The 64,119-nt window shown below is 37.0% G+C and overlaps 1 protein-coding gene across 1 annotated transcript; it reads left to right on the forward strand.

Annotated features, from left to right (window-relative positions):
* The first annotated feature begins 46,111 nt into the window (after positions 1-46,111).
* Positions 46,112-56,306, forward strand: LSM8 (LSM8 homolog, U6 small nuclear RNA associated). Its single transcript, XM_045388511.3, has 4 exons — positions 46,112-46,253; positions 47,653-47,693; positions 50,204-50,331; positions 53,860-56,306. The coding sequence occupies exons 1-4, from the start codon at positions 46,223-46,225 to the stop codon at positions 53,948-53,950; spliced, it is 291 nt and encodes a 96-aa protein (XP_045244446.1). The 5' UTR covers positions 46,112-46,222; the 3' UTR covers positions 53,951-56,306.
* Positions 56,307-64,119: the final 7,813 nt, after the last annotated feature.

Consider the following 64,119-nt stretch of genomic DNA (forward strand, 5'->3'; position numbering starts at 1 on the left):
TTGCTAGCACAGCAGTCTGCAATCTAACCACAAGGCAGCAGCGAGGCTGGGGGAGGGGCGCCCGCCATTGCTGAGGCTTAAGTAGGTAAACAAAGCCGCTGGGAAGCTCGAACTGGGTGGAGCTCACAGCAGCTCAAGGAAACCTGCCTGTCTCTGTAGACTCCACCTCTGGGGACAGGGCACAGTGAAACAACAACTAAAGCAGCAGAAACCTCTGCAGACGCAAACGACTCTGTCTGACAGCTTTGAAGAGAGCAGTGGATCTCCCAACACAGAAGCTGAGATCTGAGAAGGGACAGACTGCCTGCTCAAGTGGGTCAGGGACCCCTGAGTAGCCTAACTGGAAGACATCCCCCACTAGGGGCAGTCTGACACCCCACACCTCACAGGGTGGAGTACACCCCTGAGAGGAAGCCTCCAAAGCAAGAATCAGACAGGTACACTCACTGTTCAGCAATATTCTATCTTCTGCAGCCTCTGCTGCTGATACCCAGGCAAACAGGGTCTGGAGTGGACCTCAAGCAATCTCCAACAGACCTACAGCTGAGGGTCCTGACTGTTAGAAGGAAAACTATCAAACAGGAACGACACCTACGCCAAAACCCCATCAGTACGTCACCATCATCATCAAAGACCAGAGGCAGATAAAACCACAAAGATGGGGAAAAAGCAGTGCAGAAAAGCTGGAAATTCAAAAAATAAGAGCGCATCTCCCCTGGCAAAGGAGCGCAGCTCATCGCCAGCAATGGATCAAAGCTTGACGGAGAATGACTTTGATGAGATGAGAGAATAAGGCTTCAGTCCATCAAACTTCTCAGAGCTAAAGGAGGAATTACGTACCCAGCGCAAAGAAACTAAAAATCTTGAAAAAAAAAGTGGAAGAATTGATGGCTAGAGTAATTAATGCAGAGAAGATCATAAACGAAATGAAAGAGATGAAAACCATGACACGAGAAATACATGACAAATGCACAAGCTTCAGTAACCGACTCGATCAACTGGAAGAAAGAGTATCAGCGATTGAGGATCAAATGAACGAAATGAAGCGAGAAGAGAAACCAAAAGAAAAAAGAAGAAAAAGAAATGAACAAAGCCTGCAAGAAGTATGGGATTATGTAAAAAGACCAAATCTATGTCTGATTGGGGTGCCTGAAAGTGAGGGGGAAAATGGAACCAAGTTGGAAAACACTCTTCAGGATATCATCCAGGAGAACTTCCCCAACCTAGTAGGGCAGGCCAACATTCAAATCCAGGAAATACAGAGAACGCCACAAAGATACTCCCCAAGAAGAGCAACTCCAAGACACATAATTGCCAGATTCACCAAAGTTGAAATGAAGGAAAAAATCTTAAGGGCAGCCAGAGAGAAAGGTCGGGTTACCCACAAAGGGAAGCCCATCAGACTAACAGCAGATCTCTCGGCAGAAACTCTACAAGCCAGAAAAGAGTGGGGGCCAATATTTAACATTCTTAAGGAAAAGAATTTTAAACCCAGAATTTCATATCCAGCCAAACTAAGTTTCATAAGTGAAGGAGAAATAAAATCCTTTACAGATAAGCAAATGCTTAGAGATTTTGTCACCACTAGGCCTGCCTTACAAGAGACCCTGAAGGAAGCACTCAACATGGAAAGGAACAACTGGTACCAGCCATTGCAAAAACATGCCAAAATGTAAAGACCATCGAGGCTAGGAAGAAACTGTATCAAATAACGAGCAAAATAACCAGTTAATATCATAATGGCAGGATCAAGTTCACACATAACAATATTAACCTTAAATGTAAATGGACTAAATGCTCCAATTAAAAGACACAGACTGGCAAACTGGATAAAGAGTCAAGACCCATCAGTCTGCTGTATTCAGGAGACCCATCTCACACGCAGAGACATACATAGGCTCAAAATAAAGGGATGGAGGAAGATTTACCAAGCAAATGGAGAACAAAAAAAAGCAGGGGTTGCAATACTAGTCTCTGATAAAACAGACTTTAAACCATCAAAGATCAAAAGAGACAAAGAAGGCCATTACATAATGGTAAAGGGATCAATTCATCAGGAAGAGCTAACTATCCTAAATATATATGCACCCAATACAGGAGCACCCAGATTCATAAAGCAAGTCCTTAGAGACTTACAAAGAGACTTAGACTCCCATACAATAATAATGGGAGACTTCAACACCCCACTGTCAACATTAGACAGATCAACAAGACAGAAAGTTAACAAGGATATCCAGGAATTGAACTCATCTCTGCAGCAAGCAGACCTAATAGACATCTATAGAACTCTCCACCCCAAATCAACAGAATATACATTCTTCTCAGCACCACATCGCACTTATTCCAAAATTGACCACATAATTGGAAGTAAAGCATTCCTCAGCAAATGTACAAGAACAGAAATTATAACAAACTGTCTCTCAGACCACAGTGCAATCAAACTAGAACTCAGGACTAAGAAACTCAATCAAAACCACTCAACTACATGGAAACTGAACAACCTGCTCCTGAATGACTACTGGGTATATCACGAAATGAAGGCAGAAATAAAGATGTTCTTTGAAACCAATGAGAACAAAGATACAACATACCAGAATATCTGGGACACATTTAAAGCAGTGTAGAGGGAAATTTATAGCACTAAATGCCCACAAGACAAAGCAGGAAAGATCTAAAATTGACACTCTAACATCACAATTAAAAGAACTAGAGAAGCAAGAGCAAACACATTTGAAAGCTAGCAGAAGGCAAGAAATAACTAAGATCAGAGCAGAACTGAAGGAGATAGAGACACAAAAAACCCTCCAAAAAATCAATGAATCCAGGAGTTGGTTTTTTGAAAAGATCAACAAAATTGACAGACCGCTAGCAAGACTAATTAAGAAGAAAAGAGAGAAGAATCAAATAGACGCAATAAAAAATGATAAAGGGGATATCACCACCAACCCCACAGAAATACAAACTACCATCAGAGAATACTATAAACACCTCTACACAAATAAACTGGAAAATCTAGAAGAAATGGATAATTTCCTGGACACTTACACTCTTCCAAGACTAAACCAGGAAGAAGTTGAATCCCTGAATAGACCAATAGCAGGCTCTGAAATTGAGGCAATTAATTAATAGCCTACCAACCAAAAAAAGTCCAGGACCAGATGGATTCACAGCTGAATTCTACCAGAGGTACAAGGAGGAGCTGGTACCATTCCTTCTGAAACTATTCCAATCAATAGAAAAGGAGGGAATCCTCCCTAACTCATTTTATGAGGCCAACATCATCCTGATACCAAAGCCTGGCAGAGACACAACAAAAAAAGAGAATTTTAGACCAATATCCCTGATGAACATCGATGCAAAAATCCTCAATAAAATACGGGCAAATTGGATTCAGCAGCACATCAAAAAGCTTATCCACCATGATCAAGTGGGCTTCATCCCTGGGATGCAAGGCTGGTTCAACATTCGCAAATCAATAAACATAATCCAGCATATAAACAGAACTAAAGACAAGAACCACATGATTACCTCAATAGATGCAGAAAAGGCTTTTGACAAAATTCAACAGCCCTTCATGCTAAAAACGCTCAATAAATTCGGTATTGACGGAACGTACCTCAAAATAATAAGAGCTATTTATGACAAACCCACAGCCAATATCATCCTAAATGGGCAAAAACTGGAAAAATTCCCTTTGAAAACTGGCACAAGACAGGGATGCCCTCTCTCACCACTCCTATTCAACATAGTGTTGGAAGTTCTGGCTAGGGCAATCAGGCAAGAGAAAGAAATCAAGCGTATTCAGTTAGGAAAAGAAGTCAAATTGTCCCTCTTTGCAGATGACATGATTGTATATTTAGAAAATCCCATTGTCTCAGCCCAAAAGCTCCTTAAGCTGATAAGCAACTTCAGCAAAGTCTCAGGATACAAAATTAATGTGGAAAAATCACAAGCATTCTTATACACCAGTAACAGACAAACAGAGAGCCAAATCATGAATGAACTTCCATTCACAATTGCTTCAAAGAGAATAAAATACCTAGGAATCCAACTTTAAATGGATGTAACGGACCTCTTCAAGGAGAACTACAAACCACTGCTCAGTGAAATAAAAGAGGACACAAACAAATGGAAGAACATACCATGCTCATGGATAGGAAGAATAAATATCGTGAAAATGGCCATACTGCCCAAGGTTATTTATAGATTCAATGCCATCCCCATCAAGCTACCAATGAGTTTCTTCACAGAATTGGAAAAAATTGCTTTAAAGTTCATATGGAACCAAAAAAGAGCCCACATCTCCAAGACAATCCTAAGTCAAAAGAACAAAGCTGGAGGCATCACGCTACCTGACTTCAAACTATACTACAAGGCTACAGTAACAAAAACAGCATGGTACTGGTACCAAAACAGAGATATAGACCAATGGAACAGAACAAAGCCCTCAGAAATAATACCACACATCTACAGCCATCTGATCTTTGACAAACCTGACAGAAACAAGAAATGGGGAAAGGATTCCCTATTTAATAAATGGTGCTGGGAAAATTGGCTAGCCATAAGTAGAAAGCTGAAACTGGATCCTTTCCTTACTCCTTATACGAAAATTAATTCAAGATGGATTAGAGACTTAAATGTTAGACCTAATACCATAAAAACCCTAGAGGAAAACCTAGGTAGTACCATTCAGGACATAGGCATGGGCAAAGACTTCATGTCTAAAACACCAAAAGCAACGGCAGCAAAAGCCAAAATTGACAAATGGGATCTCATTAAACTAAAGAGCTTCTGCACAGCAAAAGAAACTACCATCAGAGTGAACAGGCAAGCTACAGAATGGGAGAACACTTTTGCAATTTACTCATCTGATAAAGGGCTGATATCCAGAACCTACAAAGAACTCAAACAAATTTACAAGAAAAAAACAAACAACCCCATCAAAAAGTGGGCAAAGGATATGAACAGACACTTCTCAAAAGAAGACACTCATACAGCCAACAGACACATGAAAAAATGCTCATCATCACTGGCCATCAGAGAAATGCAAATCAAAACCACAATGAGATACCATCTCACACCAGTTAGAATGGCGATCATTAAAAAGTCAGGAAACAACATGTGCTGGAGAGGATGTGGAGAAATAGGAACACTTTTACACTGTTGGTGGGATTGTAAACTAGTTCAACCATTATGGAAAACAGTATGGCGATTCCTCAAGGATCTAGAACTAGATGTACCATATGACCCAGCCATCCCATTACTGGGTATATACCCAAAGGATTATAAATAATGCTGCTATAAAGACACATGCACATGTATGTTTATTGCGGCACTATTCACAATAGCAAAGACTTGGAATCAACCCAAATGTCCATCAGTGACAGACTGGATTAAGAAAATGTGGCACATATACACCATGGAATACTATGCAGCCATAAAAAAGGATGAGTTTGTGTCCTTTGTTAGGACATGGATGCAGCTGGAAACCATCATTCTTAGCAAGCTATCACAAGAACAGAAAACCAAACACCGCATGTTCTCACTCATAGGTGGGAACTGAACAATGAGATCACTTGGACTCGGGAAGGGGAACATCACACACCGGGGCCTATCATGGGGAGTGGGGAGGGGAGAGGGATTGCATTGGGAGTTATACCTGATGTAAATGACGAGTTGATGGGTGCTGACGAGTTGATGGGTGCAGCACAGCAACATGGCACAAGTATACATATGTAACAAACCTGCACGTTATGCACATGTACCCTAGAACTTAAAGTATAATAATAATAAAAAATAAATTTAAAAAAAAAGAAAAGAAAAACACTCTGCTTCTACAGAAACACATTTAGCTTTAATTTTTTAAATGTAAAGCTAATATCTGGACTCTTAGAGAGGAGTCCTGGACTTTGCATAGCTTTTGGCTAGTCGTGCTGCCTCAAGTACCCACCTTGAAGGCAGACCCAGAGACTCTGAGCTCCAATTCTATCCATATTGTCTTAGTGTCATCCAGTACTGCTTCCTTCTTTTGTCTATTCTCAATTGGTGCAAAAAGGAGAAAACACAGGCTCTAGCACAGGCAAAGCTGAATCCCATCATGGTAATCATCACAATAACAGCAACAGGCACTCATAGAGTCCTTACTATTGTTATATGCTCTTGTGTATGAGAGTATTAAATCAACTCATTTAATCCTCAACACAACACTTAAAAATAGGTGCTTTCAGCTGAAGAATAAGACCTGGGAAGGGTACATGATTTAGCTAAGGCCATTGTTATTAAACTGGCACAGCTTGGAAAAGAAGTAAAAAGTTTTAGAGTTGAAATGATAGTTTAGGATATTGGGGTTAGAGGTTAAAGGTAGAAAAAAAAAAAAAAAAGAGCCAATACCAAGCTTATTGAGTTGGTGTCATGGGGACACTGTAGTACCAACTTAGATAAACTAGAATTTGGAAAAGTGCTATGGGATTATTATAAATGTTATCCTGACGCTGCTCAGATAATTGATAGAATTATGATGATTAAACATACTATTTTCAAAAATCACATAACAAAATGAATTCAAGTTCTTCAACTAGAATAGCAGCCTAGAACAATTCTTACATGTATAAAAAATGGTCTGTCTGATAGAAGAGTTAAACTTTTCCATAAGGGTGAAACAAAATTACCCCCATTATTCTTTATAACTCGATTCAAAATGACTGAATGCTACTTTCAGATGAGCTGGACACAGACTTACATAGAACAGAGAAATATTATTTTATATTCCAATGATGTGGTTATATTATCTTAATTCGTGAGTGGCCTGAACAAACAACTGACTCTGCAAGCTCATTATTGCCATAAAACTGAGTTGTAGCTCAACTTTTCAAATATGAAAATAATCACTTTTAGAAGGATGTCCCAGAACTTTTAACCAGTTTATAAAGCACAAGCCCATACAACAAGTTATCCTGGTGAACATTTCACAAATAGGGAATCTCCTTCGAGAGTATGTGAGGAAGTAGAGCTGCTTAAAGTTGGATGATGTATGGATGGTGAAAGGACAGTTTAAAAAATTTTTGCTTTTGTGGTTGTTTTCTGAATACAGCATCCGGTTATACTGCTTTAAATTGTTTTCAAGCTAAATCAATTGTTTCCATGCTACACAGAGCAGAACTTCTGGATTTGATTTGATATTAATCTGCATGCTGGAACTAATCTAAAATTATATTTTGGGGAATACTTTAGCCCTCTGCAGGTATTTTCCTAACTTGCCTCAAGGGGAAGAGATAGAAAGACCAGCAGAGTAGCACATATAAGTGGGTACATATCTGCTTTGCACCATACCCTTTTTACTTTTTTTAAATTCCAATCCTAATATATCCCATCTGGTCACATTTCATGTCTTATTATAAATAACTATAAATCACTTTTTGAAGAAACTGAGGTATAAATAAATTGTAAAAGAAATTAAATATATTTTAATACATTAGTTCAAGTATATTTATATTTCTTCAAATACAAGTTCAATTGCTGGCATAAACATACACACATACACACTGAAATGTCACCAAAATTTGCATAAGAAGTTGTTCTCTCAGTTGAACAACTAAATTGTTTGCTGAATCTAAGGCTCCAGATCTTGGATTACAAACCATATTTAAAACCTCTAAATACTAAACATTTTATTTTCTCAAAAAAGGAAATTTGCAATAGCCACCTTTCCTAAGAAGACAGTATTCTCTTTCCAATAAAGTGTAATTTTATATTGAGAAAAGAAAGCTGCATGCACTTCAATGCACTATTTTAAAGTATATTTGGAGATATCATACTTCTTTGCAGGAATGGCCAATACAGAGTAAGTCATCTTCCCCAGCTGGTCTTCTACCTGACAAATGGCTAAACTTTTCCCCTCACTTCCATTAGATTGATACACTGAAGCTAATGTCTAGTCCTCAGACTGTGAGCCCTTTTACTAAAAGGGTAAGACTAAAACTTACAGTCACAAGTTCAACTATTTCCACCAGTCCTAACTTTGGGCCTGGTTCTTGAAATAGAACATGAAAGGATTTTTTTGTTTCATTATCCGACAAAATACCTCTCTAAGTTTATTTTCCCCCAGAATGAAGAGTCACAGAGGAGATTTTTAGTACAGGTAGTTTATTTGGGTGGTGATCCTAGGACATACGAGTGAGAGACCAGAAAAATTAGTTCAGAAAATAGGAAAAGCCAGCATAATGGTTAATTGCCACAGATCTCACTGTGGGCAAAATTAGCTCAATTCACCAGGACCTATTGAGAAGCACACATCATGCTTCCCAGAATCATATTCCTAAAGGACAAGCGGCTGGAACATCGATCCACCAGCTTCCATCTCCTATTGCTCTAAAGCAATCCTGACAATTAACTCACCTGTACTTTCAGGTTCTCCAGCATCAGGGAAGGACTTGAGGCAGAAAGCAGAAAAATACTGGCTTCCTTGAGGTGGGAAACGCAAAGTCAATCTAAGCTTGCATAGACATGTATACCACAACTACAGCTAAAATCAGAGGTAGGCCTAGGTAATGAAATTCAGTGTTCCAGGGGTGTCTAAAAGCACCCAAATGTGGTAGTAGATGGTTAATGTGGCGACCTCCAGTGAACCACACCTCTTAGATGGCTCTTATCAGAGCAGTCACAAGTTTAGCCCTTCTGCTATCTCTGGGCTGAGCTTGTGACTGCTCTAATAGGATACAAGAGAACTGATGCTGTGCCCATTAGAGGCTGAGCCCTTAACTGATCTGGTAGCTTCTACTTCCTGCTTCTTAAAATACTTACTCTTGGAACCCAGCCTCTATGACTTGAGGCCCCCTAGCTTAGAGCTCTAGCGGGGCTCCTGGTCAATCCTCCAGATGACTAATGTTGTCCCAACAGGCAATACCATGTGCAGCAGAAGAACTGCTCACAAGCTATAATAAAACATTCTTTTAGGCCATTACATTTTATGGTGTTTATTTTATCCAGCAATCAATAGCCAAAATATTGGTCAAGAAACCTTGCATAAAATAGTGTTCCCAAAGTCGCTAGAAGGGACAGCTATGTCTTCTATAACATGACCATTGGAGAACTGCATTTTCTAGTTTTGCCTATTTCTTACCTAGTCATATGGTAACCCTTATCTTATCCTTGCTTATCAGTTATAGCTGTGGAGGATTCAGAATAATTTTAATGCTTCTGACAGAAAATACTTTTGATGTATCTTGCCAAACTACTTAGTTAAGCATTATTGTGTAATAGATTTTTATGTATGCTCTAATTTTCTTCCTCAGTGTGGATGGTTACAGAGTTACCAGATTCATTAAATGGTCATTCAACAAAAAGTCATTTAAAATTCATTGAACAAATATTTATTGAGTACACACTATGTGGCAGGCATTATTCTAAGTACTGGCGTTATGAAAATTAACAAAATAGAGAAAAAACCCTGTTTTCTTGAAAACAGGAGATTGACAAAAAGCAGAATAAATATAGGGAATATTCAGTATTTAGAGAGTGGTAAGTGTTAAGAAGAAAACTAAAGCAGGGAAGGGATGATGAAAATATTAAAGCGTGGATGTTAAAATTTTAGTGTAGTGGCCCAAGATGGCATTGAGAAGATGGCATTTGAATAAAGGTCTTGAGGAAAAGAGGACGGAACAACAAGGAAATCTAAAAGCGGGGAGAACAGCAAGAACAAAGAACTTCAGACAAAACTGTGCCTGATGTATTCGAGAAACAGTGATGAGGCTATTGTGGCTGGAGCTGAGTGAGGGAATTGCAGTAAAAGATGAGGTCTAAGAGTTGATGGGGAACTAGATCATACCGGATTTTTTAGTCATAGTTAGGATTTTGGCTTTAATTTTGGTTGAGAATGGAAGTCACTGGAGAGTCTGGGCAGAAGGGTAATATGATCTAAGTGTTTTAAAAGATCATTCTGGCTTCTGTGTTAAAAACAGATATGGGTAAAGGGACAAAAGAAGATGCAGGAAAATCAATCAAGAGATCATTGCAATCATCCAGGCAAGAGGACAATGACTTGCACCAGAACGGTAATAGCAAGGGTGGTGAGAGGTAGAGAGATTAGACAGATTCGGGATGTAACTGAAAATACAGCCAGGCAATGGGATTTGCTAACAGATCAGAGGTGAGGTGTGATTAAAAAGAGAGAGGCATTAAATGTTACTCCAAAGTTTGAGCCTGAGCAACAGGATGAATGAAGTTTCCATTAACTAACATGAGGATGTTTGAGGGTTTACTGTTACACACATTAATTTTGAGATGGCTATTAAATATACAACCGAAGACGTTGAGGAGGACGTTTTATCAACAAGAATGGAATTCAGGATAGAGGTTCAAGCTAGGGCCATACATCTGGGAATCATCAGCATATGGTATTTAAAACCATAAGACTGGCTGAAATCACTAAGAGATTGAGTATAGCTAGAAAAGACAAGGGGTCTACAGACTAAGTATTGGGTACTCTAAACTGTAGAGGTTGGTAGAGAAAGGGCATTTATATAAAATGGTGTATTATTTGCATACAACCTAGGCACAGCCTTTCATATACTTTAAATAATCTGTGTATTACTTATAATACCTAATATAATGTAAATGCTACATAGTTGTTATACTAAATTGGTTTTATTTGTATTATTTTTATTATTGTATTATTTTTTATTTTTATTTTTAAAATATTTATTTATTTATTTATTTATTTATTTATTTATTTATTTTAAGATGAAGACTTGCTCTGTTGCCCAGGCTGGAGTGCAATGGCATGATCTCAGCTCACTGCAACCTCCACCTCCTGGGTTCTAGCAATTCTCCTGCCTCAGCCTCCTGAATAGCTGGGACTACAGGTGTGTGCTACAACAACTGGCTAATTTTTGTATTTTTAGTAGAGATGGGGTTTCACCATGTTGGTCAAGCTAGTCTTGAACTCTTGACCTCAAGTGATTCATACACTGTGTGTCTCCCAAAGTGCTGGAATTACAGGTGTGGGCCACCACACCTGGCCTATTTTTAAAATATTTCTGATCTGGGCTTCATTGAATCCCAGACGTATTAGATGTAGAACTCGTGGATATGGAAGGTCAACTGTAAATAAAGTATTTTAAGGAGGAGAATGTAATTAATTGTCAAATTCCACACAGTTCAAGGAAGATGAGGTTTGAGAGCTATTAGATTTACTAACATAAATTGCATTGATGATCTTGGTAAGAGCAGTTTTGCAAAACAGAGGTGGTGAAAGCCTAATGGATTAAGATAGAGAATGAACTCTCTCTTGAGTAGAGAAAGTAGAGCCAGTCACTATAGAGAATTCTTTTAAGGCTTTTGTATTAAAGGGAAGAAGCAAAATAAAACTGGCACAGCAAAATTTTTTTTTTAAAGGTGGGAGAAATGACAGTAGGCTGATGGGAATTACCCAAAAGAGAATGATTATGGTCGAAGAAAACATTGAGAATTACTAGAGTCATGCTTTAGTGGGTGTAAAGGGATGCCTTTATAGTGCATCAATGAGGGGTTGGTCTTAGCTAACAGTATGAACAGTTCAAGCTAACTCTTCATGACAGCAAAGAAGTGAATGGATACAGATGTAGGAGTTAAGTAGATGAGATGGAGAGTTCACGGAAGTTCTTCTCTAAAGACTTCCATTTTGACAGTCAAATAGGAATCAAGGTCATTAGCTAAGAGTGATTATGGTAAAAGAGGTGTTGGAGCTTTGCAAAGAGGTTCAAAAAGTATGAAGTATTAACTAGGAGAGCATGGATTGGGAATATATACCATCATTGCAGCACAGTACTGAGGACGTTGAAGGACAGTGGTCATGAGTTCAAGTGGAAGCAGTGAGTATCATTGTGTCCTGCATAACATGTAGCTGTGTGGGTGCAGGAGCCACAGAGAGTTGGATTTAACCAGGTTGTGTTTGGCTAATTAATCACAGCAGCATACTCCACTCTCCTCATCCCCCTCACATTCTCATGGAAATATCTGCTTTCTCTTCCTAACAGAGGAATGTTGTTCAGAGATCTTGGTGATTCTGACTCAGCTTTCAATATTTTGCCCAAGGATGTCTTGCAAATGTTTTGTATGTTGTCGTTCACTTTTCCTTTCCCATCCCACAATTCATATGTTTTTCTATTTTCCATGTTATGCAATATAGTTGTACACTGACTAATTTTGCAAAAGGGGGCAAAGACAATCATGGAAGGAGAGGTATAATTAGAGCTTCAACAGTATCTCAATAATGTTCAGTATCATTTACTGAGCACTTTTTATGTCCTAGACATTTAACATACATTTCCAATCCTTTTAACAAGTTTCCCCACTTTAAAGGAAGGAAAATTTAGAAGGGAAAATGAGTTGCTCAGCTAGTATAGGCTCAGATCCAAGCCCTTTTCTACATGTCCCTACAGAATTGACTCTGGCCACAGCTCCACACTCTCTAGCCCTTATTTGCCAAAACCAAAATCAAGCTTTCATTGTCCCAGCTCTAACTGTTGCATATTCAAATGCTGTTATGTGGGCTTGCCCAAATATCCTTAGTCCAAGGTGTCATTTCCAGACTTTCTTTCCAACCACTAGACCTCATCTGCTCCTGATCTTGGGACAAAAACTTTCATTTTCATGGTTTAATCTTAACCCATTCTGCAACACTGAATTTTACTGATGTCCTCTTGTACAGTTTTAAACCTCTGAATACCTTTGCCTATATTTATAATATCCTGGCACTATGACATTTTGGGCCAGATAATTTTTTCAATAGTAGAAGCATGTCTTGTGCATTATAGGCTGTTTAGCAGCATCACAGACCTCCACCTACTAGATGCCAGTGGCACCCTTACCCTAATTGTGACAAACAGAAATAGCTCCAGACATTGCCAAATGTCCTCTGGGAGGCAAAGTCTTTCCTGATTGGGAAACACTGGATTTGAAGTAAAAATTAAAGTTAATTTTAGTTTTTTGAAAATGTTTCCGTAATTTTATATTGCCACTTTATCCACAATTAAAGTCTCAGTCTAAATTCATTATAATAGTCCCTATCTTCCCATTATACTTTGAAACAAATAAATCTATAATAACATTTATCACATTTAATTATAGTGCTTTAAGAAACCCAAATATCCCATACATATTTTTGGCTATAAGACTAGCATCTCTTTGGTGACAGAGGTCATGTAATTTGCATCTCCAATACTTGCAAATATCCTAATACATACTATGTGCTCAACTTGTACTTTTAAACTGTGTTGGGAGGAATTCCATGCGTTGGCTTTTTAAATGATCTATGAGTACAGAATACCCATGTATTGTTTTGTAACCTTTATTCACATCACGGCCCTGCCATCTAGTGGCTAATTACCCAAACTACAGGTACAACATCTGGGATGAAATAAGCTAACAAGCCATATTTCTCAAATACAAAAATGCAAAACTACATTCACTGTCATAAGATAAAGAAGCTTCAGAACTTCTTTCACATAAACTACTGAAATATTCTAATTTTTAACTCTTTTCCTAGTTGAGTGAAATTAATTCACCTGTATCAGGCTTTTACCTCCCATATAAAACATTTTTTTTTTTTTTTTTTTTGCAAATGAGTAAATATATACTGATGTAATGTCTACATTATCCCCCTTTGATTTTATACAATATCCTTTCCTAATCAAGCTCCCTTTCCTGCTTTTTCCCTCAGTTACCTCTCTCCCTGAAGAAACTAAACCATTCAACAAAACACCTGCCAAGATCCAGAACTCAGAGAAGTAAGACCTAAAGAAAAGCTCCCCAGAGAGTAGGATTCATTGTTGGATTCAGCCCAAAGTGGTTCCACTATTTGGACTGAAATAGGCAGTTTTGTGAAGCAGGCTATTAGTGTGGTTACTGCATTGACTGAACTGATACATCAGTTCAGCCAACAAGGTTAATCCGAAATGAGTCTAAGTTTAAAAAATTAATTGTGAAGAAGCATCTCCATTATTGATTGAATGAACCTCTCACTAACTCAATGCCTTCACCACTTATGATTGTGTGCTTTCAAGTGTCTCATTCATGCATTCTCCTACTGTTAGAAAAACAATAATAGAGTTAATTAATAATACATACAGATTGGATGGGGGTCTAACAGAATGGAAGGAAGATGTGACATAAGGTTGTCAATTCAATTTCAACTTTACTATTTAGCGTTTGAGAGAACATAAATTATTAATTCATATTTATGAGTTACAAAATGTATTTGTTTCAGCAGGAAGGCATAACCAAATGTCTCTAAAATAAGCTGAATTGTTCTTTCACTTATCTGTTTTGTTGAGATAACATTAACACACTTTGAAGTCAAATGCAGCAGATGCATAAACACTCAGTTCTCTTTCTTCCTATTAGCTCCTCATACATTGATTTGAAAGATGAATATTTATTTTTAATACTGCAAACTTACCAGTGACATGACCTCACTTTTTCACTGTCAGATCCTTAACATGTCTAATGAAGTTTAGGAAATTACTTAGATCAGTTCCTCATTGCATAGATGAAGCAACTGGGGTTTTGAAGGGTTTAGCACCATCTCCAAGGTAATGTATCTAATTATGGCAAATGACTGTAGAACTCTCCACTGTTGAGAGAATAACTATTAGCCCAGAGGCTGCACCGTAATATAATTCCTTAGGCTGCACACACCACTAAGAGGATGACAAGATGAGACTACCAGGTTCAAGCCCATCATACTTCACATCCCTGCGTATCTCACTAATCTGTAGAAGTTCCAACCTAAGTCCTTCTTTTTCTCATAAACTCATAATCCACAAATCTGTTATTCTCTCCACTTCTCCCCCTCCCCAAATAAACCCTTCTAGTGTCTCATGTGACTCTCATCTGTGTTCACCAGTACCCTTTCCCTCACTTTCCCCATCACCTCCTTGCTTTACCTTAGTTGAAACCTATCTGGTTCCTGTGAGAATGTCAGGGCCAGGATTGGAGGTAGGTGCATTCCTTGCTCCCTCCCATTGCTACTTTCAAATTAGCTCACCCCTTCCCTCCTGCAAAAATCATTGTTCTTTTGATGTTTATGTCATCTGGATATACCACCATTTCTTAGTCCTTCTCACTATCTTCTGCCAACATCCTAGTCAAATCTCCTCAATTACTGAAGTCTTCTGTTCCTGGCAAAAGACCTTCCATTCTAACCCAGTTCCTTCCTTTATCCTTGGTGATTTCCATACCTGACTAGATTATGCAAAAACTCTCAGCCTCTTAGTTTTTTTACTTCCATATTCCGATGACATTTTCATTTTTTCCACTTCAGTCATCCATTCTATGTCACACCTTGGATCTTTTCCTCTCTTAAGAAGCAGCAACCCTTTCAAAAAATTCAAATAATAACATCTAACTTTCCTTCTACAGCTTCCTATGCATTCAGGTCATTGATGCAAGTACTCCATACAACCACATAGTTTCTCAATGATGTGGGGACATTCAATTCTTTCATCTCACCACTTTCTTATCCATCAGTCCCCTCCTGCCATTACTTCCCATCTGTTCAACACAGATCCCATAATCAATATAGTTCTCCTTTTGAAATACTTTCAACTCCCAGTCCTTTCTTTGCTTCACTTGAGCTGATCTTACAAAAAACCCAATCCATGGATGAACTCATTCTGCTTTAGACCTCTCATTTTGCTATGTATGGAGATATTTAACTTTTTTTCTATAGCTATGTATGTAGAAACAAAAGGAAGGATACTTTCTTACATGACTCAGCATTCAGCTTAATTTTTTTCTTTTGGCATGGTGAGTTGGGGTCCCAAGTATTTATTTTCCTTTCACATTTCTCCCCCTCCTTTTAAAAAAAGTCTTTTGGAGAAAGTATTTTGGAAGAAAATTAGTCTCTTGTCTCAAGTTTTGTCTGATCTCTTGTGGTTACGGCAATTTATTCCTAGATAAATAGGTCTCATGTTAGGAAAGCTCACTTTTACCATGTTGTAGTCTCACTCCCACAAAGAAAAACTAGGAGGAGGAAGAGAGAAAGAAAACAAAGGAAAAAAAGGAGAAAAATAATGAAAAAATCCCAAAAACAACAAAGGGAGAACAATTCTGGAAAATTAATAAATATTACTCTGAAGCCTATACATCAGATTGCAGGTATGAAAATGGCTTATAAATAGGTTGCTGTTATTTTTTTTTTTTTACAAAATTTAAGTTGTCTAGCTTCCGTATTTCTAATCAGAAAAAATGGGGGTGGGGGGAAGGAAAAGAAGGAAGAAAAAATTGAAAACATGATTTTGGAGACTTTTGATCAGGAAAGATTTTAGAATTCAGTCCAAATTGTAGAAAAATAATAAAAATTAAATAACACTCGACCAGGCTAAAATCTAATAACAAGTGTATTATAGTTTATTCTGAAACATGATTTTTTTCTCTCTAATTCCCTAATTTTATAAAAGACAAAAATCATAATAGGACAAACTTATCTGTAAAATAAGTTTTAGTCATATTATACTTGACTTGATTATTTGCATAAGGTGCAGCAAGAATAATCATTTACCATACTGGCTCCCTCTTTTTTGAAACTGGCTTTGCTGGAAGCTTTTCCATAAGGAATCTAAGATTAGACCTTTTATAAACCTCATGCCCAGCCAACAATTTATCTGTGCCTGCAGATACCTGTTTGAATTGCGTGAATTCCTCTCTTTTTGAGGTCCCAATAAAACTTGGGGTTCCTGGGCCTATCAGAAAGGGATATTCTTTATTTAAGACAAGTCAGGACCCTGTAAAGGACAAGGTATGAGGTCAGTTTTTCCAAGGGGCTTTTATCAACTCTGTAGGTCAGCCTGCTCCAGATTGGATCAACAATCCTCATTAATACACCAGCTCTCCATGACAGTCCTGGAAGTTTTCTCTCTACTCCAATGGCACAATTTCTAGTTACCAGAAACCTATATTTAAGAGTACTTCTCAGTATTATTTCTGATTATAAATCACCCCATAGAAGGATGAAAATAAAACAACAATTGTGGATGACAAAGGTCTTAGAACAGTCATACTTAAAGACAGAGTTGACAAGGAAATTTGGTTACTTCTGTGGCATACAACAATTTTACATAATAATCATAATCACTACTGACAACATATATTAAGACATAACAGAATCACAGAAATCTCATACAATTTTGGAACACATACTAATAACCCATTTATATAAATATAATCCAAATAAGGTTAAACACCATTTTATATTTGACAACGCTTTCTGTATGATTTTTATTATACCAAATAAGCTGAACATGTCTCTTTTGGGCTTCAGAAGACCTAATACCAAAAATTAATGAAGTCAACAGAACTGAATTTAAAATTTCATACTGGAAAGTTTATCAAATATAAAAAGCTTAAAACACTTCATATCACATAATAGAATCACAGCTCATTGTAAAATAAGTCATTCATTTAGCCAAAATGATAAGTCAAAGATTTCCAAGAAAAGGCAAAAATCTTTATTCTTTGAGAGAGGAGGCCTTAATTTCCCAAACAACAAGCCCTTGAAAAGACAGCATGAGGCCAATTAAATCTATCTCTCACATCTTATAAACAAATCTATTAAATTTTAACTATCTTGACCATAAGACATAATTTTCATATACTTTTTTATAATCTAATTTTTTTTTTTTTTTTTTTGAGACAGAGTCTTGCTCTGTCGCCCGGGCTGGAGTGCAGTGGCCGGATCTCAGCTCACTGCAAGCTCTGCCTCCCGGGTTCATGCCATTCTCCTGCCTCAGCCTCCCGAGTAGCTGGGGCTATAGGCGCCCGCCACCTTGCCCGGCTAGTTTTTTGTATTTTTTAGTAGAGACGGGGTTTCACCGTGTTAGCCAGGATGGTCTCGATCTCCTGACCTCGTGATCTGCCCATCTCAGCCTCCCAAAGTGCTGGGATTACAGGCTTGAGCCACCGCGCCCAGCATATAATCTAATTTTTTATTAAATAGTTGGTTAGTGCTCCAAGAAAACCTTGTTAAGCTGACACAGGGGCCCAGATGCTGATCTTGCATTAGTGTGCTTTTGATATTAATGTTTAATTTATAGAGAAGCTCTGAACTAATTCTGTCTCTCAAAATTGGCCCTTACAACCTCACATGTCCACCTATTCTGCAACAGTCCCTGGGCCCAGAGCTATAATTTCTGGTTCTGTGTCTCATGAACATGGAGTATTTTGATTGTCATATTCTCTCAGGTCTGAAGATGAGGTTTTAATTGTTGTCAGTGTTAGGATTTAGCATGACTTGGTGTGCTTTTTAGACCCACGCATCAAAACCCTGTAACTTAACAGCACAAGGACTTTAAAAGCAATACAGAAAGTTACATGGATGAGATAACCTTCATTTTTAAAATGTTTAAATCTCCGTTTTCCTAAGCAAATCAAAATTTAGTAACAATTACCCAGGACTTATTTTGATAAAATGTAAAATCTGTTAGGCCAGTTACCAAAAGGCAAAAAACAAAACAAAACAATGAAAATCAATCTTCTGCAGTGTGATTGCTTTTCCCTAGAAGAAGTCCACTTAGTGTGCAAGTCAAAACTAATGAAAATGGTACTTGAATTAGTTAGATATAGTAAGAATACGTCCTGGGTCATAAGTTAAAGTTTTAAGTTTCATAGAACACGTTTAAAGCCAAGAGCACAGAATGTTATATTGGAAGAAAACATTTCCTTTAGACCTTTAAGGTAAAACATTTTTAGTTTTGGGCCACAAGAGTAGTTAGAAGCTGAGGGAAAAAATTACAGGAGCTGACAAAAATGTTGAAGGAGAGAGGTATTATCTCAGGCCATCTTGAAGGAGAGAGAGCTGAAAACAGTGAGACAGGATAAAAGTTGAACTTTTAGGTTAAAAAAATTAAAATCTCTTGTAATTTTATTAAGCATAAATAAATACCTTAAGAAAATCTTGTTGTTCTGACCAAATATTTAGCATATTAGTGTATTTTTAATATCAAAGCCCAATCTCTAAAAGACTATTATAAATAATTTCCTTTTAATTATAGCCAACTTAAACACAAAGATTTTTTTCCATAAATTCTCCTTTTACAAACCTTATTACAACTTATACATACCATTTACAACATGCTTGGACGTGCTGTTTTGTCCTAAACATCCCTCATTCCTAAATAACCAGTGAGTTTACTTTAGGACAAAAATTTACCATACAAGATTCTTTCTCATATAAAATTATTTTCCTTTTAACCTTTCTTATAAAAAATACCTCTTTATATTTATTACTTTCTTTACATCTCTCTTATTTACTAGTTCCTTTTACTTTGTTTCAAAAATAACCTTTAAATAACCTTTGAATTAGACAAAAATTATTTTCCTTTATTTTTAGAAAAATCTTTTCTTATAATTAAAAAAAAATTGGAAATGACCTAGCCATTTAATAAGTATCTAGTATTTAATTTAATGTAAGTTCACATTCCAAATTATATGACAAGTCTATTCCATTTACCTAACTTTTTTATAGTTTATCAAGATTACTTATGAAAACATTTAAAGTTATTTCCCTGTTAACCATTTTATAGCCTGTGAATTTCCTGTGTTTACCTAAGAAAGAACTTTAAGGTTAAAAAGATGGTTTGTTTGTTTGTTTTTTGTTTTTGCCAACAATGCAGGATTTAGCTATTTTCATTAAACCAACAATATTTAATGACTTCTTGATTAAAAAATTATACAAACAAAGATAATTCTCTTTTGGGATGTATTTACAGCTTTATAATCCTCATAACAAATGTTGACACCTTGTAATATCTAGCAGAAATAAATATAACACTATTTGACCAATAAATCTAAACAATAATATATGTTGACAAATCTGAAGACATGTCTAATTTTATTTTACCAATAATTTAAAAACCAGCTTATTTATTAGAAGTTTACTTAAGTCATGTGAATTTGAAAAAGTATTTGGGCTAAAGGTTTCTATTTTTCTGATAAAGTATTTGACATAAACTTTTTTTCTTTAAGTCAATTAATTAGAGCTCTTTTATATACTTTGGTAGTGAAGCATATACAAGATGTAAATATGCAGACGTTTTAGATACTCAGGTAGTATTAGATCTTAAAGATTCTTATAGATTCATAAGACCCTTTTTCCGCCTATTTGAGACTTTCAATTTCTTGATAACCTGTTTCACTACCCTAAGCAACTGTCAGACAGATGGCCCTAAATTTGCATACTAAAGGAGAAACTCAGGTAAAAATCAGAAAGTGAAATTTACATCTCAAAGTACATATATACACGTGCAAACACACACACACACACAGAGATTGAGAGAGAGAGAGAGAGAGAGAGACTGGTTTGTTAGAGGGAGTTAAAAATGAATTCCAAGTCAAACATCGAATTCTAGATATGTACCCTAGGATTTTATAAGGAGGCCAATATTATTTAGGTAGTTTTATATTTAGTCTCTGTCTTTTAACTGGACCTCTGAGTTCTGGGCAGAGCCCACAATGAAGCCTGGGTCTCCAAAAACAGAGACATATCATGAAACTAGACCACATAATGTTTTTACAGTGCACTTTGTGACAAGGACATCTCTCTAAGTGTCTAAACCATGTCACTTCTGTCTTAAACAGCCAAGAATAGCCCCTGTTGTATGTAGTCACTATTTTAGACAAAAAAAAAAAAAAAAAAGAAAGAAATCAGGTAACATAATACAAACGCAAGCAGCTTAAGGTCTTAGAGGAACTTGTCTGTTTGCAGTCTTGGAGTTCCATAATGAAAAACAGAGATTTCTCACCAGAATGGAGTCTGGGGTCTTCACTGTTTTCTTTAAGAAATTCCAGACTGTTAGAAATTATTTTAGGTCCCTTATGTAGCAGAGCGTAGCAAGAGGAAGGAGAGATAGACAGAAGTAAATGGAGAAAACAGAATTCAGTCAACTGAGAAGAAAAAAAAAACTTTTACCCTCCCCCAGAAAGAAACAGGATAATGGGAGAGAACAAAAGTATAAAGGCCTTTTAAATACATATATTTAAACCCTGCATATGTATGTAATACATATATATGCAGTATTATGCATATGTATACACATATACATCTTGGATATTAGCTTTTAATTAAGCTGACTTTTAATCATTGAGCTCTTTAAAATATCCTTTTAAATCTCTTATTACCATATTTTATCTGGGACAAACTGATTTTTCAAAAGTAACACAAATACCAATCCAGAAAAGATTTGATTTACAAACCAAACTCAGGCAGCCATGGTGAGAGAGGGGCAGAACCTTAGCTACTGAACTGTAGCATGGAGTGACCACCGTTGTTGATCTTTGAGTTTGGCTTTGCTAGCAAAAGGTGTCCTTGTTACATAAATAAAGCCCTTCAGGTAGTCAAAATCTTTCTTTTTTCTTTTTCTTGGCCATTTTTTTTTCCTTTTTCCTGTTTATGTAAACAGCTGTGGGAATTTAGGCAATTCAAAGATTGTGTTCCCCATAATTTGGAACTTTCCTTCAGATTTAACCAAGTCAAGTAGAGTTGGTCAAACTCAGTGGGAGAAAGACTGAAATAAAACAACAAAAACAGAAACAAATAAAAAAAAATCAAGCAAAACAAATAAATGATCACACAATTTATATGATTATGGAGTGCTCTAATAGTAAAGAGAAATTAAGACCACCCGCTTGTTAATGTTAATTTTTAGTCATTAAGGAGAATTTCCAAGACAAAAACCACAATTCAGCTACTTAGCCAGAAATGGGGCCCAGGCTGAAGACTGCTCTCTACCACCTTAGAAGCAGGGGAAAAAACTTTCAAACTTGCCTTCCCTGTAGGAAGTGAGCTAAAGCTCCAGAAAGGAGTTGCCTGCCTCTAACATCATGGAAGCAGGAAAACTCTCATTCTTTGTTGTGAGTAAAACTCCAGAAAAGGAGTTGTACAGCAAAATAAACCTCAGATCTCAACCAAATTTGGGAGATGAGAGATTCTCTGGAGTGGGGAGCTTCTATACCTCAGCAAATTTTCCTACTGGTTTGAGCAATAAAGATAGTTCAAGGGCCGGGCGCGGTGGCTCATGCCTGTAATCCCAGCACTTTGGGAGGCTGAGACGGGCGAATCATGAGGTCAGGAGATCGAGACCATCCTGGCTAACACGGTGAAACCCCATCTCTACGAAAAATACAAAAATTAGCTGGGTGTGGTGGCGGGTGCCTCTAGTCCCAGCTACATGGGAGGCTGAGGCAGGAGAATGGCGTGAACCCGGGAGGCGGAGTTTGCAGTGAGTGGAGATAGCACCATTGCACTCCAGCCTGGGCGACAGAGCGAGACTCCAACTCAAAAAAAAAAAAAAAAAAAAAAGATAGTTCAAGTTGGTCCCAAGCACTGATGGGAGAGTTACCAAAGGTCAGGGCCACCTCCACCCAGAGTCCCTTCTGATGGTCACCAATTTGCAGAACAAAAAGTACCTGAGACAGTTCCCAATCAATTTAGAAGCTTATTTTTCCAAGTTTAAGGACATGTCCAGGAGAGAAGTCTGTGTCTTTCTCCAAAGATGACTTGCGGGGCTTCAATATTTAAAGGGAAAAAGCAATCTTAGAGGAAAGAGGGAGGGTATGGTCGTACTACTGAATCCACATGTTGCAAGAGGAAAGGAGCAGGTAGGAGATAGTCAATTATATATTCATCTCGCACTCACTAAATTGGCACTTTACATAACATAAGGGGAACATAGAGTAGCTACCTGTGGAGACATTTAACTTTTTGTCTGTAGTTATTTCCTTAGGAACAAAAAGGCACTTTCTTGCACGACTCAATCCATGAAAATAGGACATCATCCCATTTATTTATGTCTTTTTCAATGTATCAATGTTTTATAATTTTTGGTGAACAAATCTTTCATCTTTTGGTTAAGCTTAATCCCTAAGTATTTTACTTTTTGTTGGTGATGTAAATGGAATTGTTTTCTTTCAACCTTTCAGATCATTGTTGATTTATAGAAAAATCATTGATTTTTGTATGTTAATTTTGTATTCTGCAAACTTGCTGAATTATTTTTTAGTTTTTTTTTTTTTTTTTTTTTTGAGGCAGAGTCTCGCTCTGTTGCCCAGGCTGGAGTGCAGTGGCTGGATCTCAGCTCACTGCAAGCTCCGCCTCCCGGGTTCACGCCATTCTCCTGCCTCAGCCTCCCGAGTAGCTGGGACTACATATTTTTTAGTTTTAACAGATTTCCTTGTGGAGTCCTTAGGGTTTTCTATGATTATGTCATCTGCAAACATAAATTTCTCTTCTGATTTGTATGCCTTTTCGTATTCTTGCTTGACTGCTCTAGCTAGGACTTGAAGTATTACGTTGAATCCAAATGACAAGAGTGAACTTCCTTGCCCTATTCTGGATCTTAGAAGAAAAGCTTTCAGTGTGTCTCCATTGATTATGATGTTGAGGGTTTTTTGTTTTTGTTTTCTTTTTGAAACGGAGTTTTATTCTGTAGCCCAGGCTGGACTGCAATGGTGCAGTCTTGGCTCAGGCTCACCGCAACCTCTGCCTCCCTGGCTCAAGTGATTCTCCTGCCCCAGCCTCCCAAGTAGCTGAGATTACAGGTGTGCACCACCATGCCTGGCTAATTTTTGTATTTTTAGTAGAGGCAGGGTTTCTCTATATTGGTCAGGTTGGTCTCGAACTCTTGACCAAAAGTGATCCCCACGCCTTTGCTCCCCAAAGTGCTGGGATTACGGGCGTGACCCACCACACCCAGCCAATTGTGGGTTTTTATACATACCCTTATTGTATTGAGGTTCATTTCTTTTATACTCATTTTGTAGAGAGCTTTTAAAATCATGATAGGATGTTGAATTTTGTCAAATGCTGATTCTGCATGTATTGAGATGACCGTGTGTTTTTTTCTTTCATCCTATTAATGTGTATCATGTTGATGGATTTTTGTATGTTAAACAATTCTTGTATGCCAGGGATAAATCCCACTTGATTATGGTTTATGATCCTTTTAATGTGCTGCTGAATTCTGCTTGCTAGTATTTTATTGAGGATTTTGGCATCTATGTTCATCAAGGATATTGGCCTGTAGTTTCCTCTTCTTGTGATGTGTTAGGCTTTAAAATCAGGGAGATACTGGCTTGATAAAATGAGTTTGGGATTGTTCTCTCTTCTAGTTTTTAGAAGAGTTTAAGAAGAATTGGCATTAGTAAAATGAGCAAATCACAGAAGGACAAATACTATATGATTCCACTTATATAAGGTATCTAAAACAGTCAAACTCACAGAGAATAGTCAAACTCATAGAAAATGGTGGTTGCCAGGGCTAGGCAAAGGGAAAAATAGAGAGTTGTTTGATGAGCACAAAATTTCAGTTATGCAAGATGAGTAAGTTCTAGAAATTTGCTGTATAATATAATGCCTATAATTAAGAATACCGTATTGTGCACTTCAAAATTTGTTTGGAGTAGATTTCATGTTCAGTATTCTTACTACACAGACACAAAAAACTAACAAAGATGAAAGCACCACCCAGAAACTTTTGAAGTGACAGATATGTCTATTACCTTGACTGTAGTGATGATGTCACAGGTGTATGCATATTTCCAAATTCATCAAACTGTACACATTAATGACGTACAGTTTGTTGTATAACAATTATACCTCAAGAAAAATAAAGGAAGGTAGAATAAATTTTCCAATCTGTTTTTTGTTTTAGATTGTCATCTATCTAACATCTTTTGCACTACTATATAATTCCATTTTAGAATTCGTATGTCAATTCCTATAAAAAATCTGCTGTGACTTTCAAATGAATTGCACTGAATCTACAGATTTGGGATTTACTGATATCTTAACAATATGGAATCTTCCAAATACATTACTACACTATTCCATTTGTTTTAGTCTTCTTTGGTTTCTCTCTGCAATGTTTTGTAGTTTTAAATTTAGAGGTCTTGCATATATTTTGTTATTTTTTTCCTAGGTATTTGAGGGGTTTGTGGCTACTGTCATTGGTATTGCTTTTTTCCTTGCTTGTTTGTTGGTTCTGGGTTTCCATTTTAAATAAACGTTGTAGTTTGGAAACATTTTAGATTTACAGAAATGTTAGAATGATAGTAGAGTTCTGGTATACTCCTGACCCAGTTACTCTCATCGTTAGTATATTACATTTCTGATCTATTTTTGTCAAACTAAGAAAATTTTATTGGTGTATTACTAAAAATGGTAACTGAATTGCTTTTAAATTTTATTTTGAAATTTTTGTTGATAGTATATAAAAACAAAATTGATTTTTGTATATTAAAATTTGTGTTCAGTGCTAAATGCATTTATTAGTTCTGGTAGTTGGTTTATGGATTTCTCTGAATTTTCTACATACACAGTCATGAAACTGTTGAAGAATATCTTTACTTCTTTATTTACAATGATTATGTTTTTTACTTCTTTATTCTGCCTTATAACACTAACTAGGAACTCCAGGCCAGGTGTGTTGATCACGTCTGTGATCCCAGCACTTTGGGAGGCCAAGGTGGGCAGATCAATTGAGGTCAGGAGTTCGAGACCAGCCTGTCTAACATGGAGAAATCCCGTCTCTACTAAAAATACAAAAATTAGCCAGGTGTGGTGGTGTGCACCTATAATCCCACCCATTCAGGAAGATGGGGCAAGAGAATCACTTAAACCCAGGAGGCGGATGTTGCAGTTAGCCAAGATCCTGACACTGCACTACAGCCAGGGCAACAGAGTGAGGCTCTGTTTCAATTAAAAAAAAAAAAAAAAGAAAGAAAAAGAAAGAAAGAAAAGAAAACCTACTAGGAACTCCAGCACAGCAAGCAGACATCATGTCAGTAGGTATCTCTGCCTTGTTAGCAGTCTTAGGTGGAAAATATTCCTTTATTCTGTTTATGTGGTAAATTAGGTTGCCTGATTTTCAAATGTTAAATTAGACTTGCATTTCTGGAATAAATCCTACTTGGTCTTCTATAGAAATTTTAACACTTGTACTCTTTAATCAATCCTCTCTTGTGGGACCTTTGTTATTTTAAGTATTCTGGTATTTTATTTTATTTATTTTTTATTTTTTTGAGATGGAGTTTCGCTCTTTCACCCAGGCTGGAGTGCAGAGGCGCAATCTCGGCTCACTGCAACCTCAGCCTTCCAGTTTCAAGCGGTTCTCCTGCCTCAGTCTCCTGAGTAGCTGGGATCACAGGTGTGCACCACCACACCTGGCTAATTTTTGTACTTTTAGTACAGACGGGGTTTCACCATGTTGGCCAAGCTGGTCTCAATCTCCTGACCTCGTGATCCACCCACCTCAGCCTCCGAAATTGCTGAGATTACAGGCGTGAGCCAATGCACCCAGCCATATTCTGGTATTTTAAGTAGCATTGTAATAATTATCCCTGCAGCTACATTATTACATACTTTCATAATAATTTCTACACGAGCAATCCCTAAAAATGGAATTGCTGGGACAAGGCTTTTTAATATTTGTTATAAAATTTTCCCCTAGAAGTTTTGAATAAACATATCCCCTATTTCTACTGAAAGCACCTCCTCTGCAGATGCTCCTCTGCTTATTATGAAGTTATGTCTCAATAAACCCATGTTACAGTTGAAAAATTGTAAGTTGAACCATTGTAAGTTGGCACTCTCTCTACAGCATTTATATATATATAAATATAATATATATATAGTAGCCAAATCTGGATGCTATCATGGTTTAAATTGCCAATTTTGTAAGCAAAGATGTATCATTTTAATTTATATTCATTTATTTATTAATGAAGTTACACTTTTTTGCAAATACATTTTGGGAATTTCTCTTTTTTTTAGTGTAAAACGCTTATTCATACCCTTTGTCTAGTTTGCCAGTTAGAGTGTTAAATTTTCTCTTAATGATTTGTAAAAAAAGGTTATATTTATCTTAAGCTTTTGTATCAACTACATGATATGATAATAATAGAGTTATTAAGAACAAGTTAAAATACAAATTAGAATCTCAGAGATTAAGGCACTGACCTTAAGTGGTAAATTGAGGATGATGCCAGATTTTAAAGGATGGTGAACACTATCTTCTGTAGAAAATAGAAAGGCTTTGATAGGGAGATACACGATATAACTTATGTTGTGGAGCAGAGGTCAGCAAACTATGGCTTTTGGGCCACATCTGGTCCATTCAGATTTTTGTAAATAAACTTCTATTGGAATAGATCTACAACCATTTATTTATGTATTGCCACTCCTACAACTGAAAACTAACATGCTATCATGGCAGGGTTGAATAGGTGCCACAGAGACCACAATGGCCCACAAAGCCCAAAATATTTACTGTCTCTTTACAGAAAAATTTGCCAATCTGTTTTAAAAAGATAACTCTGGCAGCTGGATGAAGGATTAATATTAGGGAGAAATTATGTGCATGAAACATATTTGGAAGGAAACTGTGCTACTTCAGATAAGAATGACAAAGGCCTAGTCGAAGGCAATAGTAGTAGGTAGGCATGGAAAAAAAACGAAAAAAGAAGACAGACATTTTGTATGCAAAATTAGAGAAGAGAATAAAATATATATAAAAAAGATTTTTTAAAGAAGAGAAAGATTCCAAATTTTCTATTTTTGGTGATTGGAAGGATGGTGGTGTTCTGAATTGTGGTAGAAGAAAAACAATGGGGGAAAGAAACATGTCCAGAAACAACAGTGATTTTCATTTTGGATAAGCTAAACACCTGTAAGATAAATGCATGGGGCTTGCCCAAATTATCCCCAAACTGATCTCTAAGCAAATGTAGTTGTGGGGGTCACTGGTCTATAATTGGTAGCTGGTATTTTAGGAAGCCACCAAGGAAATGTAAAATAAATAAAAAGTTCTCTGAACATCTATATATAAACAGTTGTTGAAACTGTCATTAATTAACACCACAGAAGATTACAGAGAAGTTAAAGTAAATGAACTAAGTCCAGATATATCAAAATAGATAATTGCAAAATACATAATGATGAATTTTCAAAATGCAAGGTGCAAAGGATGCTACGATGCTATATATGGGAAATTTTAAAAACAAAATGACATATGTTGTATACAGACATACAAATATAGAGATGACAATACAACTTCAGAATATTAGGATAACAGGTAGGAGAGGAAGAGAAGAGGAAGGGGACACTAGCTTGATCTGCCACATTATATTTCTTTTTTAAAAGGCTGCCAGTAGAAGGCACTGAGAGAAAAGTATAAATTGCCATGAGAAAAATTAAGAAAATACAGGTCCTGGACATTAGGAAAGCGAGGAGGTATGTTCTCAAAAGAAGAGCATAGAACATACCATCCAACTTTGCAGACAAGTCAAGTAAAATAATGATTAAGAAGCTGTCTATTATCAGTCAGAAACCTTTAAGACAGTTTCAGCAGAATAATGAGGGTGGGAGCCAGATGGTGGGGGGTGGAGAGGAGATACTTGGCACCGAAGGAGTGGAGGCAGTGACAGCAAACGGCTCACTCAAAAAGGCTGGCAATGAAGAAGGAAAGAGGAAAGAAAAGAGAAAGATACATGGTAGTTTAAATGAGAAACATTTAATTTATCTGATGCTTCAATTTCAGGCCAGCTAGGTCCTCAAATAACTCATTTTTTTTTCCTTTGCAAAACTTCAAGTTCTTATAGTAGCAAAATAAATATGTTTTTTCATTAAGGGATTATCTCCCTAACTCACATGTTAATATGACACAAAAAACATTAAGAGCTTGGTTCATATCACATAACATGAACATTAGTCTTGCAAAAGTTGAGAAAATGTGAGTCATGAGACGTAGGGATTTTCTAGGTGTACTGCTCACTCAGATAGATCCCCACAAAGTGGTATGTATCTTGATGCAGCCAACCAGTCCAGGATCTGTCCTTACAGAGTGAGACTCTGTAAAAAAAAAGAAACTTAATTTCATCAATGTGAACACATTTAGCATATTCGGGAAGGTGATTCATACTAACGAAGCTCATCAGGGTCTGATATTTAAGCCATTTTATTTATTTACAATAAGGAGTTTGATTGCCAAGCACTCTAGACATAGTTAGCCCTAACCAGTGAGCCCAATTATCCCTAGGGTATTTGGGAAGCAAGGAAGCAGTTAAGGAGTTACTTATTGGAATGTGTAATGACATCTGGTTTTGATGTGACAGTCTCTGAAATAGCTATATTCCTGTTGAGTGGATTCTTGAATCGGCCTAACAGAGCATTCCCTCTTGAAGTGAAGGCATGCTCTTACAGATTTGCTTCTTCTGCACCCTTATTTCTAAATTTCCTTTTGAAGTACATATCCATGCCTTACCACTGTTAATACCTTTCTGCCTAGGAAGAGACACATCTCTTTAAAATGTTCTGCTTTTCTCTGCACTGAATGCATTATGCATGTTATTGCTTAGCTTTCAAAGTTCTTTGAGGACACCTATGATCACTCAATATAGATGACATTTCATTTGTAATGATGACTTTTACCATTTCTGAGGACAACTATAATTTCATTGTTTATTCTATTTTTCTTCAGGTAAACTTACTTCTTTACTTAAATTTTTTAAAGGACACCTTATATTACTACCATCAATTACCAACCCAATTTATTTGACAAAAGTAAAAAACCCAAAAAGATAAGCATAATAAGGATACAATTATATTCTTTAATAATTCATTTGTTTCACCACTACCTGTACACTGATATGCCATCACTTATTATCACAACTACTCAAACATGATATTATTTTGTATTTTTTCATGCAGTTTGTTACAGTTCTGCAATCCTATCCTGTTGCTGATGATTGCAAAAGTATTACCTTGTAATAACATCAGCACTGCACTGACTTATGAAATCCTGATGTGAATGTCAGCTCAACCTTTAAAAGAAACTTAAGGAAAATATGAGTTGTTTATATGAAATGTTCCTTAGGATAATATCATTTAAATGAGATCAATTTCCATGGAAATTATCTAGCATGTCTTTCACAAAATTCTATAAAAGAGCTCTGACGGTGCACTTAAAGGGCTATCATTAAACCACTTATTGCTGTGTAGGTTCTGATTTTAAAACTTTTTCTCAGACATAAAAAGGTATAGTTCTTTTGGACCTTCAACATATTGTTATTTTGCACAATTCATTCTATTCAATTTATGTAACACTCTAAGACATTGTAAATGTCTGAAAATAACTATGAAGAAGAAAAAATAAATAAATAATTATGGATTTGTTGAAAAAGGGACAAAGGGTATATTTTCAGAGGCTATTTGAGAATATATAGGGAAGCTGATTAAGCACAGACAATCCTGGAGGAAAGCCTAAGAAAAGTTTCTCTATCCTTTTAGTTAGCAGTGATTGTGGGTAATGCTTTTTGTCCAGAAAGTTTGTGAGCAGAGTCTCCAGAAAGTAAATATTGTATTCTCAACCATAAGATTTTTAGGACTTTTCACTAAAGGAGAGCAATTGTACATGTCATATAGTATTACATCTTTATTTCCAAACTTGGTTTAGGGTGATATAGAAAACTTCAACCAAATTTTAAATAAAATAATAAACATCTTAGTAACAGTTTAGGTACTATAAATATTAGATATAGGGAATACAATTAAACTTAATATAACTGATGAGCTACGTACACATCTTAATCTCAGAGATTTTTTGCATTAGTTTCAAACACATCTTACAAAATAGTGGATATTTGTTGGTTGTTACCTCAGCATCCATTTCCATTTTTTTCCCAACCAAAACAAACCTGATTTCCTTAGGAGTACTTACCCAACCTCAGTACAAAGTGACCATGTAGATGGAGTGGACAGACCTCATCCCCAGGTTGAGTCCTGCAGAGCGTCTTGCACTTGACCACAGTGATTGATCCAGAAATGGAGATGTATCACATTTTGGCCAATAAAACATTACAGATGTGCTAAGGACTCCTACAAGTGAAGTTTCCTTGCTGCTGTGGGAGTTCCAGGAACCTTCCATGAACAGTGTGAGAAGAATGTGAAGTTCCTTAATGATGCCATGAGAAGATCTAGTATGAAAACTAGTCCAACATCTGGAGGAAGACAGAGCTACAAGAATCAAAATGGACTCAGTGTCCAGATGGCAACATGAACTGATGAATTAAGTCTCCCTTTCATAAAGCTTAAAATTAGAGCAGTGTGTACACAATTCAATTACATGAACTCATACTCCCCAAGTTTTTTTCTTTCATAATCCACTTTGGTTCAGGTTTTCTGTTACTTCCAAAACCCTCCCAGTCAATGTAGGAAGGTAATTTGGAACACTGGAGGAAGTATTGAGGTCAGGAGATCTGAGTTCCGGTTTAGTTTTGCCATTATTTGTGTGATCTTAAGCAAGTTCTTTATAACAAAACCCTTTAACCACTGTATCCTTTTTACAATAGCATTCATTCTAGATGATTTCTATTAATATAACATAAAACAAATTGGCTATATTCTACCAAATCCACATATCTTCCTGAGTGTACAGGTGGACTCTATTTATTGGCCTCCAATTAGTTCAGTTGGGGAATTGTGATTCAGTTCTAAAAGATGGGATGTAGACCAAAGTGATGAAAACCACACCAAGGCCTTTTACTTCATATGATTCCAAAATCCCCTCTTCCCTCTCTTCGATGACTATGGAGGCCAAATACTGAGGATGGCAGAATCAGGGATTTCTGATTTTTACTAGGATTCAATACCCTCTTCCTCCAAGTTTTCAACTTTCACAAAATATTTACAAAACATTCTGAAAACTTTCCAATGTATTTCTGTTCTTCCAGGAAAACTTCTCCTGGATAAAATATTTATTAATTGCACTCATGAAACTGTCTCAGAATTACTTCACTAATAAATTTTAACAGAAATTATGCATGATTTGCAACCTCCACCCTAATTTAAACCTCATTTACAAAATGAAAAAAAGATCTTAGTGTATAGTTAACTGCTATTTTTTAATACTCCCAATTTGTTGTTATACAACATTTATTTCGTATTCACCTGGAGTCTGATGTGGGTATAATAGCTCTCCTAGAATTTTGAACAAATGGGGTAGACTAGGGAGTTACAATTCAGGATGAAATAATCAAGGCATCCTGTGCAAGGGCTTGAACCTATCTCTCAGCAGATGAGAATCCACTGCAGAGCCTTGAGTGGAGGGTATGGCATATTAAGGGAGCCAGTCAAGAAGTGAAATGACCAAGAGACATCAATAAACTTCTCTAAATCAATGTTGGCAAGTTATCCCACTATCTCAGGCAGGAGGAGACATTCATTGATTAAACTGATTCTTAAGCCAATCTGGAAATTTTATATCAGCCTTCTAAATTGGATTTATTTTGTCTCTCCTAACTAGTCCCAGACAGACCTTTGTCCATCACTCTACTTACTGGATACAAGAAATAATTCACTAATGCTAAAACAGGATCCTTCCAATTCTCATTTTCATCTAAGATTTTGTGCCCATTGAAAGTTGAGCCAATTGTGGATAACTCCATTTCCTTGCCTGCTAACCCAAACTCAATATAGGGAGAACCACCTCAGCTAGTTCTATTTATTGCAAAGATATCATTACAATGTAAACTCCTCAAAAGCAGGAACAGTATCTTATTTAGCTTCAGAGAGCCAATGACTATCTCAGTATTCTGCACTTTGCTCCACCGTCTGTAGAAGTGATAATGGTCAGGAAATAAGGCTCTCTGTCTAGTAGTGACCTCTTGATACCCAATTATCTTGGGAACTGAAAGGGGCAAGAGACACCACCCACAGAGAAACTGAAAAGTTTCTGTGCAAAGAGAGATACTGTTCCCAGCAGTATCTGTGTGGCAATACACACCACTGCATATTTTCTTCTGCTTTCCTCTGGTGGTTAATGTTATATACATACAAATAGACATGTACACACACACACACACACACACACTCCACAAAAAAGGTAAAAATCTTAAGAAAATGTGTCTTACTCATTTCTAATACTCTATATGAAAATAATTTTTCTATTTTTTTTACATGTCAAGCTTTCGTTAAAGATTTCTGAATGAGTGAGTAGAAAAGGTTAAAGTCCAGTGCAACATCTATATTTAGAGAGGTTTTCTGTGTAAGTTTCTTTGGAGAGGTGTGCTGGGGGAGGAAAATTTCAGGTAAGTTGTGTCAATTGCTGCAATTTAGATTAGACTGGTAATGTCTAATGTGTTTATAGTCATCTATTTGTATGGAATGAAAGACTACAAAGAGGGTCTTTTTCTTCACTCATCCCCCAGGGTCTTCTGGTCTTCCATCTAAACACTGGGGAAGGCAAAGGAGGGCCAGCTACAACAGAAGCAGGAAGAGCTATTTTCACAAAGATTCTCTAAGAAATGAAAACACACTTTTGATTAATTTATTTACTTTGGAGACAGGGATTCACTCTCTCCCAGGCTAGAGTGCAATAGTGTGATCACAGCTCACTATAGCCTCGAATTTCTGTGCTCAAGTGATCTCTCATCTCAGTCTCCCAAGTAGCTGAGATCACAGGCTCACACCACGATGCTCTGTGGAAACATACTTTTTTTTTTTTTTTAACCAAATTGGTAAGAGTGAAATTCCATAAACTCCAGGTCCTTGCAAGTTCACCAGCCCATGCCCAATTACTCCAGGGAAAAGGTCTGGGTAGCTTATTCCTTCATCTCCACAACTAACTGACATCACCACACCGTGAGTTTGGCTCAGGCTTCTTGAAAGCCACTAGGTCACTGTGGTGTTGGGGAGGAAGGTGAGATCAAATTTGTCAAATGTTTGCTTGAAGAGCCCAATAAGTTTGCAGGATGTTCAGGTTTATTTGGTGGTGACCACCTATGCCAGTCCAGAGACAGTGGCTGTTATTGCTGGAGGACAGGTGAGAATGGCATCTCACATTCACCTAACAGTGCTCTCACCTTGGCTTGCTTTGAACCAGTAAGCAAGCAAGGCAAATGATATACATGAGATTAGAATATAGATTTGTGGCTGCAACAAGTGGGAGGTTCTCTCAGAGTCTGGGGATCTCACCCTCCCAGAGGAATGAATCAGTAGGTCAGAGCAGCTCTGAATGTGGGCTCACTCTCTACTTTTCACATTTCCGGCTTGATGAGGTAAGGGGTAACACGCAGTCAAGAGTCTGTCTTAACACGATAAAATAAATGTTTTCTGTGCCACAATCAGATAACTAAGTTATTTCTTTGTATCATTTCTTGCTACATAATTGGGCCAAGTTGAAGTCTGGTGCAGCAGACAGACTATGGTCTACTAAAGACAGGAATTTTGTTTTTGAGTGAACAACCCACTTTAGACCAACTTTGGTGGTAGCAAAGATTGTCTACCCAGGAATATTTAGGGAGGCTTGTGCAGATCTGTGAAGATGGGCAGAACTCCCATCTTCACCTGTCCTTTGCTTCACATAAAAGAGAATCAGTTGGGAGGCTGAGACGGGTGGATCACGAGGTCAGGAGATCGAGACCATCCTGGGTAACATGGTGCACGGTGAAACCCCGTCTCTACTAAAAAATACAAAAAACTAGCCGGGCGAGGTGGCGGGCGCCTGTAGTCCCAGCTACTCGGGAGGCTGAGGCAGGAGAATGGCGTGAACCCGGGACGCGGAGCTTGCAGTGAGCTGAGATCTGGCCACTGCACCCCAGCCTGGGTGACAGAGCGAGACTCCGTCTCAAAAAAAAAAAAGAGAATCAGGTGAAGTCAAATGATGACAAGGACTGGGGCTAGACTGCTGCTCCTAACTCAAGATACAGACCTTTTTAAAGGAAGAGATCTTTTGATCTCTATCTTAGTTTGGGTTCTCCCAAAAGCAGATCCTGGGGCAAGAATTTAAGTGCAAGTAGATTATTTAGGGAAAACCAGTATGGGAGTGGAGTGATAAGGAAAGGAAGTGAGCCAATAAAATGTGCACAATTAAGCCAGCTACTGTTGAATGAGCAGAGATATAGCCCCTGGATTATCCCACCTTGTTGATGAAGAGGTTGTTATTTACAAACTCAGTCACTGACTGAAGACTGCTCCCTGAGGGAGTGTTAATTCCCCAGAATTCCTAGCCTGCCACACATGGACGGGGTGCAGAAAACGCCTTCGAATGCGGAGATGCACGTATCAAAAATTGAAAGTACACAGGAGCACAGTGATTTTGAGAGAAATGGGAAATGGATATTATTATATACTAATATACCTAGAAGAGACATAAAACTTGACTAGGTAAGGAGTCGTCAGGGCTTTGCACCAGCAGCATCCCTGGAAAGAATGTGCAGTGATTTTCAGGGTTCATGGTGGATTGACTCTCCAACAGCTCTCACAGGATGCAGGGTAAGGTATTTATTTAAATAGAAAAATAAAGTCAGCTAATGGGTTTGATAAGGATATGGGCTCTACCATAAATATGACTTAAATTTGCAGCTACAAAATTTTAATGAAAATATATTTAAAGCACATAAACAAAACACCATGTGCTAGAAATTCCATTCTTTGCAATTAATATACTACATAAAAATTTAGCATTTTAAAGTAAGTATGCATAAAAGGGTCTTAAATTTTTTTTTAGTTAAAATTTAGAAGCCATATGAGCAATAGCTTATAATTGTCTTACAATTATGTGAGCTACTCAATATCCTTTTAAAAAGGAGAATAAGATTCAGAGGTTAGGTAGCTGGGTGGCAGGTGTCAAATGCACAGTAAAACTGGGTCAGCCAGCTTTGAACCTTTGAACACTACTGTCAAACAATCAGACTGAAGCTTCTGACCCAACACACAGTGACACTGCCCACTGTGCCCTGGATGTCACCACAGGCATCAATGGCATGCTCCTTTATGAATTTGCTCTTGCTACAACTAGTGTGACCATCAGAGTTGTTTCTCTACAGGATTTGCTGCTATGCAGCACCAGTCCTCAATTCAGTAACTGTGGTAGTCATAAGCAGAGCCTAGGCCTCTTTCACTGCAAGAAACATCAGAAAAAAAGTGCCTGATATATTGAGCTCTATCACCAAAACTTGTAAAATAGGGAACTCTCAAGAAATAAAAAGACTGATGTTAAGCAGCCAAAAGGCAATGACTAATGTCCCCAACAAATAGCTGTCTTTAATTAGATTTATCTTTTTGTTTTCAAAAAATCTCTACTGAGATTTTGTTTCAATTCATTGCATTATTTTGACATGTTGGTGATTTTCAATTTAGTTTCTGGTGCATATGTTAAAATGCAGACCATTCTTTATTTTTGATCATGCCACATGCATGAAAAATTCCTTAGGTGAGTTATTATCACTGGGGTAAAGTCTTGGAAAAGTTCCTGCATATTCTTTTTGTTATTGTTTTTCATTTCTTTTCCTGCATATCCTTGATAGAAATTCTAAATACAATAGGAAGTAGGGTAGGTAGGGAGGAAACAATACAGGCTTTCTCTGAAGTCCTCTGAGGTTTTGTTATGTCTGTTTATTCTCAGTGCAAAAGGTCATGTTCAGAAAAATGGAAGAATCATATCTCAAAGCTAGTCAAAAATGGGCATTATGAGAATACATGAGGTTGGTCAGAATGATGAATTTGGTAATATAAAAGCTCTGGAAATCTCATTTGTTAACATTAGAGAACAGGGGTCTGCAAACTTTCTGTAAAGAGCCTAATAATAAATATTTTAGGTCTTGTGGGCCTCTGTTGCAATTATTCAGTTCTGCTGTTGTAGCCCCAAAGCAGCCATAGATGATATACAAATTAATGGTTGTGGTTGTGTGCCAATAATATTTACTAACAGAATGATTTCCCTAAGGTTTGTAGTTTGCCAACCCCTGTAATAGAAAATAGTAATAATACAGATACTTAATATTAAAGAAATGGAAAAAATGCAACAGAGGCAGAAAAGTGTCGAATCTGTCTCTTCCTCTTTGTAAAGAGTTAGGCCCAGGAGTCTGAAGAAAAAGTCACAACTGCTCAAATCTGAATAACCTTAAGTGATCCTTTGTCTATATATGTTCTTTATTTCTTGACATTACTGTGAATTCTTCTTGGGCAACAATCTCAATGGCAGTGCAGTACATTGGAGCTTGACTGTCTAGGTTCAAAGACTGGCTCTGTTAATTACCAACAAAATGACTTCTGGCAAGAGACAAAACCTAAAGAAAAAACCAGCAGAAACCACTGGAGTGACAGTGGTGTGGAACACAGTAGGTACTTGACGAAGATGACTTAAGATTTAGGTAAAGACTGAACATGTACCACTCCTACTTGTCATGACAGTGGAGCATCCACTTCATAAGAATGACAGTATAATGAGAAAAACACACAAATGAAATAATACTTTGAAGAAACTCACCTTTTACTTAATATCACCACAGAGGAAATTCTGGGTGGAAGTTTAGAATTCAGAAAGACTTTGTGCCACAGAGAAAGACTGCCACGAGCAATAGTACTTAAGTTGCTTAGAATGAATAAAAAATATTCAAAATCTCCTATGTACAGTATAGACACTTTCTCGGTGACTTTGGTCAGTGACTTTTATCCAGGAAGACAATAAATTAAGAGGTTGCATACGTGTATCACTTTTTATTCCTTCCATAACAAATCGCCACAAACTTAGTGGCTTGAAACAACAAAACTTTATCAACTTACAATTCTGTAAGTCTGATATAGGTCTGACTGGACTTACATCAAGGTGTTAGCAGAATGTATGCCTTTCTGGAGGCTCTAGGGAAGAATCCATTTCCTGCTTACTTAGATATTGGCAGAATTCAGTTTCTTGCTGTTGTAGGACCAAGATCCCTGTTTTCTTGCTGTCTATAAACTAGGAGCTGTTCTCAGCTTCTAAAGATAACCACATTTCTTGGCTCATAGCCCTCTTCCTCCAACTTCAGAGCCCATCAACAGCAGGACAAGTCTTTTCATGTCACATCTCAGACCCACTCTTCTGATTCCCTCTTCCGCATTTAATGACTCATGACTAGAGGGGGGGCCACCTGAGTAATCCAGAATAACCTCACCATCTCGAGGTCTTTACCCTCAATCACATTTGAAAAGTGCTGTTTGTCATGTAAAGTAACAATCACAGTTACCAGGGAATAGGATGTGGACATCTTTGGGGATTAGTGGGGGTAGGAGAGATTATTCTACCTTCCACAATATCCTAGTTGCCTTTCCTATTCTTCCCATCGGTAGTGACATCTGAAAAATGTCAACCTACCTTTGAGTATTTGGACTCAAAGGTATATATATTCCTTGAGATGTCTGAAAAAGTCTACATACGATTGCAATGATATATCCATGGATATGCGCCAATCATATGTACATATAAACTCAAAATTCTGTCTTTCAAGTAGAACAGTTACTTTTATTAATTATTGTAAGACGCGCTGAACTAGAATCCAGGAGGCCTTGATTGTAGGTTCTACTATGTAACCCTAAAAGAGTCACTGAACTTATTTGGGACTCAGTTTCCTAATCCACATGACACAGAATGTAAACTTGAAAATTCCTAGGTTCCCTTTTAGCTCTAAATATCTGTGATCCATGGTCTGAAAGAAAAAGGGTGGAGGTGGGAGTCATTCTGCTTTGTTACAAAAATGAAACAAAACTTATATAATGAGAATTTATCAGAAATAAGGGAAAGCTCTGATATTTTTTCTGCCTCACATGTTTTCAATTAAATTAAAAAAAATATTTAGGGGGTACAAGTGCAGGTTTCTTACATGCATATATGAAATCTGGGCTTTTAGTGCACACGTCACCTGAGTAGTGAACGTTGTACACAATAAGTAATTTTCAACCCTCATTTGCTCCCCATGTGTTTTAATGTAATTTCAGGCATTTGCTTTCCATTGATCACTCAGGGTTATTTATGTTTAGCTTTTGTCAATATAATTCTTATACTTCACTCTCACTATTCTATTTGCATTTCTATACCTTCTTACATTATTCATCTCTCATTGCCTAACCTCAGTATTGTTCTCCAAAAAAAAAAAAAACAAAAAAAACCCACAATAAATTAGCTTTGCTCTCCCTTGCCATACAATGTCTGCAACAAGTCCAAATCAATCTATTCCTTCTGTGTGGATTATAACATTAAGGAATGAATTCAGACTGAAGATCCTAGCAACCTAAGTAATTTCTGACATCAATATTATTTTCCAATTTTGGCGTGCAAAAATTCAATGGAAATGACAATATAATTTGACCTGTATTGCAATCCACGCTACTAGAGACAATTTTAAAAAGCCAAGCAAAACAATAAAAAAAGAAAGCAAATGTACTCAGCTTAAAATAAAGTTCCCTAATCTGGTTCACTATAGTGATAACACATACATGGTAATTTATTTTTTAAAAATAAATATTGAAAAATGATCAGGTGTGGGTGTTCCATTTGGATTAGTCATATGCTGTATGTGCTATTTAAATAAAGCTGTCCCAAGTTATACGAATTCAAGTACCTTTCTACGGCAAAGTCAGAGGTGGAAGAACTGTCTACCTAAAGAATTACTTGGTGCTAAAGGACAGTGTGAACCACAGAGGGAGGTAAGTAAAACAGGGGCAGGATGACGTTATTTAAATTCCAGATTCTCAGTGGAATACTAACATAGTCTGTTATGCTACAGTACTGTCTTTTTAATTTTTTATTTTTGAGAAAGGATCTGGCTCTGTCACCCAGGCTGGAGTGCAGTGAGAAGATCCTGGCTTACCGCAACCTTTGCCTCCTGGTCTCAAGCCATCCTCCCACTTCAGCCTCCTGAGTAGCTGGGACTAGAGGTGTGCATCATCATGCCTAATTTTTTGTAGAGACAGGATTTCACCACATTGCCCAGGCTGGTCTGGAACTCCTGAGCTCAAGTAATCCTCCTGCCTTGGCCTCTCAAAGTGCTGGGGTTAAAGGCATGAGTCACTGCACCCAGCCGAGCACTGTTTTTTATAGTATACATGAGGTCACATGAGATTGTTAAATAGGAAAGTAATGTTAGAATAATAAGGAAAGTGGGTTGGTTCATACATAATTTTTCATAGCACTTTAATGCTTTGTAGTACAAAGACACGATAGCTGAAGCACAAGTATTGCACTTAGTTTTGTGATTGCACCAGGCCTGGGAGAATACAGCACTCAAATGATGACCTTTCACGGTGTGGGACCCCATTCTTCCCTGGGCTTGGTTCAGCCATGTGCTCCATTTTGATAGTGCTTATTTTGCAGCTCCCTCACATTTTTGGGCAAAAGCGACATCACACAATGAGTCAGAGCCATCCATCTCTGGCAACTCTACATTTCCTGCAGTTTGCAACTACTTCTATCTGCAACTTCTGATGATCTGCTGCCCTTGTTTCCATCACTCATCAGTGTCTACCCTTCTGTAAATTGTCATTCTTTAAGCAACCGTCAACTTTTTAAAAAAGATAAAACTCTTTAAGTTAATATAACATTGCTTTATTTGTTAGGAGTTTTACACGTCCTTTTAAGTGAACTACTATTTTCATTTGGGTTGTTACTGTCTGTTAATACTACAGTTGAGTCGTTGCCAGACTTTGTTGTGTATTAGTCATCTAGGGATGTTTTAGAATACTGAGGCCCAGCTTCTCCCCTCATTCCATTTAATTCAGAATGTCTTGAGTGTGGGAGCCAGTTATCAGTTTTTAAAGATCGTATCAGTAAGTAGCAAAGTTTGGGAACCACCACTCAGTTGTTCAGAGTTTCAGAGGGCTTTCCCAGACTTATTTTTCCCTTAGGCTCTTAAGTGAGCCATTTTCTTAAAATGTGAAGATCTTCAGGAATACATTATACATAGCATATTATAGCCAGAATGTTTTGTCATTTTTTGGTTTCTGCTATGGTCTGGATACTGGTGTCTTCCAAAATTCATATGTTGGAACCTAATATCCCATATGATTGCATTAAGACGTGGGGTCTTTTGGAAGTAAGACATGAGGACGCTGCCCTCATGAATAGGATTAGTGCCCTTACTGAAGAGGTTGAAAGGAGCTGCCTTGCCACCTTCTGCCATGTGAGGATGCAGCAAGAAACTGTCATCTATAAGGAACAGGCCCTCATCAGACACAGAATCTACTGTTGCTTTGATCTTGCATTTCTCAGCCTCCAAAACTGAAAAAAATAAATTTTTGTTGTTCATAAATTACCCGATCTAATGTATTTTGTTATAGCAGCCCAGTTTCCAAAATAAAAATAATGTAAAGGGATAGCAGGATTTGGGGAGTGAAAATGGCTAGTTAAAAAAAAAAAAATTTTTTTTTCTTTTTTTTTTTTGAGACCAGTCTCAGTCTGTCGCCCAAGCTGGAGTGCAGCAGCATGATCACGGCTCACTGGGCTTAAGTGATCCTCCTACTGCAGACTCCCAAGTAGCTGTGAACACAGGTGTGGGCTACCATGTGCAGCCAATTTTTGTATTTTTAGTAGAGATGGGGTTTCCCCATGTTTCCCAGGCTGGTCTTGACCTCCTGGGCTCAAGCAATCTGCCCACCTTGGCCTCCCAAAGTGCTGGGAACACAGGTGTGAGCCACTGCACCTGGTCTAAAAATTTTAATAATAAAAATCAATTTTAAAAATACCATAAAGAATGCATAAAAGCATACGTAAGTATTTTATTAGTATATATTGCCCTTTATGAGGTGAAACAGAGGGCCTCCTAAGATATACTGGTTCTCCAGATCTTTAAGGTAAAGTATATGCCCATGAAAGTATCACCAGTATGTTCTGTGGCCTCGCCATTGGCTAGTGAGCAAAGTTTACATAATTCTACAGAACTATGTAATACATCAGAACAAAAAATACATCATGTTTACATAGTTCTACAGATTGGCCCTATCTACTTTGTTAACAAGCAGTCTTGCCTTTTCCTGTGTCTCCCTAATCTTGCTAACTTCTGATTCACCAACTGCCATCACTATGCCACCGAGGATTTGCTGTCTGCCTTTTCTTTTTCATTTTTAGATGGGGTTTCACTTTATTGCTCAAACTGGAGGGCAGTAGCTCCAATATGGCTCTCTGCAGCCTCGACCTCCCTGCTCAAGCTATCCTCCTGCCTTAGCCTCCCAAGTAGCTGGCACTACAGGTGCATGACACTACACCCAGCTAATTTTTTTTTTTTTTTGGTGGACATGGGGTTTTGCCATTTTGCCCAGGCTAGTCTCAAACTCCTGGACTCAAGCAATCTTCCTACCTCTGGCTCCCACAGTGCTGAAATTATACATGGGAGTCACTGGGTCTGGCCTCATTACCTTTCTTAGGCTCTGTCTTCACATCACATTTTTTTCTGCCTCTCCATCCTTTTATTATTATTTACTTAATAACCTCTGTCAGCACAGAATATGCCTCTCCATTCTTATTGCTACAAATCAGAAACTCATACTTCAATTCCTGCTGGCCTTTTTATCTTCAGTTTTTACCTCTGCTAAATATTCATGTCAGGACCAAGCGTAATGATTCACGCCTGTAATCCCAGCACTTTATCACCTGAGGTTGGGATTTTGAGACCAGCCTGGACAACACGGTGAAACCCCGTCTCTACTAAAAATACAAAAATTAGCCAGGCGTGGTGGTGCATGGCTGTAATCCCAGCTACTCGGGAGGCGGAGGCAGGATAATTGCTTGAACTCAGGAGGCAGAGGTTGCAGTGAGCTGAGATCCGCACCACTGCACTCCAGCCTGGGTGAAAAAATGAGACTCCATCTCAAAAAAAAAAAAAAAAAAAAAAATTAATGTGAGGTTATTTTCCTAAAGTGTATTTAGTGTATTTGCACTTCTTCTCAGGCACTGATTTAAGTCTTACCTTTTTTGTAAAACCTTCTAAGATTCAAACTCATATCCATCTTTCCCTTCCTTAAGCACTTAAAATGTGCACAGCTGCATCTGTCCAATCATAAAAAACGGCAGTGAACAAAACACCGTATTGGAATAAGCTTTGGGACTTAAAAAAAAAAAAAAAAGAAAAAAAAAAAAAAAAAGGTTCTTTATGGTATACCCTATGTCCTTGAATAGTGTGTACTTATTATATATCAGGCTCTTCAAGTATTACTTTTAGTTCCTCAACAATTACATGTAGTTTTGTGTAGTTTTCCCCATTTTACAGATGGGGAAACAGGCACAGAAAGTTAAGTATGCTCAAAGTCACACAAATAAAAATTCAGGCAGTTCTTGAGTCAGTGTTCTTAATAATGATCCTAAACTCCTTCTCAATTACCGAATCACCTATATTTGATTTTTTCCATCCCTAAAGTAATGGAGTTAAATCTACCTGTCTTTATTACCCTAAATGAAAAACATAAGTAGAGCACTTTGTAATGCATAGTGTTAAATGGAGACTATTAATAACCTTTATTTGTAATTTGGAATATTCATTTTTTAATGCAATAATTATTTCACTTTTATACTTAAAGGTCTGTAACTATTCAGGAATTTCCTTGTAAGTAGAGACGCACGATCTACTTATGTCCTTTTCTGCCTAGGAGAACTCTGGTTAGATCTATTCAATATATATTACTGTTTGGTTAACACCCTTGCAACTTGCAGGGAAGTAAAGCATAAACACAGAAAAGGAAATAAAAGTTCCCATCACATAAGGTTAAAAATATTATTTTATTTTAAAAATTTTATTTAAAAAATTGTATAGTTTTCCATAAACTATTCAGAGAAGGGCAAATTCAGTTTCCTCAGATTCTACCAGAAGTCTGATCCTTTAGGTTAATGTTTTCTGCTCAAGAGTTAGATTCAGAAGTAATGGAATAAAATTATCTATTACAAGCATACTTTGGTTGATACTTTATCAGTGATATGTCATTTAAATACGCATTACTTTGAGAGATTTGGACTTAAGGGGCAAGTTTCACCCTTAACTCTTAATTTTTTAGTAGTCAGATGTTTATATGTATCAGTTTTCCCTTGTTGGAGCTTTAACGTAATTCTCCTTTATGAGATGCTAAGCTCTCTACATTCACATACTCTCAAGGGTACATGGCTAATACAGATAAATCATACATGTAATGTTTGCATCCAGATGTAATTCATTTTTTGTCTTAATAACTGGACTTTTATCTATCCAGAGGCTTTCTCGTTACATCTGTGATCCTTACAGACTACAGAAAACATAGCAGTTTTAAGACACATGCAAAAAAGTTTCCAGCCAAAGAGATTTTGTGATGCTCCATAAATACTGTACATCTGTTATTTATCTGGCATATTACTTTAATAACTACACAAGGCCATAGACTTACAATGTATTTATGATGAAAGTAGTTTCGTAAGCTACCATATAATGTTAAACATTTTCAAAACAAAAGCACACTCTAAGTGATGAAAAGCTGTTGGGAGTATTTATTTTTTTACTTTTATTTTTTATTTTATTGAGATGGAGCATCGCTCTGTCGCCCAGGCTGGAGGGCAGTGGCACGATCTCCGCTCACCGCAACCTTCGCCTCCCAGGTTCTAGTGGTTCTCCTGCCTCAGCCTCCCTAGTAGCTGCGACTACAGGCACCCGCCACCACGCCGGCTTATTTTTGTATTTTAGTAGAGACGGGGTTTCACCATGTTGGCCAAGATGGTGTTGATCTCTTGACCAAGTGATCCGCCCGCCTCGGCCTCCCAAAGTGCTGGGATTACAGGTGTGAGTCACTGTACCCAGCTTTATTTTTATAAGATCACACAGAGGTTAGTTTTTATGTTTTTGAGATGGAGTTTCGCTCTTGTCGCCCAGGCTGGAGTGCAATGGCGTGATCTCAGCTCACTGTAACCACCGCCTCCCGGGTTCAAGCGATTCTCCTGCCTCAGCTTCCAGAGTAGCTGGGATTACAGGCATACACCAACACTCCCAGCAATTTTTTTGTTTTAAACAAAACTCTTAACACCTCGTTAATCATTAATTAGTCTTTGGGTTTTGATTCAACTCCTAACATTTGCAAATCACACAATTATCTTTGTTCTTTCATTTGTGGAAGACACTTTCATTTGTTACCCTGAGAATATGAGACATTCACAATCTAATTCCTGACTACATTTGATTTCAAACAGATCGGAATAACTTCCAGAATATAAAATTTTAACTATTTGGGAGTCATCTTGTAGGTATCTTGTGGGTATGCTCTAATTAAGAAATGCTTCCTTTTCCCAGGAAAACTGCTGACATTGCAAGAGTTATTCCAAAGCCACAATTCTTAAGAAAATACATGTTTAACCTAAATCATAAAGATATTTTGTAAAAAAGGGAAATCGCTCCTGCTGATGTTTTGTGTATAAATCTCTTTCTAACTTCAAGCTCTCTCAAGTTAGGGCAACACAGTAAATAAAGTGGGAACAGTATCACATTGGGAAATATCTGAAATGATACCTATGGCACTATAAGGAAACTGAGGCCCAGAAGAATTGAAGTGACCTGTGCAATGACACCAATACGTTAGCAGAGCCAAGATTAGAACCAAGTTTGGTGCCTTCCTGCATCAGTCCTTTCTTGGTGCTGAAGGAGCCTTTTATTTATTAATTTCACCCTGGAGAATTCCGGCAGACCATCCCGGCGTGGTAGAAGCGTGAACATTCGTTTTCTAAGGGATGGTCACACACCTTTTTCTATTTGCATTTAGTTTCTTTAAAAAGTAAAAACACCTCCATTTTGGACCACTTTTAGAGACAAAAGCAGAACATACGAACGTGCATTTCATTGTTGAGTTCTTAAGACGCTTACACCGTGTGGTTATAACGTGCGCAACTTTGTCCCGGCCAACTGGACTTATTTTTAGTGTTATTTTCGGCTCCTGCTGCAGAAAACTAGGGATTCAACTACCCGCACCCGCATTTCACACAACAGCGCTCGTCTACTCTCCTCCTTCACTCCTAATAAAAAACGCCTTATCCTGTTTCTTCCTGCCTGCTCTACCTCAACATTTTCACTTATTATCTTCCACCACACTGGGTTTTACTCGGATTGGAAACCCACTCTCCCCCAACTTCTCTCTCGTACCCCACCTTCGGGAAGCGTCCTCCTTTTTTCCGCCTCTCGTTCCCTTTGTCTTACACGGCTTCCGGAACACGGCCCAGAATTACAGCGAAAACACACTGCGCACGCGCACTCTCTCGTCAGAGCGGCGCTGCTTCTGTTTGGTTGGCTAGTTCGTCCCAATTTCCGAGTCAAAGGGCTGCGGAGCAGCAACTCTCACGATATTTGCGGCGGCCCGCAGACGCGAACCGCTGCCGAGTTCTGGCGCGCCCTTTCAGTTCTGCTTGTGGCCGGCACCACTGCGTTATCCGGAACTGCCGGTCCGAGCAGCATGACGTCCGCCTTGGAGAACTACATCAACCGTATCCTCAAGCTGGCCGCCGCGGGCGTGAGCCGGGGCCGCGGAGAGACCGCCGCTCGGGGATCGGTGGGAAGTTGGGAGGCCCGGCCGCGGCGGGATCCTGGGGGCGGGCGAGATGAGGACCCCGGAATGACCCAGAGTTCGGCGGCGGCGCCTAGAGCCTGCCAGCTGCTGCGGGCCCAGGGGTCCTTTCCATTTTGTCTACAAAAGCCAAATAAAAACCCAGTGTGATTTTTCCGAACTTTTCTGTCTTAAAAAAAATTACGCTCTTGATTCTTCCTTACTATTTCCCTAGGGCATAAGTGTTCAAGTTTGTAAATAAGATTAACAGTCGTCCTGGCTGCGACAACAGTTTTGCAAATCTGTGTACTTGTTTTATTCACATAATATGCTCATTAGTTCGAGGATAGCAGAAAGTTTAACGATGGTTCACAGACTGTTTCTGTCCCTTTACCACTTGAAGACCCTACCTGGTGGTGGAATGAAAAAAATGCTTGCTGTTGTAATGGATTATAGTGAGGAGCAAGTAACAACCCCACGGGAAGTCTTAAAATAGACTTTACAAGTGTTACCGTTTTAAAGTCTCAGAACAAAAACACTATGTTAAGTTCAGGTACAAACTGGGTGACAAAAATTAAATACCGAATGCTTTTAATGTTACAGGCATTGTTAGTACCTTGTGACACTGATTATATAGTTTATTTACTTTTGAATTACAGAAGCCTGCCCCGGAAGACAGTTTTTTAACATGCTTGAAAATCGTCCAACATCGATGAATTTAGTACTCATCCAGTTTTCATTTTAGATATAAACAGGCCCAAGAAACGAAATATCCTGTCCGAAATAATAGATTGGCAGCATTCCTAGTAGAAAAGTGTCAAAAATCCAGGATATTTTGAGATAGGATACACCGATCACATACAGAAAGAGGTTTTCTTTTCTATTTTTTCCTTTTTTTAGTCATGTAATTATCACAAAACTAAAACAAGCTTTTAAAAAATTTTTTTTCTTTCTTTTTTTGAGTCGAGGGTCTCACTGTGTTGCCCAGGCTGGAGTGCAGTGGCTTGATCATGGCTCAATGCAACCTTGAACTCCTGAGCTCAAGCTATCCTCCTGCCTCTGCCTCTGTCTCCTGAGTAGCTGGGACTATAGGTCACCAGGCCAGGGTAGTAGAGATGGGGGGGGTCTCACTGTGTTTCCCAAGCTAGTCTCACCTCAAGTGATCCTCCTGCCTTGGCGTCCCAAAATCTTTCAACGTTTTTATGTAGTGAACTTAGTGGCTGTGTTGAACACTTTTACCTAATTGTCATATTTGTTCTAATAATTTAAATCATTACCTTGCCAGAGTCTGTTTTCAATTTGCATTCCCTAAGAAACACTTTCCTTTATTCAGTTATCAGGAACTGTTGCCGTTATTACATCTGATGGGAGGATGATTGTGGTAAGTCTTCGGAATTTTCATTCTCTGCTTTCCTGTAGGTTTATTGGTTGCAAGTTTTATGTGAAACCTCTGATCTCTAATGCCTAGACAGCACATTACACCTGTAGTGCAGTTTTATTATAATTCAGCTCTTTATCACTTTGCTGTCAATCCACGTTTTCCTCACTCATAAACGTGGCGTGTTACCTACAAGGCTTCTAGGAGCTAGAGTTATAGATTCTGCCCTCAGAGAGCTCCTAGTCTGCAGACCTTCATTAAACTTACTTTTCTTCTTCCATTTTTATTTCCTTCCTCATTCGGCACCACATGAATCAGAATTTTTTGAAATTTTGCATATGCTTAGTAACTTTTTAATGATTTAGATACTATTAATATCTACATATCAACATTTAAGGCTTGTATACAATCTTAACATTCTTTGTTTTTAGGTTGTGTGACATGTCTTCTGTAGGACACATTATGATGATTGACTCTCTCTATATACACATATTTACGTAAAATTGGCTTGTTCCTTGAAGTTGTTTCTCCCTTGCTAATTTATGTCATATAACAAAGATAAAACGTTCCTATGGTGATACTTGTATTTGGAATTTGATCTGAGGAATTCATCTCAAGATTTTTGGGCACTTGATTATTTCTTCACTTATAATTCCTACTCCAAATGCTTTCAAAAGAATTTTAAGGCTACTAAACTTTTCTAACCCTACCTAGTTTCTTTAAATAATTTGATCCCTTATTTTTCCATTCTGCAGTTTTGCTTTCGTTTGTTCTTAGTGACTATTGTTAGTCAAAGTTCTAGCTTTGCCATTTACTAAATTTATATCGTGTGCCAGGTGCATATGTGTTACATTAATTAATGTACATACAACCTTGTGAAGAATAAGTACCCCTGTATTCTAGATTAGGAAACAAGTTCAGAGAAGGTGACTCACTTTCTCAGAGTCACAAGGGTAGCAGGTGACAGAACCAAACTGGGATTTAAATTTGGTTTGACATCAAAGCCAAGGCCAGTTGCCTGGCTTCTTTCTTAAGGAAGCAATCATGTTTTCTTAGGCACCTCACATTGTATTTTTTCAAATGTGGACAGTTTGACATATTTTAACCTCAACACTTCAAGAAGCCTATTGCTATTAATAGATGTTTGCATTATTTTTTATTTAGTGAAAACCTTACGTTTAAATTTTCTTATTTTTGTTAACAGGATAATAAACTGGGAAATTATTTTTAATTTTAAAGAAGAAGGAAAGCGATATAAAAAGAGCATCTTAAGTTCTAAAGTTCAATAGTTCTGTATTTCTTTGACACATAATTTATTTGATGGGATAGTTAATGGGCAAAATGAAGCCAATAAGTTATGAATGGGTGTTTATAATAATAACCATTTGCTAACTAGTTCAATAAATACTCCATATTTTGTTTCTCTTCCAAGTTATAGATTTCTTTTTATTTAATTCTCATTTTATATATTTTGACTTTCAGAGGATAAAACAGTTTAAGAGCTTGAGAGATTTAACCATCAAAACCAATGTTAGTTGATAATTCTTCAGAAACTTGAATACCATCTGAGTTACTCTGTTATGCTAGACCCATGCCTTCTTTTATTCAATTCTAAACTTTCATAAAACTCTCCCTGATTATTTCCTTCAAGTTCTGGTTCTAATTAGTATAGTCACATTTGTATCTACCTTACTGGGAGAGTTCAATAATACATCCATTTGATACACATTAAACAATACATGTGAGACAGACGGAGCACCGGTAACTAAAGTACTCGTTAGGTGTTATATGTAACTACTAAATTTTTAAAATATTTATGGGACTGATTTGAATCTCTGAAAAATGGCAAATTATATTTACTTGTGTATGATAGTATAGAATGTTACGGTTTAGTGGTCTGACTCAGGAGCTAGCCTTTTGTGGTTCATCTCCTGGCTCTGCCACTTACTACCCATGTGCCCATAAGACACACCACTCTGTGCCTCAGTTTCTTCTTTGAAATGGGGCTAATTATAGTATTAAAGGGTAGAGATGAGTTGAGACAATGTGTACGATGTGTTTAGCACACTGCTTAGTGCTGGTATGTAGCATATAGTGATACATTACATTGCTGTAGTTGGTATGTATGGTTCTTCCTTATTTATGTATATTTGCCCATCAGTTTCCCTTAAATCTCCTTTGTTTTAGTTTATACCTTTAGCTGCTGGTCTTCGTAAGCTTTTATGCTAGTTACTTTTTGGAGATACTCAAATTAGTACATAGTTGTCGTTTCTAACTGCCGTCAACTCTGCATATGAGTGAGATGTGTGGTGCAGGACCCCCACCCCAGCCAAACAACCAAGAGGTAAATTGTGTACCCTCGAATACTGTTGGTTATAAAAAAGGTATTTTATTTGACATTGTATTGTTACTTGTATTGGAATACTTGGCAACTGAAATGATTGTGAGGCTGAATTTACACTTTCAGGTAAACCAGAATATTTCTCTTTTTCTCCTGAATATTTTCTTTACAGGGAACACTGAAAGGTTTTGACCAGACCATTAATTTGATTTTGGATGAAAGCCATGAGCGAGTATTCAGCTCTTCACAGGGGGTAGAGCAAGTGGTACTAGGATTGTACATTGTAAGAGGTGACAACGTGTAAGTAAAATATATCTGTTAAAATTATAAATGATACTGCCTTACTTTATGGAGAAGAGGTTTTACCCAAAATACCCTATTGTATTGTCCATATGTAATTAATAGAATCTTGCATTCATTTCTTTTGTAAATACAGCGTTTCTTATATTTGCATAAAGTAAGGCATAGCTATACATTTTATGTCAACACTTTATGTTTCAACCAAAGCTTTCTCTCTACAAATTAAACTTACCTGAGATTTTCCATTTTTCTACTAGTTAAGTAGCCTGGGTAGAGTCCAGAAAGGGCCCTGCCTTATATTAAATACTTCATTAGAGAGGCTTCTTCATGTGTTCTTAGAAATACCCAGAATTTTAGAGGAACATATTTCTAGAGTCCAAGGCCAAAGTTTGAAAAATGGTTTTGAAATCTCTCATTTGAACAATACTAATTCATGCTCAATAACATAGATGTATTTGTAAATAAGTACTTACTTGTTATTCATTTTCTTTTAATTTTTTAGTATCATTGACACACTTACGATGTCCCTGTGGCCTCAGTTTACTTGGGACAGACAGATATAACAGTTTAAGAGTAATTGGCCAGGCGTGGTGCCTGTAATCTTAGCACTTTGGGAGTCTGAGGCAAGTGGATCAGGTCAGGAGTTCAAGACCAGCCTCGCCAACATGGCAAAACCCTGTCTCTACTAAAAATACAAAAATTAGCCAGGCTTGGTGGCGTGTGCGTGTAGTTCCAGCTTCTCGGGAGGCTGAGGTGGGAGAATCACTTGAACCCAGGAGGTGGAGGTTGCAGTGAACCGAGATCATGCCACTGCACTCCAGCCTGGGTGACAGATTGAGATACCTTCTCAAAAAAAAAAAAAAAAAAAAAAAAATGCCGGGCACAGTGGTTCACTCATGTAATCCCAGCACTTTGGGAGGTGGAGGTGGGTGGATCACTTGAGGTCAGGAGTTCAAGACCAGCTTGGCCAACATGGTGAAACCACGTCTTTACTAAAAATGTAAAAAATTAGCCAGGCATGGTGGCGCAAGCCTGTAATCCCAGCTACTTGGGAGGCTGAGTCAAGAGAATTTGCCTGAGAGGTGGAGGTTGCAGTGAGCCAAGATCACAGCCCTGCACTCCAGCCTGGGCAGCAAGAGCAAAACACCGTCTCAAAAAAAAAAAAGAAAAGAAAAGTGGCTGGTGTGGTTCCAGTGCCATGGCTCACGCCTATAATCCTAGCACTTTGAGAGGCCAAGGTGGGTGGATCACCTGAGCCCAGGAGTTCAAGACCAGCCTAGCCAGCATAGTGAAACCCCATCTCTCCTAAAAATACAAAAATTAGCCTGATGTGGTGATGGATGCCTGTAATCCCAGCTACTTGGGAGGCTGAGGCAGGAGAATTTCTTGAACCTGGTAGATGGATGTTGGAGTGAGCCGAGGTTGTGCCTTTGCACTCCAGCCTGGGCAAAAAGAGTGAAACTCCATCTTGAAAAAAAAAAAGAAAAGTGGCTGATGTGACAGAGGAACTGAATTTTAAATTTTATTTAATTGTAATTAATTTTAATAGTTACATGTGGCCAGTGTTAGAATAGTTATAGAGGCTAGAAGAATGCCAAATCAATTTTCTAGAGAGTACTACACTGAATCAAAATATAGTTGGAAAGAAGCAAAAGATGCATTAGCAATTTTAAGCTAAGATACATTAAGCTAGATACATTAACACATTCTAAGGGACTAACTGTCCCCTGGAATAACTTAAAATAAAAAGTGCAGGAATAATTTACTCATTTAGGTTGTTTATGTTAGCATCACCTTTAGATGAATAAATAATTTGATCTGTAATCAAAAATCAAGAGTTTACAAAATATTTTATAGAGATGACTTTTAGATGGAGTTACAAGGTGAGCTATAAGTAATGAGAGAGAGGCAGAGCAGATAGGGCCCAGGTCTCTGGATCAGAACAACACTGTTTATATGGGAGCTGTGCATAATAATTGATTTTAAGGTTTCTCCTCCTTAAAACAATTTTTTTTCTTGAGCTTCAGTGAAAAAAATGGTGTGCTAGAGCCAGCTTGTACTGGCTTATGAAAGCAGATTGTTATATTTTAAGGAATTTTACAAGGTAGTTAATGTCTTGTTAGTAGCTTGAAATTGGCTGTGGTAGGAGTGTTTGCACAAGGGATATTAGTAAATGCTGCAAATCAGGCTACCGCTTTTTTTCCAGAGAGCTGTTTTTTAAACATTTATCAGCATTTCACTGCTTACCATAGGGATTTTAAATGATACTAAATATTTAAGAGTGGAATTGGGGTCTTTAGTTTATTTTGAGAAAACTTAATTTATTCTACCAGAGTTTGATATTTTTCATTTATTAGAGGACTTAAGACTTTATATATTTTGAAGCAAAATTGGGCAAATCGCTTATTACTAGTATTCGTCTTGAGAATTTGGCCGGGCACGGTGACTCACACCTGTAGCCCCAGCACTTTGGGAGGCCGAGGCTGGCGAATTATCGGAGGTCAGGAGTTGGAGACCTGCCTAGCCAACATGGTGAAACCTTGTCTCTACTAAAAACACAAAAATTAGGTGGGTGTGGTGGCGGGCGCCTGTAATCCCAGCTGCTCGGGAGACTGAAGCATGAGAATCGCTTGAACCTGGAAAGCGGAGGTTTTGGAGTGAGTCAAGATCGTGCCACTGCACTCCAACCTGTGCGACCGGCAGAACTCTATCTCAAAAAAAGAAAAAAAATAATAAATTTTACTCTTAATAAAACCAAACAAATGTAAACCCAACAAATACTTTTTAAAAATAATATTTCATAGTCATCTTGTGGTCTGAGTGATAACATTGAATATTTCCAGTTAGAGGGCTATGGGTTGGTTATCTAGCATGGTATTAATGAATTTAAAGTTATAGATATTATGTTAGTGTTGAACAAGAAAAAATTTTCTAGCTTTAACCTGAGCCAATCACATAAAAAATGATTTGTTAGATACCAAAGTACTTGGTCCTACTATTACTTTTGTATATGAAGAACTGGCTTTGGATTTAACTGAAAACTTAGGAAAACAATCTAATAGCTGTTATCTGTATCATTGATTTAATTCATCAAAGTTACTCAAATAATTGATACTTTTATTTACTAATTATTTTAGGAGTGATTTTGCGAAATTTATTTTTAATACAGTCCTAGAATTGAATTGAAATAATACGATTTGCAAGTTTGAGAGTTTTTTACCGTATCTGTCCCTGTGTGTTTGTTTCCTTTAAAGATTCATGATATAATCACTATGTACAATGTGTCCTTTAATATTGGTTCCTGTAATGTGCCTTCAAATTATTTCTTGAGTTTTGTGATTTAAATATGCAGTTCACTGACTCATGCCAATGTTTGCTTTTTTACCTCAATTAGTTCTTTTTACTATGCTTTCTCAGTTTTATGTTTTGGAATAATGGTACTCAGTGCTTTGATTTGATTAATAAGATTTTTGAAACACATGTAAATTTATTTCAGAAATGTGATTGTTTTAACTCTGACTTTTTTAGTGCAGTCATTGGAGAAATTGATGAAGAAACAGATTCTGCGCTTGATTTGGGGAATATTCGAGCAGAGCCTTTAAATTCTGTAGCACACTGAGGAAAAACTACATACTTGGACATCTGTAAATCTTTGTACAGAAACTGATTATTCTGAGGATGATATATGGAATTTTTATGAATGCGTAACTGGATTTTGACTCCTTGTTGATTCATTGTAATGTGTAAATTAAAATATTTCTACATTTTATTGAAAAAACTTTTTTTTTTTGCCTAAATATAAGTTTGGTAGCTCGGTTTCTTTTTTTTAATTAAATAGTGTGAAAATATAATGGTCATTTTGAAAACTTTTAGCAAAAAGTAGTACTTTTTGATACTTTAGTATTTATGGAAACTAGTGGAAAAGAGAAATTAGTGTGCTATATAAATCAGGCATTCAAATAACATTAGTAGTACAGGATATGTGTGTTTTCTTTCCCTGATATTTAGGAAAATCACAGGAGGGCAAATCTTTCCTGGAGTTATCTGAATCATCGGCATTTATCCAATTCCACTGGTAGTGTTTTGCTAGTGCTTCTAAAAGTTGCTCCCTAGCATTTTGAGGTGTGGGTAGGTAAAAATGTGTTTGCTTGTGAAAAGCAAAAATGCTGACAAGGTTTTAATAGATTGGCCCAAAATTCCAACTTGAATATTAAGAATGACTAGCAATGGTAGAATTGACAGAGATGATTGGTAAAGTCTCTTGATGCCCAATTGATTAGGTATGAAAGTAATATGAACACATTAATGTTGAATTTCACAGACAGTATATTATCTGAAAAAAATTGATTCTGTGTAGTCTTCAATTTTTAATTTTTAAGAATTGGAGAATTTCTAATATTAACGTTTATAAATGTGAGTAAATAAACTCGAAGTTTGTATTGAAGTAGTGCTAGCTATTATTGTCAGCAATTTTACATGATTCATTATCCATAAACCTGATTTCAGAAGACGTCAACTTAGTTTTTTAAATAATTGATAGAAACAATGCTGTAAGTAGTGTTTAGATATCCAGGCTAGTCCACAAAATTTCTGATCAACTCATGTATAGGCCAAAGTGTGTATCTTTGTGATGAGAAGAAAATAGAAAAATATTTACATCCTTGTACTTGAAACAAATTTAAATAGTTTCTTTGTTTTGTTTTTATGAAAGTGCTTAAAAATAGTCGTTGGCAAACTTTTTCTATGAAGATCCAGATGGTAAGTCTTCTAGGCTTTGAAGGCCATATGGTCTCTGTTATAGCTACTCACCTCGGTTATTGTGGCATACAAATGACGATAGATAATACATAAATGAATAGTGGCTGTCTTCCAGTAAAACTTCATCTATAAAAATGGAGGTGGGGGCTGGATTGAGCTTGAAGGCATAGTTGCTGTCCCTTGGTTTAAACAATACAAGTTCAATAAAAAATGAACAATTTGTATAAATTCTGGAATAGATCCTTATAGAGAGTTTAGAGGTGGGTTTCATTCATATTTTAAAACAGTTTAAACTCCATACTTATTAAACATAATAGCTTTTTGGGGGAGGAAAATATCTTCACTCAAATCAGCCTTGTAAGGGGAGAAGCACTATTCCCTAGAATTATTTGGTTGATGTTAAGGGCTGTCTCTGGGAGGATTAGAGAAGTTAGCTAGTATTGGCTATTCATAAATGTTTGGCTTTTATAGTATAATGTTTTATAATCAATTTATTAATAAAATGATGGAAAGTGCGTAAGGCAAACCGGCAAATTTAGGGACTGAATGAAATAGTATATGGCATTTTTAATTGGTAAAGTAATTCCAAAAATTAAATAAGAATACACATCATTCAATTGCTAAGAAAAATGCATTCTAATGGTACAAATGAAGTCCAGAGTCAGATCTTTTCTCAAAATCCTTGGCATATCAACAGAAATTACACATAAACAAGTAAATAAAAACCAGTCCTGTCCCTCATGATAATGAGTTTCTAATGTGATGTATTCTTGGCTATCTGAAACACCTTATAAAGCTGTATTTTCCGGATTGATGTTGGGAAAACGCATTCCCAAAATGTGAATTATTGTTTTTATGAATAGTTATGGAGCTTGTGAATGATAATATGCCAGATGATCTATGTAATTCTTTATTCCTGGATACAAGCACATGGTCAACTTTTTATGCTTATGACTGATTAAAATTGGATTTATTTTTGCATGAGAATTGTAAGGGAGCCACAACCATGAGTAGTAACATAATTAATATACAGTGTCAAGATATATTTAATGAGACATTTATTCTATAACCAGTTTTTATTTATAAAGAGGCTCAAATCAATTTCAACCTGTAATTACCTTTGTGCTTTGTGACTCGGGCACAATCTGAACCCAGCTTGATGAATCAGAGATGTTTCTTGGCAAGATATTTTCATTAAAGTTATTTGGAAAGGGCAATTAACTGCAAAAAGGACTTTTTTTTTTTTTTTTGACAAGATACTATCTAAAATAATAGTTTAAAATAACATGCTTTTAGGTCAAAGCACTTTGGTAACTTGGCCTCACATGCTGACAGTTTTGGCTTAAATATTACAAATCTTGATCCCAGAAGAACAAGAGAAAGTTTTACTAATATTTGCTTAAACATCCTGTTTAACATCCTTCCTAATTTTTAAGCTAATAATGTGAGATACAAGTATGATAAAAACAACTTTTGAACGTTATTTAATGCAAATACAGAATAACGATGTCAGCATTTTCCTCAGCCGTGTAACCTAAGATTCATCATGTGAATGAGAAAGTAAAGTCCCTTTATAATGGCATGTGAACCAGACAGTTTAGTAGCCAGGGTTGTAAAGCAACTCTTAACTGACAATATAGTATATTCTGGGCCTTCATCTTTAAAATTAGTAGGTAGCATTTATTGAGTGCATATCATGTGCCAAGCCTGATGCTGAGTGCTTACAATGATCATTTTATATATGGGAAAATTGAGGCTCAGCAGGGTCAAGTGCCTTATAAGAGGTAGCACTAGTAAGTAACTGCTCAAATTCAACTAGGTCTTTCAGCTCTTTATACTACTGCCTGTTATCAGAAAGTATAGTCTCAACATCTGCTATCAAGCATCTATCAGAAGCCTGATGAGAAATATCCAGATGATCTAACACAGTTCCCAAACCTGCATTGTGGGTCATTTTCATTATAATTACCTAAGGTGCTTTAAAAATTTTCTTGGGCTCTACTCGTTGTGGTTCAGCAGCTGTGTAATGGAGGAAAAAGGAATAGTCGCTAAACAGCGAAGGAAAGCATGGTGGAATTATTAAAAGACCTAGCACTTACATGCTAGCATGAGTCTCTAACCCCACAGAATTGAATTCAAACACAGGATCTTATTCCAGATAGGGATAATGACATCTATCTTCTTGGGTTGTAAAAAGTAACATTAGGCTGCATTTTAAACATTTGGTATGATTTTGAGGACCTAACAGTAAACAGCTATTTAATACTATTCCAGGTAGTCAAAGGCCCAATGTATAAAAGTTACAAATACAGGTCTTGTCAGGTTAGCTTTTTAAATGTCTGTCCCACTGACTACCATATCTCTACAAGAGAACAGATGAAGAATACAGGTTGTGTGGGAAGTATGTATGAGTTTACACTATTTTAACAAATGTACAATAAAATTTGTTTCTATGTCAGCATATACTCTTGACTCAAGGAGTTTGAAAGTGTAAACTCAAAGGTCTTTCACGTGTAAAGCGGAACCTCTCCATTCTGTACTTGTATAGTCATTACCTCATATAGATTTAATTTTATTAAATTGAATTTTACTTATTTTGGGTTTAAAAAAACTTGGGCTGTGAATCTCAGTTTTAAGTCATGGGCAAATTTGATAAAAATTGCTTTCTGTCTACATGTAATACTGAAAAAAATGACAAGGTAAAGCTATCTCCATTTAGATTGATACCCATTAAATAGCATAGTGCTCCCATTAAACTAGCGACAAATTCATTTAATTGTGAGATATCTAGAACTTATGCTTCATCCTGTTTATAGGGATTATTGATGTGAGATTTGGTCAGATGCTTTGATGTGATCTTCATTCCTCTGTATAGTGAGAAACTATGAGACGTGCTTAGTCTTCGTAAATCGATGCTGCCTCCTAGTGGCCATTGCTTTCTTTTCTACCTGTCCACAAGCTTCAAAAAATTAGATTTTGGAATTTTGTCAGGGACATTTATTAAGCCATTAATACATGCCAGGCAGTGCGCTCAAAGCTGTGGATAAGCCAGGGAACAATATTCTTCACCTTGTGAAGCTTCTACCTATCTATCTATCTCAACCAAATCATCTTGACTCAGATTTACTGTCCAAGGTCATGTGTTATTTCATCAGATTCTTTCAGTGTTCTGCGATATAATTTATGGGTTCTGGATTCATTCAAAACAACTAGAAATAGTCTTGTTTAAATGAATATAATTCAAATCAATTATTTTCCCCATCTATTTTTTTTCTTTTAAGATGGCTAAGTCTGTAGGTTGCATAATTCTAAGGATAAAGGCGAAATAAGACTTCACCAGGAGAATTTCTTTCATTAGTTAGCAGTATCCATCTGCTGCCTACTGGCGTCATTTGTGGAATGAAGGAGCTGAGAATTGTTCTGCCAGGTATCTTTCAGACCTCTTGTTGGTTTTGGCATAAGTTTTTTTTTAAAACTCAATTTTTGTATTAGGTTTTGTTATGCCTTTTTATTTCCTTCTTTTTTTTAGTGTTTCTTTTTTTTTAAAGTCCTTTAATTTTTTTTTATTTATTCATTTTTGAGACAAGTCTTGCTCTGTTGCCAGGCTGGAGTGCAGTGGCGTGATCTTGGCTCACTGCAACCTCTGTCTCCTGGGTTCAAGCGATTCCCCTGCCTTAGCCTCCCAAGTAGCTGGGACTACAGGCTCGCACCACACACCCGGCTAATTTTTTTGTATTTTAATAGAGACGGGGTTTCACCATGTTGGCCAGGATGGTCTCGATCTAACCTCATGATCTGTCTGCCTTGGCCTCCCAAAGGGCTGGAATTACAGACATGAGCCACTGTGCCCAGCCAAAGTCCTTTTATTTTACAGAGTATTACTTGTCGGAAGTGGCACAGATCAAGCATTGCTACAACTAGTATCAAATTCCCATCAATGTCCTTTCAACCATATATGATATGCTTTCTTCTCTTTAGGATAATGTTCAACTATACTGTAAATATTTTGCTTTTACGTAGTTCCCCCCCACCCCTGGATATACTGGCTTTACAAATGCCATATAATTACTATGGTACCAAATTGTTATTACATTTGAAATATGCTAAAAAGAATCCAGGAGTCAGGGTGGGTGGGAGACATCTCCAGGGGGACACAATACATTGTGTCTTGTATTAAAAATTAGTGTGTGTTGGGGTGGGGAACAGGCAGGAAACTAATGTGTTTCTGTTTGATATATGAAAATATGCACAAGCTATCTTATGTTTCATCTCATATCAAGATGGTTATAATAAATCGTACTCTAGAAAACTCATTAACTGATACAAGTTGCCAGAACATGCTGCACTATGGCTTATTTAACATTTTAAAACAAATGCCCTGAAAGTGATCACAATGATAGTTAAAAGTTAAATTTTTGTATTTTAAAATTTAAAATTTTATTTTAAAAAGTAGCTGTCTCAATCTGACTTGGATAAACTTTATTGTAATTGTGCTTCTGCCAATTACAGAGACACTTCAATTCACACTAATAGGAGGTATGGTTTTTAAAAGGAAATTGTTAATTAGGGTCTTGAGCTAGTCCAGTGTAGCATGGCAGTGAAAGGCACACACTCTGGAGTCAGATTATTTTGTAGAGTTTAGCATATTAATCTTCCTGTGTCTTAGTTGCTATGAAAATGAGTACCTGCCTCCTTGTACTGTCAAGATTAAGATAAGCGTTAGCACTCCTTAGAACATACTAATTTGTCAATATTAATGATAGCTAACAATTATCCTGATATTGAATGAGGGACTCCAAATTATTTACTGTGGCCTAGGAAAAGTACTAAGAAGTAATTGATAGCATTCCCTGATAATTTTGATGAAAAAAAAAAAAACTATGAAAATTCTGGACAGACTTAGAAATGTATTGGAAATGAAAGTATGTTTCCCTTGTGCAAAGTAATGTGATGTTTTATCACATTTTTTAAAATTAAAAATTTGATCAAATTTTTAAAAGTAACATGAGGCAGAGAAAGTACAGAAAGGAGCAACCAAAGTCAAAGTGATTAAATTATAAAAAGGTTAAGATTTCTTTAGTGTGAAAAGATAAATGAGAAATAAGAATATGCCAGAGACCTGAAATGAATGGATAAGAAGCTTGCATATCTAATTTTGTATGTTAAAACCAAATATTCTATGAAGACAGGAAGGATAATTTTAGGTCAAAATGAAATTCTACATTAAAGAAAGAAGAATAAACCTTAACTCATTAGTAATCCTTCATTTCCTGAGTATTTACTGCATGACAACAATAACAGAGATGACATGCCCGGTAAAGTGGTGTTTGAAGGCAATATATAAAAGTTTCCCATGCATGGCAAAGGTGCATTTGCCTCTATGCATAGCAATATGGGAGAGGTTGGAGGAGAATCTTCATGGAAATGGATGACTTGTGCTGGAGTCTAAGGATAGTAAGGATTTCCATAGATGGTTACGAAAACTTCAGATTGGCAGACAGGAAGGCAGGAAGAAGTAAGATGTGGTTGACTAATAAGGAGTAGACTGACCTCTCTGTACAGTAAAGGCTCAAATCCTTTATATTGCAAAGGACGGACCTGTGTTTCACCAGTTCCTGGAAGAAAACCTCTTGAGTCCTTGGGATATCTTACCTGTTACAAGTGCTTTTGTACGCCTGAGACCATGGGCCTTGCTGTTACAGTTTAAGCTCTGGGAAACTGGAGATTCAGTAGCTAAGGTCAGTTATGAGGGAGCTGAATATTTATGTGACTGAACCCCGATAAAAACCCTGAACACCAAGGCTCAAGAGAGCTCATTAGCAATACTTTGCATGTGTTGGTAAACACCGTTGCTGAATTAGGTGCTGTCTGTGCAGCTCCACTGGGAGAGGACATCTTAAAGTTTGTGCCTGGTTTCTCCTGATTTTCACCCTGCACACCTTTTCCATTTAATCTATATCCTTTCACTGTAATAAACTGTAACTGGAAGCATAGCAGCTTTTCTGAGTCCTATGATTCCAAGTGTATCATTGAACCTCAGTATGATCTTGGGGACCCCCAACTCACTATCTAAATAAATTTTTCATTGAAAATTAGTGAGAAGGGAAAAGATGGCCTTCAATACTAGTGCAAAGTTAATACTTTATTCTTAGAGCAGCAAGTTGCTTTTAGGGGATTAAAAATGTAAGGTGTGTTAAAGGAACATGAATTTGGATGCATTGAACAGTATTGGTAACCTGAAAGAGAAACTGGAGGCAAATTGTTAGGAGGTAATTGCAGTAATTAAACTGAGCTGACACATTTTCAGGTATGATAAAGGCTGGCAGTACAGAGTTTCAAAAGACGTATATAAATTTATGGAAAGGAAATTTTGGAATGGTGATTCTAACCTTTAAGGTTGGTGCCAAGGAAGAAAAACAACTAACTTTGCAACAATCTGTTCAAAAAACAATGAGAGTTACCAAATGCCAGACACTGCTAAGTGCTGGGAACTTAGATGTAACCAAAGACTTACAAGATACTAGTCTTTAAGACAGGCTTTAAGAAATTTTCAAGTGTAGGGTAAGGCCATCTCCCTAGCAGGTAAATACTGACATGGTGAAGATATGTATTGGGTGATATGAGAGCCCATAGGATAGACATCTAGAGAAAGTTTAATAGCAACACTAGGCTGGACTGAGTGGTGAATGGGTTGATATAGCAATTTAATAAACGTGTTATTGCCACTGTAGGCATTTTGCTCATAGCTTAGGGCAAGTGATAAAAAATAGAGCTTAACAAAGGACTGTATGTTTTAGTTTGACAGCAGTGTCTAAATTACAGATTAGAGAACTAATGACCAGCCATACTGAAGACAATTATCTGGAAATGCCTTCCCTAAGTGCCAACAGATAATGAAAATACAATCAATAGCTTTAAGTGACCTCATGCATCTTAATGCCTTGCAAGCAACATGTTTTTCTGACTTCCAAATATAAACAACCTAAGCATTGTGCAGTAGCCATGAGGGATTAGGTATCCAAGTGCACATTGTATTGGCTTTGTACAGCCCTTGGAGGGAGTAATAGTTTCAGAGTCATGAAATAAATCATAAGTAGCTGTTCTGGTGCTCTCTAGAGGCAGAACTTGCTGAACTTAAAGACTGTTAATGGTACAAGTGAAAAACCTCTCAGCCCTACATAGCATCTTTAAGAAAGCTTTAATTTTGGTTTTTCAGAGCAATATTCACATGACATCTTTAGGATCTGGAATCTTATTACCATTAGGTTGGAACTCTACCTAAACTAAAAATAAGTGGTCTCTATCAAGTTGAAATTACTTTAATATTTTCATACTATTTATTTAAATACGGAGAACATGTCTAACCAGGGCCATTTAATTATCAAATTATTAATGATTCTTCCATAATAAACAAACATAAACTGTCATATTTGTTGACTTATATTTCATTCCGTGAAATTCAAATTTAATTAATTGATAAAGCACATTGTACTTTATAGTAGTTTATTCCTTAAGTGTTTGAATTTACACTTTTTTCCTCCTGTAACAGAATCTATTCCCAAGGCAATCAACATTTTAATGGAATGAACTGAGGTTTGCAATTGCTAATGTTATTCTCCCATCCCAGTTTTTACTTGTTTCTTGTAAAAAAGGAGGTTTCTAAATCTTGACTCTTGATTGACAATTAATGGGCCAAGTTTCCCCTTAGCAAACACTTTTCACTACACACTAATATTAGTATCTAAATTATATTAAAATCTCTGTAATATGGTAGCAATTGACTTGAAATTTGTGATACTTCAACTTGTGCTAGGTTGTAGTTTTGCTTGTATCACTCATAAAGAATTACTAAAAATGCAAAGGGCAAATTTGAAATAACTATAAGAATAAACCTTTAATGAACTTTTTAATATGAAATACTCAATTGTAAATAACCATTATCTTTACTGAATCAGGAGATGTTTCATTAACTGTTACCAGTTATTTAGAGTTATTTATATATTACAGAATTTTGAACTAAAGGTAAAGATCATCTAGCTGAATTTCCTTTATATTAAAGAGGAGGAGAAAATCTTAATACTAAGTATGTATGAGCCCGGAGCAGCCATGGAGCAAGTAGAGAGGGTCTCCTAGGTGATACCAACTCAGGAAAGCAGAATCAAGCAATAAAGACACATTTTGGGCCTGATGACATCATTTCAGCACCTGGATCCAGCAATGCCTGAAGATGTGACTCCTAGACTTTTCAGTTACATGAGCCAAAATGGTTCCTTTGTGTCAATAAATTGCTCTGTGATGCATTTTATAATGTACAACCAAGAATCTTAATATTTATTATTTTGCATTAAATATCAGTAAGTTTGATATAAAAATCTCAGTAAAATTCATTAATTTGAGAATGTGTCTGTATCATAGTTAAGTTTGAAACCTACATAATTTTCAATATTTATACCTTTTACTGCAAAAATAAAAATGAGTTTATCCTTGCCCTAAAGCTGTAAAATTAAACTCTGTACAATTCTAGTTATTTGAAATATAAAATAAAATTATTGGCCATTTCATGTATACATTTGTGGTAACACCTTAACTTTTTCCCTGTAAGGCTATCTTTTGATATTTCTGTTTCCATCAAGCAGACTTTGAATGCAGCTTTATCTTCTGGGTTTCCCTATTTATAATTAAGGGTTTGTCCCTAGTTCACAAGTAATCTTCTAGCACAAATTTTATAAACAAATGCCCTGTGAATCTGCATGGCACTCTAGATCCTGATCACTTCTATGTGAATTTGTGATATTCTGCTTTTGGACTTGTAAGACCAAGAGCAGACTCCCTAAACACAGAGGAGGCAGTAATTTTGGACAGCTTAAACATTCTGGCTGACTGCCACATCAATGCTATTTAATAACAGAATTCTGTGGATGTCTTGAAATACATACATTGGCAGTTTTTTGGTTTTTGTTTTTGCTTGTCTCACACATAATGCTGATTAAGAATTCTGAAATTTGTTTAGGGTGCAAGTTTCACAATTAA

The sequence above is a fragment of the Macaca fascicularis genome, chromosome 3, assembly GCF_037993035.2.
Source record: "Macaca fascicularis isolate 582-1 chromosome 3, T2T-MFA8v1.1".
Lineage (NCBI taxonomy): Eukaryota > Metazoa > Chordata > Mammalia > Primates > Cercopithecidae > Macaca > Macaca fascicularis.

Bases quoted from the DNA above. Each gene is read 5' to 3' on its own strand.
- LSM8 (XM_045388511.3), top strand. From the start codon at position 46,223: ATGACGTCCGCCTTGGAGAACTACATCAACC. The intron at 46,254-47,652 runs GTATCCTCAAGC...TTCAGTTATCAG, and splicing joins CTTGGAGAACTACATCAACC to GAACTGTTGCCGTTATTACA. The intron at 47,694-50,203 runs GTAAGTCTTCGG...TTTTCTTTACAG, and splicing joins CTGATGGGAGGATGATTGTG to GGAACACTGAAAGGTTTTGA.